The 72089-nt window shown below is 39.7% G+C and overlaps 2 protein-coding genes across 2 annotated transcripts; one reads left to right on the top strand and one right to left on the bottom strand.

Moving 5' to 3' along the window:
- Nucleotides 1–1055: 1055 nt before the first annotated feature.
- On the top strand, nt 1056–2033 carry LOC123957003 (programmed cell death protein 7-like). Its single transcript, XM_046029588.1, has 2 exons — nt 1056–1120; nt 1442–2033. Exons 1-2 carry the CDS (start codon nt 1095–1097, stop codon nt 1761–1763), a joined length of 348 nt encoding a protein of 115 aa, XP_045885544.1. The 5' UTR covers nt 1056–1094; the 3' UTR covers nt 1764–2033.
- A 25352-nt stretch (nt 2034–27385) lies between these two features.
- On the bottom strand, nt 27386–48487 carry asip1 (agouti signaling protein 1). Its single transcript, XM_046076603.1, has 4 exons — nt 48168–48487; nt 29715–29886; nt 28436–28485; nt 27386–27939 (listed from the first exon to the last, which is right to left on the bottom strand). Exons 2-4 carry the CDS (start codon nt 29878–29880, stop codon nt 27775–27777), a joined length of 381 nt encoding a protein of 126 aa, XP_045932559.1. The 5' UTR covers nt 29881–29886; nt 48168–48487; the 3' UTR covers nt 27386–27774.
- Nucleotides 48488–72089: the final 23602 nt, after the last annotated feature.

Raw genomic sequence — 72089 nt, 5'->3', positions numbered from 1 at the left:
ATTTATTAATGTATTGCATTTAAACAGCACTTTTCCTACACAAAAAGCAATAACAGAAGCCTACTGGTTCCACCAGGCTAGACATGCAGTCTACCGAAATATGTATCCCCGTCCATAATGCACAGACTACCATCAAGTATTTAATTTTGTGTATACTTCACATTAGGACTTATAACAGGGGTGAATATGGAGCCGTTTGTTGTTTCCTAGCAAAGGTTACAGTGGGATACAAAATACAAACTGGCATCCAAAGAATGTCTAGTACACTAGAGCTTATACTGTTCATTAAGCCTTACAAAGAAGTGTTGCATCAAAGAATGTACTGTAACTTGAGCTAAAGTTGACAGGAATGTTTTTGAATAATATAATTTAATAAAATTATAACTTACTAAAAAGATCCTGTTACTGAAACATACTAAAACATTACATTATATACTAACATTGTGAAAGCTTGAACATTGCCTTTGTCTCTTTTGTCCTGCAATGAATGTGCCCCTCTAACAAAACTACTGGCCCCCCTTTATAAAATTGGTCTAGAACCGTCACTGGGTGTTACACGAACAATCTAATCCTGAATGTCAAAACAAAACAGACTGTTGTTGACTTCAGGAAAAATTTGCCAAGTCACACCTCCCTCCTCCTCATCAGCAGCATCAAATTCCTGGGGGTGCAGATCACAGACACCTTGACTTGGTCCCTCCACGCCTCTGCTCTTGTGAAGAGAGCACAGCAGCGTCTGCACTTTCTGTGTTGGATGAGAAGAGCAAAACTTTCCCCTCCCATCCTCACCACTTTCTACAGAGGGACACTAGAGAGCATACTGACCAGCTGCATCTCTGTCTGGTTTGGGGACTGCAATGCCCCATACTGGAAATGTGTAGAGAGAGTGGTAAGGACAGCGGAGAGAATCATCAGAAAGGCACTTCCTTCCATCCATGACACTGCTCGCAGATGCTGCCTGACCACGGCTCAGACCTTCTCACCCCCACCATGGACTGTTCTCCCTGCTGCCCTCTGGCAAGAGGCTCAGCAGCATCAAAAGCAGAACAACCAGATTCCACAACATCTTCATCCCCCATGTCATAAGACCGCTCATGTCGCGGTGGCAGCCCGGCTGTCGGTGAGTGGCCTGTTTCTCCTTTCCCTCACATTCTGGTTTCTCCTGTGCCCTCTCTCTCTCTCTGTGTGTGTGTTCTCTCCCTCCCTGCTCCGGAGCCCGGCTGGCTACCCACACCTGCACCTCGTTTACCTCCATCCCCAGCCGCCGCACCTGCCAGCCATCAGCCTCATCACAGCCAGTATATCTACCCCGGCTTTCCACTCCATCCTTGCTCGATTGTCGCAGCTCTTGACCTGGTGTTGCCGCTTCATTCTGGCTTTTTTTCTAAAATTCCTTTTGCTTCACGTCCTCTTTGCCTACTAACCCTGTTTTCCCCGCCAGGTTCACTCACCTCTGCCTCCCAGCTCGGCCAGCCGGGCTCGCTTGCCTGCCTCCTCCTCTGGCCGCCTCCACGACGCCCTCCGGCTTCTCCTCTCGCACCCCGCCTGGACCCCAGTCTCCGCGCCCTCTCCTATCCGTTTGCCAGCCTCCCTCAAGCCTCCAGCCTAGGTGCCCTCCTTTCCTCCAGCTTCTCGGTTCCCCGTGTCCTCGTCTGCCTCTCCCCCTCCTTCCACCCGCCCTCGCCTCGAACCTCATTTTCTACTCTCAGCGTTGCGTTTGGCGTCCGTTCTGTCTCCCACCGTTACAGCTCAACTCCCAATAATTGCCCCCCTCCCATACATACGACAATAGTCACTTTACATGGACACTGAAGTCTATTGCATTGAGTAAGTGTTACTATCTGCACTATCATATTGTCTGTGTCACTACATCCCGCTGCTACATATAATTTTTCTGTTTGCTGCTACATTTCCAAAACAAGTCACAATTTCTTTTTTTTATTCTGCTTCTGTTTCCTTCTATATTTTTAGTCTATTTTATATTGCATATACTTATATTTATGTTTTTCTTTTACTTGTCTTAGTTTTTTTATTCGGAGCCTTGCAACGAAATCTGGCTCAAATGTACATTGTGAATGTGCAGTTGAATGACAAAGTCTGTATAAGTCCAAAAAAGGTCTTGAAAAAGAATCAATTCTGTCAGTTTAATGTATCATTTGTTATTACTTGATGTAGTGTTATGGCTCTTGTGAAACCAGCTTTGACACTGGAAATTTTATGGTTCAAATCATTGAGGCAAAATGTCACGGGGGTGTAAGCTAACTGACCCTCTGCTCTGGTGGCACCAGGTATCTTCAATATTGAACCTTTTCACAATATTCTAATTTTCTGAGATACTGAATTTGGGATTTTCATTAGTTGTCAGTTATAATCATCAAAATTAAAAGGAATGGACACTTGAAATATATCAGTCTGTGTGGAATGAATGTATACATTATACAAGTTTCACTTTTTGAATTTGGAATTACTGAAATAAACCAACTTTTTGATGATATTCTAATTATATGACCAGCACCTGTATAGTGATAACTGTTCAGCATTGTACTGCCCTTTCTCCACCTACTGGTAGCTGTATTTTTAGGCCACTGGGAATTTGAATATTGACCCTTTGGGGTGCTTGTCAGTGTGGAGTGCTGAAGCAACAGAGCAGGAGCTCTTTTTTATTTCACACAGAGCTCAGAAAACATGTACTTTAAAGAGGTGGTATTATGCTCATTTTCAGGTTCAAAATCTTATTTAGGGTTTGTACCAGAACAGGTTTACATGGTTTAATTTTCAAAAAACACAATATTTTTCTCATACTGCCCAGTCTTTCCCAGGTAAGGACTACTATCCAATCAGAAGCAAAGAAGGGCGGGTCGTAAGAAACAAGGTAGTGTGATCCAAATCAAAGCCGCTTCAGACTGTGACCGTAACCTAAGTCCACAACATCATTGTTCCACATCTTACCAAATACCACTACAAAAATCACCATATTTCAACTCAATTTTACATAAAAATTGGCCAAACAGTAGCTTTCACATCAGGTGTAACATTAGCATTATAGCTATAACTTTAGCTGTGTTAGCCAACGTGTACAACAACTCCGCACTTGAACAGTCTGTGAAGTTACATTGCCGTGTTATTAGGGCCCTATTGAATTTGTAAAGATTATTAGGGCCCTATTTCGTATTTTATGGGTTTCGCGCATGGGCGTGGCAAAATGACTCGCTAGCGCCACCTAGAAAATTGGAAAAAATTTGCCCCTCGTTCACGTTCAACCTACATGCACGAAATTTTCTGGGGACATGTATCATATCAAGACACACAAAAAAGCCTCAAGAACCCATACCCTAAACTCAACAGGAAGTCGGCCATTTTGAATTTTACGGCCATTTTTGGATGATTTACACACTTCGTACTTTAACGAACTCCTCCTAGGGATTTAGTCGGATCGACGTCAAATTTCTGCTGTGCCTTCTAAAGGCAGTGACGATGAAAAGTTGTGCTATTTGCGAGTCTTTGTCAATGGGCGTGTCTGTGGCGTCGATGATTCGCCGTGAAACAGGAAATTGTTGTAACTTCAGTGTACATGCTCACATCTGGACCAAAGTGTACATGTAGGATGAGAATCCCGCCCTGAACACATGTACATGCTGACATTCACCCACAGTCATAGCGCCACCTGCTGGCAACAGGAAGTGACTTAACAAAGCAGCCCCCGCCGCACGTTTCACCTACTTGCTCGAATTTTCTGCGGTACGTGTATCTTGTCCAGACGCACAAAAAAGTCTCTTGGAGCCATAGCCTAAACCCAACAGGAAGTCGGTCCATTTTGAATTTTAATATTTTTTGGATGATTTACACACTTCGTACTTTAACGAACTCCTCCTAGGGATTTAGTCCGACCGACTTCAAATTTCTGCTGTGCCTTCTAAAGGCGTTGAAGATGAAAAGTTGTGAAAAGTGCTGATGATGCTGCCTTGCCGTCTGCCATCTGAACAAAACTTTACGTGATTGATAACTGTCCCACCCCGAAGACATCTACACGCCAATACCGATTTATATTCATAGCGGCAAGTGCTATGTAGCTCCACATAGGGGACACAGGAAGTGACATATAGCACCTTCATGCGGCGTCGAAACCGCGTAGCAAATTCACAGCCGCACCGGCAGAGCTCCAGAATGTGCAACTCTGCCGGCTCACACCCGGACGCGCTACAAGTGCGAGGGCCCGCCCAACGCTGCTTGCAGCTTTAATTTTAAATATATTTCGCAACCAATAAAGCATACTTACAGGTTGTGATTGTGAATTTCTTGGCTCAAACAGAGTCAGAGTTGCATCGTCTTTTAGGACCACGCCACACACAACTGCCGCAACGTAATGTTCAATATGACACACACACACAAACCAGTGATCCACACAGCTTTCTCTTTTTTAAGTTAAAATGTTTCAACATTACTGAGAATGTAATGACAGATAAGCCGTATAAAAACCTTCCAGCTGTGTTTTCCTCTGCCGTTGTTGCTGCAGCGGTCTGTGAGTGGGCAGCTGGCCGGCCTCACAAGCTCCTCCCGCAGGTTGGCACAGGCTTCCCCCGCAGCCACTTGTGGAGCTCCTCAAAGCCAAAACTATTCAAGCACATTTTTGTTCGGCCATCACTTCTCGGAAAACTAAATATTTGAAATCTACACAGCTGATTTCTCACCTCAAAACTTCTCAGAAGTGGATTTAGTGATGAAATTCCATACGAAAACTGTAAAATATAAAACTTACTGTTGCTGGCCTCTTTCTGGTGCATGCAATGATGATGCAGTGAATAGTGAATAATCTCTGACTAATCAGCAGTCTGTTATGTTTTCACGTCACATTTTAGTATCCCTCAGCTCACTTAGAACCTCGATGGAGGTGAGGTGATACGAAAAAAAAAAGTTTTCACATCAAACTGGAGGGGTAATAAATAATAACTAATCTAATAAATTCTAAATTTAAGTAAACTAATCTTTAGAAAAAATGAAGTAAAAAGTGTAGCTTGAAGTGTAGTCTAAACCAATTTTAAAATAAACACTCAACACACCATAACAAATGAACAGCTGTAATGCCTCCTCTTCTCTTTCATTCCCTCTTACAGAGCTACCACTCCTACTTTCTCTTGTTCAGTGAGAAATGTGAGCTCTAGTTTGTCCTGCCAGCTAGCAGCGGAGATCTATGAGATATTCTGGTTTTTAACTGGCCGTGGGAGGAATGTACATGTAAAAATCTGTACATTCTTGGTTAAAAGCCATGTGAAATCTCTTTTCCCTTTTGTCTCCTCAATTCGTGTGTGTTTCCAAAATGTCTCTGGTGAATCTCGTGGACTCGACTCGCAAGCATCGGAATTCACAGATTTGATTGGCTCAGCAGCGTCACATGAGACGATTGGAGCACATGCGATTGGTCTGTGAGTTTCCTGGTCCGCTAAATCAGTACAGTAAATGCTAGAAAAGCTAAGCGGGTTAAAATAGAAACGCTCCTTCACGAGGTAGTAAGTCTCAATAATAAATTGGCTGTAGGTCGGCGGTCCGGAGAGGACAGCGGTCCGCCTATTAGTGACCTCTGACATAAAGCATTACAGCAAACAAGCTTCTGGTGCTTTTATTTTGCAGACAAAACCACAAAGAGGAAGTGATTATGTGAGTAACTGTTGCTCTAATGAATGAGATCTATTTCAGCATTGCTATCAATGTATTTATTTATTTTAATTTTTGCCGCCATCAAAGCATCATAATCTGGCCAGATATTATTGCTGGCGGGCAGTCCATAATCACAGAGAGAAGTAAACCTTTTGACAAGTTTCCCTTGTCAATGTTTGTATAAACTTAATCTATTATGTGGTTTATAATGGACTGTGATGCAGAAACAGTGACAATGTGACACACTCTTGGCTTACATTTTCCATGTTATCCGTCAGTGGCCAAGTCACAACAATATATGGAAACCTCATTTCTTGACTGGCTACTCACTGCTGTCTCAGAAGATACCTTTTGTGCCGTGCCAGCCACCTCTTTGAAAGGGTAGGGGGCAGTGGTAGACTGGATAATTGATTGCTATTTGTAACCTCACAGCTAGATGCCACTAAATCTTACATAATGAACATGTAAATCAAGAGATATCTGGCTCGTGATGAATGGAAAAATGTGGTCTTGTAAAACATCAGAAAAAATAAACAGCAGTAGTATGAAAGGGGACTGTCTTTGCTTTATTGTTGTTGTTATTGTTGTATTAGACATTACATTGTTAGTGTACAGTAAAGCTTTTTATTTGCTTTTATTTTATATAATTCTTATTCATGCACTAATATACCTTGGCAAAACCTAGTTTTCAATAAACCCGATTCTGAGCTTTTTGTTTTGGGAGATAAAGCCTGGCTGTAATATTACAGCAACGCAGGCAGCCTCTGTGCTGGGGGTTATTGCGCAATACCAGCAAGAATGATCGTCTTAAGGCCTTTTCACACGGGAAGCGACACTCCGCCTGCGTAGTTGCCTGGCCCCGCGGGGTTGCTCTGCGCTTCTCATGTGAACAGACACCGAGGCAAGCGCGAGTAAACGGAAGGCGGTCAATAGATGGTAACCACGGCAACAGCTTCTGTGCGCTACTGTATTCCTTCATAGCCTAGCTTAAAGTAAAACTATAGGCTAAGTAACGTAAGTTGATAGGCTATTTTATATATATTATTCATATTCACATGGCTGATAAATCTAGTCATGCAAACGCCCTCCGGTTAATGTCCCGGTAACTGTCCAGTGAACACATATTTCAGGGAATTCACAGACGGTGAGGATCAGTCTGTCATCATTTTGTGCTGCACGACCGCGACAGTTTCACGGGAACACGTCCGCTTGTCGCTACGCCTGTTGCAATGCCCACACCTCCCATCCAACACACTTGCATCTCATTGAAAATTAATTACGAGGCGCAGTTTTCTATGTCACAGCAACACAAAGGAGGCTAACCTTACCTCACGGCCGATGTGCACAGCTGTAGGGTTAACCTGTCAACATGCATAAAGTCGCTGACTTAGGCACAAAAATTTCTGATGGTTATGGTTAGGGTAGGGGGCATTGGCGGGACTGTCGCAAAACTGTACCAGTTTAGGTCACTTTATTGAAATTTAAATAAATAAAAAGAGAATCCACAAAATGGCAGATGGTCAGGTGATTTTGCGTGATCTGTCAAAGTGAGTATTTCAGCATCCTCCACCCATCCGTTCTGTCTTCCATCTGTGTGCGATAATCCTACTTCCTCTGTCCCACTTATTTCCAAACCAGATGCCTTTAAGCCCACTTCAGGAAGGACCGGAGGAATGTTGCAATACTCTCTTGATCCAATACTGTAAAATCAATCTGAGTCAGTTAAAAATAGTAAATCCTTCTTGGCTGTAATTTTTTTAAATCTGGCAACTGGAAAATAAATCTTGCACACACTGAATGGGGGTTGCGGGGACACTTGACTATGAATGGCCCTTTTAATAACCCTTTTTGTTGGGTAACTTTTTAAAGGAAGAAGGAAGAAAGCTCTCACATTCTCTTTGCGCTGAAAATGTTACATATACTGACAGTGAAGGTTCAACTTGTGGTGTTTTAGAGCATGAAATTAACAGTAAGACAAATTCCTCCATTAATAAAACAAAAATCATAGATTGTGACAACAGCAGATCATCTGTTTGCTTAACAGATTCTCATATAAACTCAGCAAAAATAGAAAGGTCCTCCCACTTTCAACTGCTCAACATGTGTAAATATTTGTATGAACATAAAAAGATTCAACAACTAAGACATAAACCGAATTGAGTTTCACAGACATGTGACTAACATAAATTAAAAACTGTGTCCCAGAACAAAGGGAGGTCAAAATCAAAAGTAACAGTCAATATCTGGTGTGGCCACCAGCTGCATAAAGTACTGCAGTACATCTCCTCCTCATCAACTGCAACAGATTTGCCAGTTCTTGCTGTAAGATGTTATTCCTCTCTTCCACCGAGGCACATGCAAGTTCCCGGACATTTCTGGGGGGAATGGCCCTAGCCCTCAAGGGTACCACATAAGGGAGGAGGATTTCTTCCCTGTAAATCACAGCATTGAGATTGCCTGCAATGAGAACAAGTTCAGTCCAATGATGCTGTGACACACTGCCCCAGATCATGATGGGCCCTCCACCCAGCGTACAGGCCTCAATATAACACTCGTTCCGAATTCCTCGTTCGTCGATAAACACTAGTCCGACCATCAGCCCTGGTGAGACAAATCTGCGTCAGTGAAGAGCACTTTTAGCCAGCCCTGTCTTGTCCAGCAAAGGTGGGTTTGCTGTCCAGCCTCTCTCAGCCCATTGTGGTCAGTCTGAGCACTGATGGAGGGATTGTCTGCTCCTGGTGTAACTCGGGCAGTTGTTGCCATCCTGTGCCTGTCCCGCAGTGGTGATGTTCTGATGTACCAATCCTGTGCAGGTGTTGTTACACATGGTCTGCCACTGCGAGGACTTTCAGCTGTCTTTTCTGTCTCCCTGTAGCACTGTCTTAGGGTGTCTCACAATACGGACATTGCAGTTTATTGCCCTGGCCACATTTGCAGTCCTCATGCCTCCTTGCAGCATGACTAAGGCATGTTCATGCAGATGAGCAGGGACCCTGGGCATCTTTCTTTTGGTGTTTTTCAGAGTCAGTAGAAAGTCTCTTTAGTGTTCTAAGTTTTTATAACTGTGTTTTTAATTGGCTACCGTCCATATGCTGTTAGTGTCTTAACAACCGTTCCACAGTTGCATAATTAATCGATTGTTTTTGGTTCATTGAACAAGCATGAAAAACAATGTTTACAACCTTTACAATAAAATTCTGTTATTTACATTATTTGGATGTTTGCAGATTTTTTACTTTCCCAGGGAACAACAGTGAATAGTAATTATTTTTAAATAATAAGTGATTGTTCCTTCACTTAATTTCCTGCATTCTGGTGAAAATGCTCCAATTTCTGCCTTTTCTGCACTAATTTGTGGTGGAAATGTTTTTTGTTTACGTAAAGGGAAACACAAAATTCATCATGTGACAATTCAAAATATATAAATAGAATATAATGCAGTGAGGCTCACAGGCATCCTTTTAAATACGTTTCTCCTGTAGATCAACTTATTTAATATCATCCCTTCTGAGTCAACACACATGATTTAGTCTCCACTCCTCTTTGTGTCTTTGTTTGGGAAAGTAACCTCTTTTAATGTGATTGTGGCACCTTTTCACCAAAAACAACAACACGTGATCAGGCAGAAACCTCACCACAAATTCACACACATGTTAACTTCAGGACCTCTGATAAAGTTACAGTCCACAAAAAAACTGACAAGTGGACTGAGGCGCAAACTTGTGTTTTAACGTTACATTTATGTATTGACACTCTACATGTCACGTTACCACTTGAACACAAACCGTCTCTGTCTCAAAGTGCGAGGTGGGTCCACTTGATCACTATCACCGCTCTCGCCTGTGTCGCTTCAGGTGCTGGATGCTGGATGCATAGTTGCTTTAAGGGGAAGTCCGACAGTGGAATATTCCTCTTGCAAATGTGTAAACACTGCGATAACAAGGTGTCCATGGAGTATGCCTCAGAGAAATTAACACTTTTAAGAGAATACCAAGAAAGAGAGTGTCTATTTTCCAGAGTTTACACAGTAAATGCCATGTGGGTGAAATTTTATAGATGATACTCTGACTTCCTGTTCCCGTGAAGGCAGCATGCCACAAGAAGCTGACAGAAACACTGAAGAGTTATGATATACACTGTCTCTTCCAGTCGCAGTGGAGTAGACTGCCAAGTTTTAATGTTGCAGATTTTGCAAGTAGTTGAAAGTTTAAACTTGTATTGTTGTGAATCTTTGGTGTAAACTCACCTTAAAACTTTCACCTAAACAAACGTGCCCCAAGAGCACCTCAATGCCCCCTTTTCCAAAATATTGCTTCCAATGCTCCCCGTTGTCCTATGAACGGCCCCTGGGGTGGCGGTACCGCCCCCGTTGAGAACCACAGCACAAGAGAATACAGTATAACGTGTTATAACTATGCACAATAGTGATGTGTGATACCACTTAATTCCTATCTGATCCAATACCAAGTAATACCCAGGCTGGTATTGCCAATACCAATACAGAACTGCCGCTTCATAACATCATCCTATTATTGTGACAGACTTCATCTCAGATGTTTAGCGAAGTTTGCGGTGTTGCTAAAGTATTTCAGTGTCTTTGCACACACATCGCACAGAGCAACGTTACCTTCACAGCTAAAATACAGCCAGACGTGTTTTTAAAGTCAGCCAGAGTCAGTATTCAATCGCGGGAAATGTAAAGGGCTGCAGCGGCTCACTTCAAAGAAGCTCAGTCACAGAGCTGTAGTGCAAGCATGACCTATCAACCGAGTATAATTAGACCATCCTGGTGACAGTAAGATACTTATAATAAAACACACACTCACTCCAAATGACTGAGTTTAGATATTGATCCTTTTATATGAGTATCGTGCTTATAGCAGGAACCGTTGGTATCAGAAATAGATACTTTAGGATCGATCCGCACATCAATGTGGGAAAGACTAAGAAGATGGTTTTGGACTTTAGGAAGAGAGGTCATACCCCACCTCCTCCCCTCTTCACTGATGGAGTAACTGTGGAGATGGTGTCCACCTTAAATATGTGGACCTGTACATCTCCAATGACCTCACATGGGCTACCAACACAGCCGGCATTATTAAGAAGGCCCACCAATGCCTGTACTTTTTGAGGAGGCTGAAGCGGGCCGGTCTCAATCCTGCTATCCTGACCTGTTTTTACCGATGTGTGGTGGAGAGCACACTGACATCCTCCATTACTGTCTGGTATGGAAACTGCTCTGCGGCTGACAGGAAGGTTCTGCAACGAGTAGTTAAATCTGCTAAGAAAATAACAACAAACAACTGCCTCCCTTCCCTAGATGACATCTATGTCAGCAGGTGCAGAAGCAGGGCATCAGGTATCATGAAGGACTCCACCCATCCGGCGCATAAACTGTTTGCCACTCTCCCCTCTGGCAGAAGGTTGCGCAGCCTTAAAGCAAGAACAACAAGGCTAACGTGCAACTTCTTTCCAGAGGCTGTAAGACTTTTGAACTCCTTGGCTTAGAGCTCCTCCTGCCCTTGCATGATTATTGCTGCTACTGCACAAGGCACTTTAATGACGTCATATGGTCTTAACTTTGGTTCAACTATGGTTTTAATATTGTTTGGTTAAGATTACTTAATGTTTTACATAGGGTCTATCTTAAAATTGTTATTTATTCTGTACGCTGCTGGACCTGGGAAACGAATTTCGTTCCTTCATGTTTTACATGTTTAATGACAAAGAACTGAACTAATGCACAAGCAAAAACAGAAACTTCAGGACAGGCCTTAACCAAGCAGCCAGAAGACAATGTGGATTAGGAACCATCGTAAAGAAGACTTTTCAGAAAACAAAGGATACATCCGTAGATTTTTATTGTTTTCACTTACATGTTATTATGGTTGTTGAGCTCCCAGTTGTTTCTGGGAACTCAGTTTATATGAATAATATTATCTTCATTTATGGCAAACAGTAATACTTGATTTTATGTAATGATTTTATGTGATCCTGTTCCACATTATATATATATATATATATATATATATATATATTTTTATATATATATTTTGATTCTGCCCCCCTCATTTTAAGGTGTTTTAAAATTACTCAAATTATTTAAAGCTGCAGTATGGAAATTCTCCAAAAACACAAAAGCAGCCCTGAATTACCATGACTTTGAAACTCCCACCCCCTCCCTTCCGGGGTCCTTCCAAAGCCATGTTCCCAAAACATGTGAACATGTGTTTCAGACACAGCTGGAGGACGAGCAGAGTGTGACGAACGGAGAGGAGCGCAGTGCAGCGGCTCATTAGCAGTAAGAAAACATCTAACTTTATCATTATGAAAATAAACAACTATCCCGGCTGTTAGTACTCGCTATCTAGCTAGCATGTTAATATTTAATAGGTTTAAAAAGACTGACTTTGATTCAGTAATGAGCTGGCTTGCTAAGTGTTAGCAACAGGTAGCTGTGCTGACACAGCTGTCGTAACATTAGGCAAAGCTAAAAACAGGCTGATACACATTTTCCATTACCAGTTACCATCAATTACACTACACGAACATGAAATTCGTGTTACACTCATAACATGTGAGTTGTTTTGCACGTTAGAGCTTCCACGGTGACAGCATTATTGTCTCTGATGAGGACTGCACTCTAGAGCCAAGCACAGACTGGGACAGGACCGGGATCGAGGCGAAGCAGAGGAGGGAGGGCAGTCAGGGTTCGAGTAAGAAGATGCAGGATGGGGAGGACGAGGTGCAAGCTAAGGAGCACATATTCTAGGACCTACGTCGAGCTTCAAACTCCAACAACGGCATATGAACAAACACACACACTAATTTTAGTATATTATTTCCTAGTGTACCTGTGGTACTCAAAGTTTCTCTGGTGTTTCCCCCTAAGCCCTTTGGGTGTCAAAAATAAAGTGCAATATAAATGTAATCAATTACTATTTTTAATACTTCTGTATTGTTTACTGATTACACCACAACTCACTACAGCTCTGCTTCAGCCATTGGCTCATCTGTGATATGTACATTGACCTGGTGTGTAATGTGGATACAGAAGTCCTGTTAGAGAACAACAAACCCCTATTCAGTAAAAATATCTTATGTCGATGAATGTTCTTTCCAGTTAAACCAATTATCTAATTTGGGCTTCTAACAACTATATATTCCTTTACAGGCCAGAATCTTCAGAGTGTGGACAACATCCAGACTACTGTGTTTCCATGCACCACACATGGCTGGTCTTCCAGACCCAGGACAGAGTAACAGACAGTTCAGTCACACAGCATACAGACAATTTTTTAGTGTGGCAATGTGGAGTGGTTGTGATACTAAGCTGCTGTTTCCACTATGACAATACAGAGGTTTAATCCTAGCAGGGTGTAAGATGTAATGTCACTAACTGACACAGTGCTACACAAATAATTCTATCCACTATGTGGATGAATACCTGAACATTGTTTTTGTTTTATTCCCAGGAGGGTAGAGAAAATTCAAAGTATATTTTTCCCTGTTCTGGATAATATTTTTTAAATAAAACACTGAAAATGATAAATGCCTTTTCTTTACACTTGCAGCATAAACAATAAAGCAACTACATTTATGTCTTATGTCTCCAATAATGACATCCAAATGTAGTATAACACTTGTTTATTGTTATTATATACTACTAAAACTACAACCTATATCACAAATAGATAATTTTTTAAACATCATTAAAATAAGCATATACAGGAAAAAAGACAAGGTGTGTCCAGAGGTATCTTGACTGATTATGAAGACAGTTCAGACTTTGCACTTAGCATTGTATCGCTACTGTGGAGATGATTTAATATATCACAATCACCTCTCTGACATGATTATATGACATGATTGGGTTAGGGACACCTGACTAAACCCCATGTTGACGGGGAATATCAGGTCTCCTGGTTCTGCTTCTAGGCATCTCTTCAGTAGTAGACAGAGGAGGAGGAGAGCACTCTGGAGGTCTGTGATGAAACTGTAGTCCTCCACCTTCAATGAGTACAAACTCCACTTCCTCAGCTTTTTGTTATACACAGAAAGGAGTATCAGTTTAGTGAAAAGTTTGTAATACCTGACATTGTTCTCTTATACAGTTAGCATTTCCCCATAAAATGCAATCAAATCAATAAATCCATTGTACTATCTATTTCTATTCCTCATACTGTTTAATATTTTTTGACTCACTTAATAAAAATAAATGTATTGAGTAAAATGGATATGAGTAATAAAAATGCAACATACTGAATTGTGTCATCAGCTTTTCTCCTGGCTGGTCTGTGAACACAGTGGTTGTAATCCAGGACAGCCAGCATGGTCTGATCAGTGTGTACTGGTGAGAAGTACAGGGTTATGGAAAACTCCAAATCTGCAGATGACCAGAGGGCACAGCAGAAAAAACATACAGCATTTCACTTCTTGTAGAATACATAATGGCATTACAGCACCAATTACAGTAAAAGGCTGAAAGGGTAGCTCTAATACTGAAGGAGTGACTGGGGTAATGGATGGGAGAAAAGCATGACGAGAAAGAGCTTGGCGGAAGTGGCGGTGGCACCAGGAATCGAAAGGCCACTGGAACCGACTCAGAGATGATCTGACGTGTTGTACTCTGGGATCCCAGAGTTGCAATTGGTTCTCAAGGGTCTTGCAAGGGTTCGGGGTCATTGTACTCCTGAGAAAAGACAGGTGTAAGCAGGCCCAATTTATATGGTTGCTTTAAGTAGAACGCAGTGTTGTTTGGGGAATGAGTCTAAATTGCGAGTATGAAGCCGAAGGTCAAGACGGAAGGGGAGATGCAGGGAAGTGAAACCCAAGCGGGTGTGAACGTAGCTTCTAAGGTTCGGTACAACTGAGTGATGTGATTACGTTGTACTAGTTCTGACGTGGCAGGAGCTCTTCAAGCTGGCCTCTAGCACGAGAGAGATATGCTGTTAATGTTAAGATTTTGGCGACCATTCCGCTGCAAACAGTCTATCCTTATAGAACGCCCAAACCCTGGACTGGGAGTCAGCAGCGGGAGGCTTTGGCATCCCGGTGCCGGAAGCCCCTTCTAATTTTGACGACTGTTCCCTTGAAATAACTATAGTTTGAAACTTCTGTTCGCTTGACCAGTGGCACAGTCAGGTTGGCACTGACTGGGAATGAACCGCAGTGGGCTCTGGCATACCAGTCCCGAAAGCCCCTTTTATAATTTGAACGATTTATTGGCTCGAAACTACTGTCGAAGGTCTGTTTGCTTGAACGACTAAGGCTTGTCCAGACTACACGACTTACAGCATCGGCCGATGGCCGTGCCATCCACACTACACAACTTGCCGTCGTATGACGGGAGTCTTGAAGTCGTTGTGGCGTTCAGACTACGTGACTGATCGGTGACAGAGGGTCACACACTACACGAGCTGACAACGACTGTCACCCTGACGCTGGTCTCCAAACCACGTTTGGTCAAGAAAACACACGAAATGTGAAGCGGGAAATGACGAGAACCTACACACGAAACAGCTGTTTGTTATCATGAAGATATCAGTTTTAAAGACAAAAAATATGGGTGAAAGAATGGATTAGCGCACGTAGGTAGCAGGGATCATCTGAGCTACAGAGAGAGCTGGAGGTGAGTAAAAAGTGTTTAGCAGTGAAAAAGTAGCTGCCTGCTCTGCCATTGGCTGGATGTGGATGTTGAGTCGGCCTACTCCGCCAGATATTTGGCATGCTAGATATCTGGCAGACGTCGGCGATGTGTCAGAAATGTGTCGGGGAGCCGTTTTGATGCGTTGAGTAGTTCACACAACGACTGGCGAACGCCGATTGACCGCTGATTTACTCCCGATCACAGCCTGACAGTCGCCGAGCAGCAAATCGGGCTAAAAATTGTGTAGTGTGAACTAGGATTTAGTTGAAGAGACTGGTCGCTCGAGACAATTTTAAGCTTGAAACGGCTTTAGCTCAAATGCTTAGTTCGAAACACTTGTTAGCTTGAAAGACTGTTCGCTCAAATGATTATGGATTGAAACGACGGTCCGGATGAAATGACTGTTGGCTCGGTGATAGCTCGAAAAGCTTAGTTTGACGTTTGCGTGAAACGACTATATGCTCGACGTAAGCTTGAAGCGACTGAGTGTTCGAAGAGACTTTAGCGCGAAACGACTTAACGCGACGTGAGTGACTTAGCTTGGGTTGACTTCGATTAAATACGACTGTTAGCTTGAAACGAGCAATTTCGGAGCGACGGAGCTCGAAAAAAACTTCGGTTTACAATGACTTGTTAGCTTGAAACGACTGTAAATTCTATGTGAGCTCGAAACGACCATCAGCTCAACATGAGCTTGAAGCGACAGAGTTCGAAGTGACTTGGAGCTCAAGCGGCTGAAAGCTCGAAGCAACTTTAACACAAAACAACAGACTTGACGTGGAATCGAAGAGGCTGAGCTCGTAGTAAATTTAAAAGTAACTTGGTTTAAAACGACTGTTAGCTCAATGTTCTCTCGAATCGACTGTGAGCCGGATGTTACGTGAATCGACTGTGAGCCGGATGTTACGTGAAACGACTGTGAGCCGGATGTTACGTGAAACGACTTTTGGCTCAAAACTATTTTGGTTTAAGGCAAGGCAAGTTTATTTGTATAGCACATTTCAACAACAAGGCAATTCAAAGTGCTTCACACAAAACAAAAGCAACATAGGGAAATTGAAATAAACCCTAAACACATTAAAACAGGGTAAAACAGGACAGTAAAAAGCTACAGTGCAGTGTACAAACAGGGTTAAAAGAGTTAAATGGAAAATAAAAAACAGGCAGGGTTGAGCAAATAATTGAGTTACAGTTATTTTGAAAAGAGAAACAGAGAAGTACACTTAATCTACTCTCTCTAGCTAGTCTGTACTCGGGTCCATAGCACTCTTTGGGTCCACTGAAACTCCAAAAACCCTCGGACAGAGAAACCAGGACATGTCTGTCCGTAGGCCACTTTGATCCAGTTATACTCTGGACCCACCTGCGTGTTTACTGGTGGACCGAGGTTCCTGCAAATCACTCAGGCACAAGATTTAAGACCACTTCCTTCACTCTGTTCAATCTCACTCATTATCTTTTCACTCAATTACCTACTCATTTCTCACCGTTTAAATATTTAATTAAAAGCAATGGTAAAAAGAAAAGTCGTAAGTCTTAATTTAAAAGAACTGACAGTTTCAGCAGACCTGCAGTAATCTGGGAGTTTATTCCAGATATACGGAGCATAATAAGTGAACGCTGCTTCTTCTTGTTTAGTTTTGACTCTGGGGACAGAAAGCAGACCTGTCCCTGACGACCTGAGGTCTGGATGTGTTCATAACGAAGCAGAAGATCAGAGATGTATTTTGGCTCTAAACCATTAAGTGCTTTATAAACTAACAGCAGGATTTTGAAATCAATTATTTGACATACAGGAAGCCGATGTAAAGATCTCAGAACTGGAGTGATGTGATCCACTTTTTTGGTCTTAGTGAGGACTCGAGCAGCAGCGTTCTGAATCAGCTGCAGCTGTCTGATGGATTTCTTAGGGAGCCCTGTAAGGACACGGTTACAGTAGTCAAGTCGACTGAAGATAAATGCATGGATAAGTTTTTCCAGCTCTTGCTGAGATATAAGTCCTTTAATCGTTGATATATTCTTCAGGTGATAGTAGGCTGACTTTGTAATTGTCTTAATGTGGCTCCTCAAATTCAGGTCAATGACTCATTCATGAGTCCATGACTACACCAAGATTTCTGGCTTGATTTGTGGTTCTTAACATTACAGATTGAAGCTGAGCACTGACTTTCAATCGTTCTTCCTTGGCTCCAAAAACAATAACTTCAGTTTTATCCTTGTTTAATTGAAGAAAATTCTGGCACATCCAATCGTTGACCTGCTCAATACAGTTACTCAGCGCTTGTATGGGGTCATAGTCCCCTGGTGATATGGTTATGTAAATCTGTGTTTCATCTGCATAATTATTTACATTTAGCTGACGCTTTTATCCAAAGCGACTTACAATTGCTACATGTCAGAGGTCGCACGCCTCTGGAGCAACTAGGGGTTAAGTGTTTTGCTCAGGGAAACCATGGGGGATGGGTCACAGTGGGGGATTGAACCCGGGTCTCACACCAAAGGCAGGCATCTTATCCATTGCGCCATCACCACCCAAACAACATTTTGTTGTTTTTCATATGGATCTGTGGCTGCGGGTCACCTGCTGCCCCCGTGTTCCTGCTCGACACCCTCTGCTGCAACGACTATTGTTACTAGTCCTATTGTTATTATAATCATTAACATTACGACTGTTACCATTAACACTACTATAAATATCTGTACCATTATTCATTTAGTCCATAGCAACCTTTACTGTCTGTACCCCTCTGTGTGTATATTCTCTCTCTCTCTCTCCCTCTCCCTCTCTCCCTCTCTCCCTCTCTCTCCTTCACCCCAACCGGTCGAGGCAGATGGCCGCCCACCCTGAGCCATGGTTCTGCTCGAGGTTTCTGCCTCTTAAAAGGAAGTTTTTCCTTGCCTCTGTCGCCTAGTGCTTGCTCTTGGTGGGAACTGTTGGGCTTCTGTAAATAGCATCATAGAGTAGGTCTAGACCTGCTCTTTTATGAAAAGCGCTGTGAGATAACTGTTGTTGTGATTTGGCGCTATATAAATAAAATTAAATTGAATAATCAGAGCCATCACCAAAGTCATCAAAAAAGTTTGTACAGTATTTAGGGGGCCTGTAGATATTTGGAAAAATAGCTTGAGAAGAGGAATTCAGCTGAAGAGCCACATATTCAAAAGAAGCAAAAATTCCCATAAGACATCTTTTTGCATTGGAGGGAGTCATTAAACAAAATGGCAACTCCACCTCCTCTTATGCACTCTAGCTTCACTCATAACTGAAGTTGGGAGGAGTAGATTCAATAAGGACAGCAGCACTGTTATCTTGGTCCAACCAAGTTTCAGTTAAAAACATAAAATTAAGATTGTGAGTGATTATAAAATCATTGATTAAAAATGTTTTTCCTGCCAAAGACCTAATGTTTAACAAAGCTAATTTTAGTGTGTTAAAAACATTATCTGGCCCCCTTTTTTCGACAGGCTGTGGCTGACAAGGAATTACTACTAAATTTGCAGGATATGTTGAGTGCTTCCTGTTTTTTTAATACATTCACCATGCTTTTTCTGTTACCTATCAAGACAGGGATGGAGAAGACTACCAGCATACTGGGCCCCGGCTTGTCCTGGGAAGAGTCATCAGTGCCGTTTTCCTTGTAGCCTGGACCCAGCACATACTGGGCTTTTTCGCCATTGCGGAGCGGGATGGCGGGTTGGGCGCTGTATTTGTGACACATGTGTCAAACCTAGAGGACTTAGAACCAGTGGTGGAGGTGGACGGTGAGGGGGGTTTAGGGTAGAGAAAATGGGAGTGGAGCGAGGGAAGGTGCGGGGAGTAAATTTGGTCCCAGCTCTAACCAGGTCTTCCATGTGATCAGTGAAGTCCAACAGGGGGGAGAGGGGAGAAAGTGTGTCTGGAGATGGGGATTGGGGGGGTAGAGATGTTGAATCCTCACTGTTGGTTTTCAGTGAGAGAGGTGGAGGCTCTTCCTCTTGGCTCAGATGTCTCCCGTGATCAGAGCTCTCTTTGGCCAGGGGCTGAGGTGGCTCTCCTTCAAGGTTTCTGGCATGTTGTGTTATGTCTTCTTCTTGTCTAGATTCCTCTTATCTCTTGTCCTTGGCAGAGGGAACAGATGAGTGACGCAGAAAGTAAAGCAGGTTGGAGCTAAACAATTTTACTCCTGACTTGTTAAGGCGAAGTCCATCTGCCTTAAGATGTCTGCGGTCCCACAGGAAGTAAAAATTTTAAATGAAATGCACTGAATGGACAGTACATGCTGTTGAGAGCCACGTGTTCAATGCCATCAATCTGCTGAATCTCTCAGCTCCTCTTTCGATTGGCGGTATAGGGACACTGAAACTCCTCAGCATTCAAAGAGCTGACTGTGTTCAACAGATTATTGAAGTTCTCTTTCAACACTTCAGACTGTTGCTTCACAACATCATTGGTCCCGATGTGCAGTATGATGTTTTTCACAGTAGGATGTTTAGCCATGATATGCAGGATTCTTTCTGTCAAGTCAGACACCGTATCCTTTGGAGTATTTTGGTGTTCTTACTGCACATGCTTCTTACATCGTTTACAGCAGAGTCACCCACAATCAGAGTTTGAGGCCCAGTCGTTATCTTTCCCTGTGGCCTTGTACTTTCTGATTTACTCTCAGTCCTTACCCTTCTGTGTGAGGACGGGAGGTTATCCAGGTCATCAGACGGAGATCCAGGGTCCTGCAGTAGTGGTGAAAATCTGTTCTGCTGTTGCACACTGTTGTTGGGGAGGTTTGTTGCCAACTCTCCCTTTCGCAGCTGTCCGTGGCGGTGTCCTACTAAGAACAGGGGTTGAAGAGGCACTCTGCCTGGATGATAATGCAGGCCAGCCTGTCGCATCATCTGCCTGTTACTCGTCCTCCCATTTCCCAAGGAAATGATTTACTCTTAGGCTTTGCATCAAGAGCATTCCAGGTTTATTACTTTTAGATTTATTACCCAGTGCACAGGCCTCCTGCTTCTTGGTAGTCTTGTTGGTGCTAATTAGCCGTGTGTTAGCATGCTCTTGTCCACTGTTTTGGGTCCACGGTAAAGTGGTGTCATTCCCACATTCACTTCTAACCTGTGGATCTTGGTTTCCAGCAGGGGAGCATCTTGTTGCTAATTAGCATTAGCTATAATTCCAGTCACTAAAAATAAAATATCAAATCCAAAAGAAAAAAAAATAAATAAATCATTTTGATTCCCCCCCCCTTTCTCCCACCCCTATTGGCTACTGGGGTTCTTGCCTGCCTGTTGCTGGGGTAAGTGTGGCACAGTCGTGGCATCCCACTCTTACTAACAACTACATTCTTTAACATGTATGCTTATGCGCATACACGCACATACAGTCTCACACATAGACACAAACAAATTTAGGTTGTCTCTGGTAGAATTATTACTGATGCTTTTCTTTCAGTTACTTATTTAAATTAATTGTTATTATTCCAGCTCACATGGCTGTGCTGTGTTGCTTATTTAGTGTGCTGGACTGTTTGTTTTCATTTTTCCTCTTAGTTGTCATACTATGTCAGCTGTTTATTGCTGCTGTTCGGCTGGTTGTCTTATTATTTTTATTGTTTGTTTTTGTTTGTGTTTGTTTGTTGTTGGTTTTTCTCCTCCCCAAGCCCCCCTCTCTGTTCTATTGCAGGTTTCGTTGCTTTCTGCAATTGGTGTTTCCCACTGCTTTTTCCTGTTGTCCCCACCTTCCATCCCCCTTCTCTTACAGGTGTTGTCCTTTCGCTGTGCTGTCTGTTTGTGCCCCCCCATCCCCGTGTCTGCCCCCCTGTCCGGCCCCGGTGACAAATCAATACATAATTAAATAAATCATAAAACAGACAGAGTATATTAATACTCTCTTGTTAAAGTAAAATCTGTCTGGCACAATATGGTATCCAGGTCATCATACCGGTATACCAGGCTGCAGGGCAGGACAGGTTTAAAAAAAATAAATAATAAATTCCAGTCACTGCAGTACAGGCTAGTGCCATTGATAGGCCGCACTCACGTAGCACTAAGATCATAAAAAAGTGTTTAAAGTATAGCAATTGCCTACTATATCTGACAGTCCCAGTGATTTAAAAGTATCCAAGAGCCGCTGCTCATAATTTCTAGCAGGAAAAAAATAAATAGTTTCAGCAAAACAATACAAGCAGAGGTAAGAGCAAGCAGCAAAGCATCTGCACTGTAAGAAAGCAGGAAGTACACATAGCTTAAACGACAGTTCGGTTGAAGGACTGTTAGCCTGACGTTTCTTGAAACGACTTAACTAGAAACTTGAAATGATTATACCAATTTAGGTAAAGACGACTCGGAATGCCTTAGCTGTAAAATGCTGTTGGCTCAAAATTACTGAACTCGAAATGACTGTTAGCCGAATGTTAGCCGCATGTTAGAGACGACTGAGCACCGAATGTTAGCTCGAAACAACTATTGGCATCTCGGTGTCCAAAGTCCTTACTGACTCCCTCTGCTGAGGTTAGTGGTAGGGTGCGGCGGACGGTGCTGGCATCTTGGTGCCGAAAACCCCTACTGCAGGCAGCTGCTGAAGATGTTGATAGGGTGCATCTTGGTGCCGAAAACCCCTACTGCAGCCTGTCTGTTACTGTGGTTGGTTGAGGGTAGGGAGCCGGGGGCGCTGGCATCCCGGTGCCCGGACTGAAGTCAGTTAATGGACAAATTGTGATGCTGTGTTGATGTGATGTTTTTTAAAACACTATTTTAATGAAATCCTCTTTGCTTGTGCTATTTCAAAGCTGCTGAATTCAATGTTTTGCTCTAAACTGCATTTCATGAGAGAGACCATTGTTGTATTTTGTATACAACGATAGAGTCTCTCATGAATCCTGAAATCTATTAGCTAGAGCATTAAAACACTTAATTTCCTGCATTCTGGTGAATTTTTCCTGCACCAATTTCTGTCTTTCCTGCATCAATTTTTGGTGGAAATGTTTTTATTTAAGCAAAGGGAAACACAAAATTCAGGTGTGAGGTGACACACAATATCTAAAACAGAACTTACATCTGTGTAGCTCTCAGTCATTCTGTATTGCTTTCATATGTTTCACCTGTAGATCAATTTTCTCATGTAATATCATCCCTACTGAGTCAACACACATGCAGAAGAAGAAAAAAAAATAAAAAACACATTAGTTTTGTCCCATCCATTTTTGAATTAGATTTGACACTGGTACCACAGCTAGCTTCTCATTGACCAAGATTCAAAGAGCTGCTAACTCTGGTTGATTAGCTAGCTAACCTAGCAAAGATGTCAGATAACTCTGTTATAAGTGTTAACTATGTTAACATTGTGTAAGTGTAACTGTAATTCAAAGCTGCAAAGTGCGTTTCCAGTGGATTTGGTGTGGCTGCCGTGCCACTGTTTTAAAAGCTGTTGTCACCAAGGACAGGTCACCGCTGAGTAGGCCTACCTGTTTAATTGTGTGGATGTGCTTGTGGGTATTAAACTGTGTGTGCACCATAGAAGGCCTGTTTTCGGAACATGGTGTTGTGTTATGAGTAGGCCACTTCTTTGTTTTTCACCATAATGTCTTGCCTCTCTGTCGAAGGGGAATATGATTGTGGTGATTCGGGAGGTTAATATACTGAAATTGCCCGAAAAAGTATTTTCAGCAGAGTGGACTCCTGCACTCAGCTGTTTATAGTGACGTTTCAGGATTTTGACAATGACAGCACTGGCCATGCTCCTTATAACTTTCTCTTTGCTTTCTGTACTTTGAAAAAAAACCAAAGTCTAGGTGAGACAGTCTGACTCTAAAATCCATCACATGATGGTACTTTAGACTGCTGCGTCCAGGCGCACGCAACCCAGCTGCTGAAGCAACAGCATGTGTACGTTGGAGAGAGACGCACACAAAAACTGTTGAATTTAATAGGGAAAGAAATCTATTTAAGGAGCTTTAAATTAGGTATTTACTGCATCTAATCTTATCAGTTGTTAAACTGTGGCAAAACAAGGAAACAAGGCACATAAGTTTGCCAATATAGGGTTCCCTTTTAGACACGAACGCTGTCTGTCTGTCTGTCTGTCTGTCTGTCTGTGTCCACTGATCCATCTGGTCAATGAATGGGAGAACCAGCATTGATAGGGACACTATGACATTTAGTTTTCACTGACAACATTCTGTGGGGACTGATATTGTTTTGTAATAGGCTACTAGAGATAGGCAATATTAATGGCATTCACATTAACACTTGTGCTTTCCATAGTCAACTAAAATATCTCGTTTACTTTACCTCAAGTAAAACATAGCTTTAGTTCATCAAGTAATGTGTGTTGGACAGAGAGGACCCAAACAACGCTCAGACGAAACAGGTTTTATTAAGTCGGGGGGGGGGGGGGGCCAAGGGGCCCCGGGGGCCGAGGAGCAGGTGGGATCAAGGAGGCTGAGACGAGGGAGCTGGGGAGGCACGGGAGAATTGACCAGAAGGTTGGTGGAGGAGTGTGGTGGCTGGCTGGCTGTGCACAAGGTGGAGCCAAGAGGATGCCGTGGAAGACAGAACGGGGAACAGAGATGTTGCAAGACCAAAGCTTAAGTCAAGTAGTGACACCAGGCCAGGAGCAACAATGATCAAGTGGAGATTGTGTGGAGAACTGAGGTTGATATAGGCTACTGGCAGAGATGGAGTTGATTGAAGGCAGGTGTGGCAGGTAGAGGAGGCGGCTGATGAGGTGCAGGTGTGGGCTGTCAGCTGGGCTCAGGAGCAGAGAGAGAGAGGGAGAACACAAGCAAGGGGAGCAGAGGACACACAGAGAAGCAGGTAAAATGCAAGGGAAAACAGAATGCAAGAAAAAAGGAGAAAGAAACAGGACACTCACCGTCAGCCGGGCTGCCACCACAACATGACAGTCTCTAACAACAACTTACAGTTTCACTCTGTATCACTAACTACATTGATTCAATCTTCCTTCACCATGTCTGTGTGTGCTGTGTGGGTGTGTCTCTCTGTGTGAAGTAATGTTGCTCGGCAGCGGCAGAGCAGTGACGAAACGCAGCCTCCTTTACGTTTATGGTTAGGCTGCAAGATCTAGATCTAGAAAACTGACTTATCTTAAATTACATACATAAGCTATGTTTATAAGTTACATTATGTCATGTGACTTACTAAGGTAACTTACTTATTTTAACCCAAATCATGACCTTTTCTTAAACCTAACAAAATTGCTACAGTTTCACCACATGTTTAGTGTTACCATGGCAGAATATCCGGTGCATCTGTCGGTCATGTATTTCATATTAGGTATGAGGACGTGTTGAATAGCAACAGATTTATGGACTAAATTTTCCTTCCACTAAAAATACTGTAAGAGGGAGCAACAAAACAGCTGTGACAAACCACGAGAACAGGAAAGCATGGTGTCAATTATAATAAGGTGAGCTAAAATTAAGATTACATTATCAAAGGCTAATTAAATGACTAAAATGTAACCAAAAGACTTAAACCGATTGTAGATCTGGTGCCAACGTTACCACCAAAATTATTTCAATTCATGCAGGTTCAATCCACCTTTTCCCTTTGACTGACTTGTCCTTAAAAATGTTCTTTCTAAGGGTGCTTACTTTGTTATAAATAAATAAACATCAAGTTGCTAATATGCACCTTTTTAACCTTAATTTAATGAGGTAAAGCCAACATTTAAACTTTTTTAGCCTTTAAACTCTTTACATTAAATTCATTTCACAGTTCTGTCCAAAGACTTACAATAAGTGCATTCAAACTCTCATTCAACCAGCTGCAGGAGAGAGGAGAGACTTTTTTCTTTTTACTCTTCCATGCCAGATTCTCCTCCAATCCAACCTGTTGATCATTCACACTACAGACACTCCAATGTAAGCAATCTTTAAAAGGCTACAGTTCTCACTGACATCTCATTATTCTTCATTATTGATCTCCTAAAGGAATTTGAAAATCCATGTGTTTATATTAATGTAGCAATGACATCACGGCCTGAAGGTCCCAGGAAATATGTTTGTTATCTGCCCAACAGTTTGGCAGTGATTTAAAACAGAAGGAGCTGACTCCTGGGCTGAATTTATTTTCCTCAGTAACAAAACACAGATGATGAGAAAGGTAAAGCATTCATTAAACAAGATAATAAATGATGGAGAGGTTAAAAGAAAATTCTTCTAGAGAAACACTCTAGAAAAATCTCCTATTAGAGTATCATTTGTAAACAATTACATTGTCCAGTTGTTTTAGGAAATTACTATGTCTGTTTTTAAGAAATTTATATTTATAAGTTTATAAAGATGTATGTCTCAGTTAAAAAGCAATGGGCTTGTTGAGTAAGTCATAAAGTTGGTTGAGGTGGATTTGTCAACCTTATCCAATATGTTTTATTTAATAATAATAATAATCTTTATTTGTAGAGCACTTTTCAAAAACAAGTTACAAAGTGCTTTAACAAATGTAAAGACAATAATACAAAAACAATACATGATAAAAGCAAGAGAACAATGAATACATTTATACATTATCTCACAAAAGGGAGTACACCCCTCACATTTTAGTAAATATTTGATTATATATTTTCATATGACAACACTGACGAAATTATACTTTGCTACAATGTAAACTAGTGAGTGTACAGCTTGTATAACAGTGTAAATTTGCTGTCCCCTCAGAATAACACATCACACAGCCATTAAAGTGAGTACACCCCTAAGTGAAAATGTCCTATTTGGGCCCAATTAGCCATTTTCCCTCCCCGGTGTCATGTGACTTGTTACAAGGTCTCAGGTGTGAATGGGGAGCATGTGTGATTAATTTGGTGTTATCGCGCTCACACACCCTCATACTGGTCACTAGAAGTTCAACATGGCACCTCTTGGCTCTGAGAAGAATTGTTGCTCTACATAAAGATGGCCTAGGCTGTAAGAAGATTGCCAAGACCTTGAAACTGAGCTGCAGCACGGTGGCCAAGATCATACAGAAGTTCAACAGGACAGGTTCCACTCAGAACAGGCCTCGCCACGTTCAACCAAAGAAGCTGAGTGCACATGCTCAGGGTCCGGTGTTCTGCTGATTTATGCTTCGTCTAACCCAAACCCTAACCAATAGGCAAGCAAAGAACTGCATTAGCAGTCGATAGGTAGAATAAATTGTCAGAACACCTGCACTGGGGAGCTACAGTTTATTGAGGGAACCAAGAAAGGCAACATGTACTGTGACATACTGAAGCAGAACATGATCCCCTCCCTTAATTCTGAGCCTGGGCCGCAGGGCAGTATTCCAACATGACGACCCCAAACACACATCCAAGACGACCACTGCCTTGCTAAAGAAGTTGAGGGTAAAGGTGATGGACTGGCCAGACCTTTCTCCGTACCTAAACCCTACTGAGCATCGGTGGGGCATCTTAAAACGTAAGGTGGAATCTCTTACATCCACCAGCTCCGTGATGTCATCATGAAGCAGTGGAAGAGAACTCCATGTCCAAGAGGGTTAAGGCGGTGCTGGAAAATAATGGTGTTCACACAATATTATCACACATCGTTAGATCAGTTAGATTCTCCACAATTCAATCATTCAATTCATTTAACGGAAACAACGAGCCCCAAAGTCCAATTCTTATAGATTAATAAAATAAAAATTAATCCAGGATGTGAATACTGTTGTGAAGTCCATCTCTCTCTGTCTGCTAACTTCTGCCACATTTCTCTCAACCTGCACCCTGTTGTTGTTTTCATTACGTTGCTACCTTCAAAATAAAAGCGCATAAGCCATCTGTCGGAGCTAGATCAAATGATTGACGTGTAATTGATATTATTTGATCATTTTTATACAAGTAATATTCTGTTTGAAATAAATAAACTGTTTCATATTAGACTATTTCAGTTTTGTGCAAGAGGAATTAAAGGCCTGTCCTATATGGACGTCTGTCCCAAATATAGGCAGGGTCAAATCAGTGATTTTAGTAAATAAAAGCCCGGGCTATTAATCAAAGTTTTACAGTATAACACTTTGGTGGAGATCCAAGTCAACAGCTAAGATTAAATAAAATACTTGAAATTGGTCCTTTCATATAGACACTAAATAAAACAATAACACTTTTAATAAAAGGTTGTGTAACAACTTTATTCATACAAGGCTTCATAAAATATTTGATACTCATTGTAATTAAAGTATGCTACTGCACATTTATGTAAAAGTAAAGCAATATATAAAATAGTTTGAGCAACTATATCCTCTTTATGCGTGCTAAAAGTTTAAAATAAACTTTTATTTGTGATTTTTCTTACAGTGCTATAAGCAGTAAACCCTGTAAGATTTTAGGAAAGTTCACTGTGATGCAGTTCTCTGTGATAAAGTGCTTTTATGAAATGTATTTTAGTTAACCAAGCACTAGAAATGATTCACTTCTCACAGTGTTCACGCAAGTGGTTTGCTTTAGCATGAAGTTTTGTTCTGTTAGCTTGGAGCTGGTTTGGGCTGCAGCTGGCTGTTCAGCAGCGAGGGTTGCCCATTCGGCAGATACAGACAGTTTTGAAGAGCCGACACTGGCAAAAGGCACAGAAATCACAGCACACATTGCCTGGAGATTTACAGCTTCCCCACAAGGGAATGCAGTCAGCAGGAGGAGGAGGGCGCTTCTTCACGCTGAATTTGTTCTGAGAGAGAGAGAGAGAAGCAATTACAATACATGAGATCATACTGTTGTAAGCAAGCAAAAATAAGAACACAGATAAGAAAAAGAAAAAGATATACAGATAACTGCAGTATGTAACTATGGAGAAAATATGAGTTAGGAAAGATGGAAAAGTTTAATGTGTCTTGAGTGGAAATACTGTTATAGCCAGATTGTGAGAAAATTGTAGATGAGTTTCAAAAATAGCAGTACACTCTTGGCTTTGGACAAAGTATATGTGACAAGACAATCTCAGCTGAAAAGGTTGACTTATTAGCTTTTTTTTAACCATCTTACACTCAAGACCATGAGAAGAAAAAGTGAGTGGACCTTTTGAGTTAATAATAAAAATAATTTTGCCTCACAAGGAACATTCATTCTTACTGTTTGATATCTAATAATTTTTCAATAAACATATCTAGCATGATTTCTGAATAAGTCATCATCATACACCTTAAAAAACATTTTTTTGGTCATACCTTTTTTTGTTTCTTTGTTTTCTTGTTCTTCTTAGCTGATTTAGGCAACTCTGAAACAGAACAAAAAAATAATAATTTCACTTGATACATTCCACTGTCATTTCCAATCACAGTGGAAAAGATTATATTTGACATCATCCTACAAGCCTGTCCCAGAGTGCACAGCATCGAACCTCACAAAGACACTTGTTAAAGCTGCAGTTGGCAACAAGTGAACGTACAATGCCAAACCTTCCACGTCTCTCTCTGCAGCTCGTATCACCCTGCTATGCCCCTCCAACCAAACCCGCAGGTTCACATAGCAGCAGAGGAAGCCTCATCCCTCATAGGGCTCGCTCTCCACGGTGAGAGCCTCACCAAGACTCCAGTCCGTCTTGCAACTCATCTTCTCACAGCTGCGACGTCTAACAGCAGGATGAGAAGCTAGTACATCACTGTCCTCTAAAGTTATTCCCCATTTGTCAATACGAGTTTCATGGCAACAAATATAATGAGCCCGAAGCTCTGTGTGGAGAGACGTGTTCACACATGTGTTTTGTACTATACGCTGTTGTTGGCAAAAGAGGGATGGACTGTTCTTTCAGTGCTGGTGATTGGTTCAGCAATTGTGTTTGCAAAATGTCTGAAGCTGTGCTGAAGATATTTAACTTGACCACAAGTGCGGGGAGGGGGGCTGCGCAGCGTGTGCCCGAACAGGGATTAACACTCGATTATAGTCTCCCTCTGGTTCTGATTGGTTATTTTGATTCAGTCACAGTGGATTCTTGCAAATGCCATTAGAAACAGTAGGAGCCAGGGGAACCAGAATTTGTTTCCCTAGATACCACATAGTGACAGTTTCAGCAAATATGCCAAAAAGCTCTGTTTATAAAAGTTACCTGCTGAAAAGTAATTGAGTTTGTATCAATGCATTTGTGGTGGCGCCTGCCACAGTTTACATTGCCACAGTTTAGTTTCTCTAATTAGCTCACTATCTATCTCACATTTTGAGTACCTTTAGTTACCTTTGTACATGATCTGGTGTGGTACCGCTATGCTTGGCCTTTCAAAAAACTCCACAACTATCAGCTGCTCTGGCTTGCAGCCTCCTGCATTTGTGTCTCATCAGGAAACACCAGTATAGCCAGTACAGTACAAACATGACCAGGAACATTACAAATGCAACATTATGAATTCAGTTATTTATAAAAATTGGAGACATTTAAAAAATAAACCCTTCAGTCTGGACTGTGCCTGTACAAGTGAAATGAAAACACTGAATTTTAACTTGCAAACTTACCTACAATAACTACAGGAGGTGAGCCTATCTCAAGGTTTTGAGTCAGAGCGTTAGATACAACAACTCTGTTGGTGGAAAGTCTCTCATCAGGGATCATGTGGGCAGAGCCAAGGAAGTACTCTGTCGCAGCAAGGACAAAGCAGCCAAGTAACAGGAAGGCATGCATCTTTATCTGCAACAAAAGTAACAACAATGGATACTTAGAATTTATGTTTGTTTTGGCAAGTATTAAACTTAGCAGTATCGGCAGGAATTAAAAAACATACACCTAAAGAACTAAATTTTCTTAAATCAGAGAGTGAGTGCTAATATCAGGATGCTAACATTCTCACAATGACAATGTTAACATACTGATATAGAAAGAGGTATATATTTAAGCCAAATTCATACTTTTTACGTCCGCTTGGTCAGTGTGACAAATGCTGTCAATTTGTGACCGCGAGGACTGTTCGCATAGCAAGTACACCGACTGCGCATGCTCCAGATAATGGGGCAATGGAGCTAGTACATTTGTAGTTGGTACTGTTGGACATTGGTGCTTTGATTTGCACATGCTTTCCATTGATGAAACACAGTGGAAAGTTCCAAATCATCCAGAAATCGTGTGCTACCTCCCCTCACTGTGCTTGGTTGGGAATGCAATGAACTCCGGCTGCAGACTACTCCATAGAGCTTGGCACATCTCAGGAATAATCAGTGAAACATTACTACAGTCCAATCTGTTTGCTGCTATACTTTGCTGCAATGATCCCGAAGCGTGGAGCAGCAACCCTCATTTTAGCATGAATGGAACTGTATGTGTGTCTGCCAGTATAAGTCCACAGCTGTCAGTGGAAGCGAAACGTGGAAGGTACTTTAAGTGTGTTAGCATTTATAATTAGAATTAAACACAAGCTTATTCGACAAATACATTTTTGACCTGATGATGATACTAGATGAAAAAGTACGTAATCACCCAAGTAATTAGGATTCATCCTCTAGAGAACATGATATACCAAAATTCATGCCAATCCATCCTATAGTTGTCAAGACATTTTACCCAAAACCACAAATGTTAACCTAATGGTGGCATGTGATGAAAAATCAGGGGATTACTAAAGTTAGTAGTTTTATCTTCTGGACACAATGGATAATTGTATAAAACTGCAAAGCAATTTGTCCATTGGTTGTTGAGATATTTCAGTCTGGACCAAGTGAAAAGACCAACCGACTCACTGACAGACCAGCATTCCAATTCCTAGCACCACACTGCTAAGATGGCTAAAAATAGAGGACTGGGTCAATGGAATAAATTAATAGACATTTTATTTTGAGTTCTTTTACACAATTTTATCAACTTCAAACTGTTAGAATATGTTATCTCTCTGCCATCTGAGTCACAATTTTTCAGGTCAGCGTTACCGTGCTGGGCTGCACATTCTTCCATCAAGTATGTTGTTTATAAATCCCAAAGTGGCGTACGCCTTTTTTAGTGCCTAGTTTATAAATGAGGCCCCAGGGCATACTGGTTATTCTTCAAACCTGACTGAAAACAAAAGGTGATTGTGCCTTTTGAAGTGGAATGGTCTTCCCCATATACGCTTACATTCTGCAGTCTCTGCTGATGCCTTTAAAAAGCAGCTGAAGACTCATTAATTCAAATTGTGCTTTGTCTTGCATCATGCTGTCTAGTGTGTGTAATTTTGTATTTTTAAGGTCTTGTTGCTTATGTTTTGTTATTTGTTTGTTTTTACTATTTTTTGGTCTTATTTTTAACAATTTAATTTGTGAAGCATTTTGTGACATTGCTCTGTGTAGGTGCTATATTAAATAAATTTTACTTACTTACTTAATTTCCTGCATGTCTCTCTGCTCGCCTGCCCTCAGCATTACATAAACCATTTGTATGCTTGGAATTTGGAAGCATGTTTACAGTGACAGTCTGATTTCTGATGCTTTTTGAATTGTTCCAATGTGTGCTGCCATCCGCAAAATCCTCTTAATAAATGCCAGGTGGTGTTTTGTTGAAAAACTAACCAGGCCATGGTGCTTCTTCTCTGTGTTCATGTTTGCTATGAAGATCTTTTCCTTCACATTTATTGTCTGATGACATTGCTGCTACAGTCAGTATTGTCAGTGACGTCATCAACATTCCTGAACGCAAGCTGCCTCAGACACCTTCAAAATTAATACTGATGTTTGGGTGTAGCTGCTGAAAACTGGCAGCTAGAAAATAGAAATAGCTTCTGGTTTGGCTGTCTTGTACTGGCAACAACTGCAACTTTAAATCGTGCATCATTTGACTGGTTGTTTTCACATTTTGCACGATGTGTTGCAGTGTTTTATTGGCTTTGTTTAATATAATAATATAATTTTTTGAAGTGAAGTTGGTGGAAGGGCAGGTGAAAGTTTGGGGATGCTCAAGCTCCTCAGCACCAACAGAGCTCAGGCCTATGAATGCAGATCACCCGATGATGTAATCATGTGTATGAAAAGGGCACAAATGCATTTGGGTCCTCTTCTCAGACATCTGGAGGGAGCTCGGGGAAGAGCCGATGCACCTTCACATAAAAAGGAGCCAGATGAAGCAGTTTCTGGCATCTGGTAAGGATGCTTCCTGGGCACCTCACTTTGGAGGGTTTCCGGACACGTCCAACTGATAGGAAACCCTGGGGAAATCCAACATCCTCCAGGAGGAGCTGGAAGATATTACTGGACGTCTGGACTACCCTGCTTGGCCCGCATGTGGTGTTTTACATTTGGCTCTTATTTTGTCTGTCTTTTTGCCTTTTTCAAATGAGAAAACTCTTGCCTACTTTCCTGCTGGGATATTTAATAATTTACAACATTTAAGTTTCAGTTGACTGAAATCCCATAAATTAATAAATGCTGGGAGTTTTCTATTGTTTTACTTTCAAGTCATATTCAGTTGTATGCTTAGAGATACTTTAATTAAATTTTTAAATGAGAAACAAAGTGGACATTGACCTGAAAACTGAGGTACTTGCAAAACTTTATAGGTAGTAATATCTCAATGCGATTTAAAGGATTTGCATATACTGCTGATCAAAGCCAACTAGTACCTTCTTAGTTACTTCAATGACTGTTAATACTTCTGGCCTTCTGTAGTGCTTTCTAGTCTGCTAAGATCTTTGAATGCTCTAATCTCCAAGTCCACCCACTGATATAGAGCCACTGAAATCCGCTTGGTTGGTATCATATTTATTGGATACCAAAACAACCTGCACAAATGTTGACACAGTTAATCAAAATTCATCTTGCCACATTATTGAAGCTATCTCACTGTAGGCTACCTCATATTGCTGGCTGTTTGTCAATTTCTAGTGGAATAAAACACAAAGATAAAACTGTCACTGTGAGCATGCTACCTTTAGCCTACCAGTTATTGCTAGATTGCGCAACGGTACTACTTCTTTAGTGAGCTTATATTCATCGTTAACATTAACCTAAATCTTATCTCTCCAGTACTGTACTGAATTACACAATGAAGACTCAATAGTCCATTCTCAATGTGCCAATATGTTTTTACAAAGTGACTTTGTAGATGTTACAGTTCCCACAGATGGCACTAAATGTTACTGAAGAGCCATTTGTGTGTCAGGTAACGCTAAATGACTTGCTGTTAGTTATAGCAGAAGGAGAGTTGCTAGTATCACTGTCTGGAACTGCTGTGCTGACTCTGGGACTGTCTTGTCCTCTGCATGTTTGCTTCACAGTAGCAACTGTAGCAACAGTCTGCTAATTCACAATGTTGCTAATGTTAGTTCGATTACTTGCTGTGTTGTTCGCTCTATATCATGGTATTTGTCATGGAATTGCATTTCTCCAGAATCGCTTACCCCACCTTTAATCTGGGTCAGCACTCCCCACCTGTTTGTGTTATTATAATCCAATGTTATATCACATTTTATATTAGTCAAATATTATCTCTGCAGTGGCGACATATTACACAGTTTTATCCAATTTCCCTTTTAATGCCAAAACATACAGAGAAAACATTCATAAATAATGTTTTTCAGTCTGCACAGGAACGTCAACTGAAACAAATTGACCCCAAAGCATCAGTGCTGCATAAAGCAACACATACAAAACTCTGCTGCCTTTCTCACACTGATCAAATGCTAATTAATAGTAATAACTCAAAGCAAAGGGCTACAGCACTGTGTGAAGTGTAGTTTGATCTGCTGGGCAGGGTTACCACTTTAAGGCCAATAAAAAGGTTCAGCCAGGCTGTATATTATTTCTTTCACCTGTTTTTCTGCTGTTTCACACTGTTTGGAACACAAGATAGTCTGTTCAGTCTCATAGTTTTTTTTCTACCTATTAAGCACCAGTGATCTTCATCCAGACTTATTATTGTAATTTCCATGATTATAACTTATTCTGGTGTTTAGTTGTTAAATGTAGTCTCTTGTTTATAATTTTACTCACATCAGGATGTTGTTTAGAATATATTTAATTCACTTCGCTTCCTAGCTTGTTTAATACAATCCTTGTTTTCACCATATTACCAGAGAGTAGACAACATTACGTTAACACCTCTTGTGAAGGAATTTACAACCTGAACAAATTTAAAGGGACAGATGTGACAATCAGTGATTGTTATGCAATGTGAAACAGTGGAAGTAATAACTGTTTTAGTAGCTCTTTATTCAAAATGAGTGGCTGGAATAGTCACCATTTTGCAGCAATTATCTTTGCCATAAATTTGACTATTTCTAATTGCTCTTCCTTTGTATACTTTGCAGGCCACTGTGAAAATCATTGTTCCATTATAATGCACCCTCTGGTGTCTGTTCATCTGTGAATACTGATAAACTAGTGCATCATTGTCACGGATATGTATGGTGAAGCAGGTAGTAGGTTGGAGGACCCAAATGCAGGACACGAAAGCCAGCAGGAACAGTTCAGAAGGGTTTTAATACACAAACAAAAGACGAGCACACTTACAAACAGAGTGGCTGATTGACTGAGTCCAAAACAAAGGCTGTCCAACAGAAATCCAAAAGGGTGAAAACCAGAATCCAAAAATGAGCAGGGTAACAGGGAGACACGGCGAGTAGGGCTGAAGACACGAGAACAAACTGCTACACAGGGTGACAACATTCAATGACCCAACAAAGACAAGACAGAAACACAAGGTATATATACACAGGGACTAATGAGCAGGGCGGGAGCAACACAGGTGAAAGACATGTGACAATCATGAGTGCAAACATTATCTTTGTTTACAAATATCATGTAAGAACCCAGTTTAAAAAGCTGATATTTTTAGTGATTATCAAAGGCAGATATAGACTTTTGAAAAAGCAAGTTGGGATAAAATAATTACATATAAACAGACTGTGGTATATTTTTATTTCTTATATTTTCTGCTGCATTTGTATGCAAATAAGGGAACAATATTTTTTCCAACCTTAAGCTGTTCTATCAAAATATTTTGGATGAACATCACTGAAGATTTGTAAAAAAAAAAAAAAAAATTTATTATAATAATAATAATGTTTAGGCATGTGTGTCATTGTATTTGTATTTTGGGTTTCAGGTAGTGTTACACTTTGTTACAATGACGTTTGTGTTTTAGAAATCTAAAGTCAACTAAATGTTTGACGCTTTGCCTCTTTTAGTTATTCATGGTGAAATAAGATGTTCCATGTTTTTTCTTATACAAGCTGAGGGTCCAATTTTTTTTTCACCTTGCTTTTTTGTCTTTTTTTAAAGTAAAACATAAGATTAAGACCCCTCCAAAGGAGACAATGTTGAAAATCATGGCAAACACAAACTCCACAGTCAACAGTTTTAAACTAACAATCAGCTATACGGGGAAAAGGGCAATATATGGGGATAAATAATATAGCCATGTGACATCTGCTGTAGTGATGGTTAATAGTAGGGATGCACTAATCTCACAGTTAGCATCAGCATGAGTCCGATATCCAAAAACACTGCACTGAAAAAAATTCACAAGTTGTTAATTCTGACAAAAGTCAATAAATTCCTTTTGATATATGAGGAAAATGTTGCAGCAGTGACATATGGAGCTCAAAAGTGTCGTATGTAATTAAAGTATTTATTCACTTAAAGCAATATTATGTAAGATTACTTTTTTTTTTACTGATAACATAAATAAGGGCAGCTGTATAAGTGCATTTGTTATGATTACATTACGATCAAACACTAGCAAGTCGACAGCTTCGCTAACACAGCCAAATATAAACCAAGTGCGACAACACAAGACATAGCAAACCAGCTAATACGTTGTTATTTACTAGTCCAACATAAAGAATACCTGCTTGGCATCTGTCTTGCAGCCTTTTTTTTCACAAAGCTCTCGCCAAAGTCTGGGAGCCTCTTGCTTAGACGCTCTCTTCTCTCTTCTTAGCTTCCTCTATCAACGTCCTCTTCTGTCTCTTCGCCTCTGCCATTAGCGTTATGTCAGAGGAGGCTGCTGAGCCCAGTTATGTTGTCCGCTTGCCCGGCTTCGGCACAACACTGGTGCCACTTTCCACCAGCTGTTATTTTATGGTAGAAAAGTTACATAATGTTGCTTGGTCACTTGCCACTAAGACTAGAAGAAGACAAAGAGATCTGTGTACCTGATAAGCACTGTGTGTGTGTGTGTGTGTGTGTGTGTGTTTGTGTGTGTGTGTGTCTGCCAGTTGTGTTTCTCGCGTGTACGAGCACATGTGGTCAGACAAAGAAAGAATGTGCAGCGGGACTGTAATTTTTTTTTCTGCATATTGTGTATTTGTGTTTAAGGCCGAATCAAAAGTATATTTATGTTTATGTGATCTGTGTAACAGTGCAAAGTTAAAAGGAGTTAGTTAGCATGCAAAGAGTATGAGTAAATGAAATGAGTCTGTGTAAAGAATTACATTCTAACAACAGTTTAGCAGTGGCTGAGAATGAAGGTTACATAATCCCACGTTAACAATGATCGCAAAAATAAACACATCATTATACATTTACAAAAATTACACAGTCCTGTGCTTAGCCAAGTAATGTTACAGTTAAGCTATGTGAAGCTAACAATGCCCAAGTACGTTACCAGTCCGTAAAGAAAGAAGTAGCTTTGGCGTGGTTAGCTGGCAGGGAAGATTTGTTCAGTTGCAGTATTTCGCTGTACAGAGATACAGATGAGAGGGTCTGGCCACTCGTCTGTTCTCCTCAGAGTTAGCCACTGGCTAACTGAGCTCTTTGCAGGATCTTAAGCAGGACTTGTAACGGCAGTAATATGAGTTTGCTTGCATGTCTGTTTCAAGCAGGCCATGCTCCGAGGCCGCTGTGCTGTTGGGTTGGCAGCTCCAGCCGTCACATCCAGAAGAGGAGCGGAGGAGAGGGAAAGAGAGCAAGAGAGCGAAGCGGCGTTGTGCAGCAGTTTTTATCAATGAGATGATTTCTGAGGTCACAGGTCAATGACCAATCGTAGCTGCAGCTGGGTCTCTAGGCTGAATTCACACCTCTGTGTGACTTTCTGGAGTATTCGTGGTGAACTGAGTTCAATGACTCATATGATAAAAGTTAATTTATGAACACCTTCGTCTGTGAAGTCCCTGTAATCCCAACATACTGACAATACCGAGCTAGCTTCTTCAAAAGATCTCACATTGTACATTCTATACTTTTTACATCTTCATATAGCTTATAGAGTCATGTTGGTGTGCGATGCAGTGCCTTAAAGCATTACGTTGTTGTGATAGATTTCATGCCTGGGATTCCAGTGTTTCATAGTGCAGTAGCAGGCACTGCAGGCGCGTAGTGGCAATGACAAATGATTCTGAAGCGGTTATTTTAAGATAAAATTACTACATAGTGTTGCTTTTAGGGATTTAACATTCTGAATAATTTTTCATCCATGACAACTTCTGAATCAACTGTACATGACTTGAATCCAAGCAGACCACAGTCAGTATTCTTTGTGAAAAATCTCTCCTTACTGCACTTCTAAAGCCTGTGTTTGATACTTGAAAAATAGATTTTGGGTGGAGTATCACTTTAAGCATTAAGCAGTTCCTTTGAAAGCAGCGTAGGCATTGAGCAATAATGTCAGACACATTGTATTTGTGAAATAGCACCTCAATCCACCTGGAGACGTCGCCTGCCCAGCGTCTGGTTCAACTTTAAAGTGTCAACAGAGTATCAAAGTGGCTGTTTTTCATGAGGTTTTGGAGACCACATTTTAGAGCATTGATCATTTCAAAGCGGAATGATTTAAAGAGGTGAATCAATGAGAGAAAACTCAGTGGGGAAGTTAACAAGCAACAAAACCATGTGCAGATGTGAGGGCAAAAAATGTCTACAGTCGCTCTACATGCTGCTGTCCAGATATAAGATGTAGACTGTAAAAAAGTGCAGAGAGAAAAACATATTATATCATTACAGAATTTAGACAGAAGAAACATTAAATCATCCCTGGTGATTTGCAGGTTAATGTTTAGATAAACTGTTTTAAAACGGTCATTTAAATGACCATATTTCAGTGTGAAGCAAGGCCTAACTACATGTTAAAATACAGTCATTTATCTCTACAAGCTTTCAACCTACAAATCACGAAATTAACTGGGATGCAAAATCTTTTGATGTGAATTGAATCTAAATTTAATTCATCAGAGGATTTTCACCTCAATCTGAAATTAGTTAAATGAGCAAAAGCTGCAGAGAATCTCCTTTAATTTCGCCACTCTGTGATGAAAAGCTTGGAAAGCTTCACATTTATATCCAATATTCACTATGATTGGCTGATTTGATCACGTCATGTGCATGACCACTGAAACTCTGTTGAAAATGTGTATATGCCGTCACACACGGTCTTCAGACATGCAGGGCAGCTGACTATGAGCTACAAGAAAGACCTTCATGAAAGATTCAGGAGAAGTCCCCTGAGAATACACATTTGGACATTTAACAAGAAGCGGAGCAAAAATGAGAAATAATATTTTGGTATGCTGCTATTTTACAGCAAAATGCAGTCTTTGTTAAACTTCAAAGGATACAAAGGAGCGCATTATGCTAACAGCAACAATCCAGGACAGGAAACAAACAACATCAAAAGACACCCCATATCACCTAAAATTACTCTCACGGGGGCTGTGTGAAATTAGTAATTGTGACCCAAAATTTCACGTCAGGAAGCACCAAGCGGCAGCTGTGGGACATCTGCAAGGTCAGAAAAATAAAATGATTCTCTTAATTTTCTGTTTCTTGAGTGAAAAATACTACAGTCATTCATTGGACCTCTGGTGTAGTGGTTATGTGGTGCTGAATGGAGAGCTCCTGTAAAGTGCAGTTTACACACATCTTATAAATACTATAACATTTTATTACTGAAGAGTTAATGATATTAAAGGAAATATAGTCCTCTTTCCATGGTTGAATGACATGCGTTATTATTGCTGCATTCTTAGCTTGTACTGCACTAATAATGTAGTAGTAGTTGTTGTAAATTCACTGATGGTGGTATCCTCACTCATGAATATGTATTTCATGTGAGGTGACTGGATTTGCATATGTTGTATTTGACAGCCTACTACTGAAAAATGTTGGCTGAAAAAATATTTCTTCCATTTGGCTTTGACTGAATAAAAAAATAAGTTTTAGTTTCACAGCAAAAACCCAAATTAATGTATTTTAGAATATGTCAATGATACTCAAAATAAAACATTTCATACCTCTCTACAGCATTTAGAAAGCAACTAAAAATGGCTGAATGTTAATTCAGGCATTACTATTCGAAACTCAACAGCTTTACATTTGATCTTGAGTGAATTATGTAATTTAAGAACCAATTAAAGGTGCAGTGTGTGTGAGATTTGGCTAGATTTTAGCTTAAAACATTCAAAAATGTCATGTCAAATACATCTATGTATTCTGTTGCAGAGATAGCTACTGAAATTAGCATGCTAACATGCTAGCCCTGGCCCGTCCTGCGATGTAATACCCCTTGTGCCTCAAGAGACGATAGTGAGTCACTGCAGTGTCCAGTCTGCCCTCAGTCCAACATGAGGAGATGAAAAGTAAAGCTGCCCTGAGGGCTTGTCAAGTTACGCACTGTGGCGATAGGTCTGACTAAGTTGAAGGTAACTTACAGCCTCCAGAAACACAAAGATGGCAAAGAAAAGAAGTGATATAAAAAGAAACAAAAGTAATAAATGTTGGCGTGACTTTCCACTACTGGAGACAGTAAAGAGATGTGGTTTGATGATGAACTTCTCTTTTAGATTGGAAAGTAACTTCTAACGTTGTTTAGAGAAACGTATCTTTAGTGCAACTAATGACACAAACCATACTGAAAACTAAAACAAACGTGAAAGTTTTATTGAATTTTGTATATTCCTTTTTTATTCTTTCTGCTGTTAATTAATAAATGGATTTGTTTTGGATTTTTTTTAGAATTGATGAAATTGTACAGACCCAGTAGTAGACTGAAAAAGTGTCAATCAGTTCAACATATTGGCATTACTGTTAAGAGATGAACAATGGAAGTTTGGGAAGTTTACTATACATTTGATTATTGCGAGTGTCTAAATGTGTACAATCTTGAACAGTGTTGTCTCTGCAATTATTAAATTATGCAATTCTTGTACAACACTGCCCCTTATTTGTCTGGAGTATGTGGCCAGGAATTACATATTGTACCCTAACACACACACAAACAAAAAAATGATTTTTCTGCAAGCCTCAATTGTAACACAGTACTAGATGTATGTATGCGTTTGTGTGTGCATGTACAAATTAAAGTCTTACATGCACTAAGCATGACACACACACCAGCCCCCCCCCCCCCAAAAACAACTTACTTTTGGCAAAAATAGTTTAATTCTAATAATCCAAAGTAAATGAGATTCAGCTAATTTGAAAATTGTAAAACTTTTACAGTATATTAACTACAGTATGTGATTTCTTTTTTAGAAGAAAACTGTGGACACAATCAAATCAAAAAACCTTTCTCCCCTGACAATCACATTTTCTGTTGGTCAGTTTATTAGCAGTGTGAAATACCATATATAAAATTATGTTATTTTACCAGTCTGACCCAGGTGGTCAGATGGGGTGTTTCTGGCCACACCAAGACAAAACATCTTACTTGCACCAGGTAGAGATTATTCCAAGGAGCTCTGTACTTTGTTGAAACACACACACACACACACACGCGCGCACGCGCACGCACACGCGCACATGCACACACACTCATAATTTCTGAAAAAACATGTCTAGGAAACTGTGTTGGAAGTGGAGGTAGAATAACATCAGAGCACCCGAAGGCCTGGTTCTCATTTTGAAATAATTTTCAGTAATTTCCATCACCATGGAAGTTGGCAATAAACACATGGGGTTCCTTTTTAAATTGATCTTCTCTGCTGTAGAGGATGCTGGCTCCACTTTCACACACTGGCCTGCCTTTTTTGCTTGCTTTTTCAAAAATCTGGTTTAGGACAGCAGGAAAAATACGTCAACCTGCAATTATTTTTTTTCATAACTACAGAAATTAGCGTCTTAAAAGGCTGTGACTGAAATGGTGCTAAATAAAAACACAAGCAATTTTAACATGAGTTAAATAAATAATTGCTTTAATTTACAATGAAATAAACGTATTGGAAACCAGGAACTAAATACTGGGACAATGAAGACAGAAAAGAATTAACAGCCAGTATCTGAAAATTATACTAATGTTTCTACATTCTAATGATTCTGATTCCTGTTTCTAACAGATAAAGACAATTAATTAAATTTAATCTACATTCAATTTTATCTTGACTTGTTTATAATTTACATTGATTGTAAACACTTCGTCACATGTATAAGTGCGTTACAAATAAAGCTATTATTATGATTATCTTTATTCTTATTATTAATTCAAAACAGTTCAAACACTTTTTCATTTGTTTTATCCAAAGACACAAACATCTGATAATGTTATACGGGGTCTGCTGTTTTGAGATAAAATACTAGCTTCAAAATATGTTAACCTAACAAGACTAACAGGACTGTACTGAAATGTAAAAACATTTTAAAGGTGTACACTAATCATGATCATGACCTCGCTGTTACAGGACAGTCTTTACATAGTGCTCATAGAAGTGCTCATAAACAATGTCGTTTGTCAGTGCCTTTAAAAAATGACCCAAAAAACAGGCACGTCTCGCTCACTTTTCAAAGTCTTTGTTTTGTTCCGCCACACTTTTACAGTTTCAGTGTGATTTGCTCAATTAAATCTCTCCCAACAGTGACTCCTCTGACAACCCAGCTGCCGAAATACAGATGTTAGAAGATTGTTGAGTGTTGATTCATTCATCTAAGGTTGCCTACAATAAATTCTGCTGGCCTTGGGCTTTGCCTCTAAGTTTACATAAAAGTGAAGGTTAGTGGGACCCTAGGCAGCCTGAGAGGAAAACTGCTGTAGTTCTATGTATGGGTAATTAATAAAATAATCTATGTTTTTATTTTGTGAACATTCTCCTAAAATAACACTATGATGGAATATTAATCAAAGATAAAAGATAAAAGTTTCTCTTTGTAGTAACTGAAAATACAACATAATCTATCATCAAGATATCAAATGTAAGTCGCTTTGGATAAAAGCATCTGCCAAATTACTAAATGTAAATGTCAGGTCTCTATTATAATAATATAGTGATTATATATTTTAATTTAATTAACTACAATGGTATTGTATGTGTTATAAAAAGAACTCGTGGTTTTCTGATTAAGGTTTGTTTTATGGTCACATTTGTGGGCTATCTTATTTAAAGAACTGAATTATTCATGTCTCTTCTTCACCACATAGCTGTCTGCAGTCCAGTTTAACCATCAGATCTTATGTGTCTCTTTGTGGCTCTGTTCAATGTGACTGTGGACACAGATAGAGAGATCATCATCATCTTCTGAGTGGGATGCGCCTTTCAAAACAAAGCTCTTAAAAAAAAATAAAAAGATTCCACCAAAAATCTGTATTTTAATAATCAAACACTGTGGTCTAGAAAGAGTTTTTGGAAAAAGTTAGTATCTTGCTCCTTCATGGAGGATGGCAGCAGTAGTCTGCTTAGATTGACAGCAGTTACAGTGGATAACAACAATACAATTTCACAACTAAGTACAATAAAATTGTCAAAATATCCATAACATAAACACACGTTTCCACTGTTGATCCATGTGTTCCGCATGTACCAAGCACTCAGTGAACTCACTGAATATAAAGCATTTGTCACCAGCGCAGTGGGTTTATCAAAGCTTGTTTGGTGAAAACAGCTGGCTGCTGCAGCTGGAAACAGGTAGATGAAAGCGGTGAAACTTAAAAATTATAACTTTATTTGTCCCCTTGGGGAAATCCATTTCTTAACATACAGTAAATGTCCATAAAACCAAAACACGGAGCTAAAGAGGTTAGAAGTTCAGTAGAGCTGCAGAGTAGCTGATATTCTCTGTGGGTTCATCACTTCAACCTCTTTCACATTACAGACACTGATGCTTGGACAAAAATTGTTTGATGGAGCTTTGAGTTTTAATATTTAATATTAGAAATAAAACAGGCAACATTAAATAACTGTAAAGTGTGTGTAAAGTATCCATGAATGTATCCATAAGTTCAGTGGCACTGTGAAAGTTTCTGGCTCAGTTATTCAGACGCATCTCTGGGGGACTATAAAATATCTTTTCAGATTCACATTTTCAGCCAGAAAACCAGCTGAGTGTGAAAGTTGTTTTACCTGAAATAGGAAAGCAATATTTGCAAAATCTTGACATTGGCTCATCAGAGATTGTATTTCTTGGAAACCTTTAAATCATTTGGATTTTCAAGGGAAGCTGAGGTCCAGCTTCAGTTTTGGTGTGCGTCGAAAGTGTGTAAACCTTCTCTATCACAGTTTGGTTTAGACAACTGCTAAAAGGAATGCATTAGAAAACATAATTAAGACTGTATCTATTATTTTCTAATTCTGTTCACTTCACACATCTCTTAAATTAAAAAGCTTGACCAGAAATGTTTTTATTCTGACATAGTCTCCCATATTTGAGGAAATGCTGTTTCGAAGGAGAAAGCGACAACTTTCATTTCATCTAAGTGGCTTAAAAAACATACATTTGGAGAGACTGTTTGATTCTTTAACGTACTTTGTTTTTATCGTATTGTTTTGTTTGTAATTATTGGTGGTATTTCTCACATCTTGTACTGTAAACCATTGACACTTTCAGGTATATTTTGTTTTTATTTTACATTTTATATTTATGGTATATTGTATTTCAGCATGTTATATTTAGATATGTTATTTGTCTGCTGTTTTAAATGTTGAATGTCTAGCACTCCAAGCTACCATTTAGCTAGACAATCTTTTTATTGTGTTGACATGAGTTCAAATGTTGTATGAAAATCTTGGATATATTTTATTAAGATTTTATTTACTTTTATGGTACACTAATTTTAATTTGTATTTTCTGCGCATTTATTGTGTAATTTAATGTGTTTTTTTTTATCACAAACAATATTAGTTTTTTTCATAAAACCCATATAGTGACTAGCATTGCCAATTAGGTAAGGTTTTAAATTAAATGAAACATAAAAACCAATAGAAAATAAATAATAATCCCCACAGACTAAAGGGCAAAGCTCCAGATCCCCTACTTTACGATCAAAGAAACCACTGGAGAAGAGGTCAAAGGTCAAAGCCTGGATAATACTCCTGTGTGACTTAACCTTTGCATTTTGTTCCCACACAAGAATCTAAGAACTGATGAGGTTTTTTTTTTTAGTCAGTTATCTCTGTTGGTCAGTGAGACAGTTGACGACAGATGTCTTGCGGATTTGGGGGGGGGGGGGCTACTTCAGAAGGGTAAATCAGCCAGGACAGGAGTTTTAAATGTCATGACATCTGGGGCTGCTCCACACTGCTCACCATCTGTTAATGGTTCCACAGGTAGACATAAATTATTCTAATCAGCTAAGTATTTGGGAAAAACTGAGTTTTCTTCTGTAATTCTGTAAGCTTTCCACAAAAAAAATGAAACATGTTCCCTGAGGTTCCCTTGCAATTAAAATACATAAAAATCCTCCTGTTTTTTAAAGTAAATATACTAGAACTTAAGACACAGTAATGTTTGTGACAAGGATTTTAATGACAAGATGCCACAGTCAGCTTCATGATATCCATCATATTATGGCAGGCATCCCACTCTACAAACTGTTGATATTTTATTTCTCACATGCAAGATTTCAAACACACACAATAGGGTGGATCTGAGTTGGACACCATTTTAAAAATAGAGCAACAACTGAAGGGGTTTCATCTCACAAAGTAATGTGATATAACCTTTATATGCCATAAGTTTCATGCCATAACGCACAACTAGACACTTCAAGACAATACTATCAGTGCAGAAATGTAACAACAGGCAGTTTCCTGGAGATACAATATGTCTCATTATCTTTTCTGTCACAGCGGGTTTGGAATCACGAAAGGGAGAAGAAACGGATAAAAGTCGTAATGGCGAGGAGTGGAACTCACAGAAAAGAAAATTATATAAAACAGAACTGATAACTGGAGTGATTCATTTGTTGCTGCGGTTTTGACATTAAGGGGAAATCAAATATGTTTGCCACACTCCACGGAGCATCTATATCTTCATATTTACAATGCATTTACCATTCAATAGTCTGGGCCATTGTGTCAATAAGAAGTCACACTTGTGACCCATCAGCCATTTGCCTGTCTTAGTGTTTCCCATGACTGGAGCATGAATGGAGCCAGTCTGTGTGATGGTGAAGCACATCAGAAGAAGTGGACTGACTAGTAAATTACACTCTGCAAAAGGTAATCTCGGATAATTTCACTGATGACTGTAATTGCTGGCCACGGCAGTGAGGTCATTGAAAATGAAAAGGCCTATTAGTGGACAGGCTAATGACACTGGTCTTTTTAGAACAGGTGGGCCAGTCCACCATTCTTGTGTGTGGCTCATTAATAAGACATTTACCAGAACAAACATTACATAAAAAAACACTACAGGAGGCACACAAATTACTAGTATATATATATATAGTATATATATATAGACTTTCCATTGTCACCAAATCCCATGAAAATACTAAACCCAGCAATGTGTTAGTCCTTCTCTGTATATTTTTTCTGCCCTGCCCTGTCTGTAGTACCTCATGCCCTTTCAGTACGGATCACACACACGCACACAGACAGACACACACACACACACACACACACAAAATCAGCAGGGTCTTGTATCAGTAACACAAATAAATAAGCTATCATTCTAAAATTATTACAAAACCTACTGCATGTAAAAGGTACTTTGTATTTGTCACATACACACACATGTAGCAAGATTCATCCTCTGCATTTAACCCATCCCTGTGCAGCGCCCGGGGACCAACTCCAGATCTATTTCAGTGTTTTGGTCAATGGAACTGACTTAAATGTTTTTGATGGTGGGGGAAACACAGACATGGGGAGAACATGCAAACTCCACAAAGAAAGGCTGGGACGACGGGGGTTTGAACCCAGAACTTTCTTGTTGTGAAGCCACAGTGCTATCCACTGGTACACCGTGCCACCCAATTATGTAATAACCAGGTTAATACAGTGCATGAAAATGCGTTGTCTAGTTTCCTGCGTAAACCTTTTTGTTCAGAGTAACCTGATTTCTTTGAAAACGTTCTGATACACTACCATTGTAACTTAAATATGGTACTCAGGCATTACCGCTTTGGGGACTTTCATTTCCAAGATCACAGTAAAGGACTGAATTTTGACTGAAGTTTCTATAGCAGAAAGAGTAAGAAGCAGTGCTAAGTGTTTCACATCTGCTGATCTGGAAATTGAATCTTAAGTTGTATTTTTTTTAACATTTAGCAGCAGCTACTTTTAAACATCTGTTTTTGTTCATATGGTGTGTTAATAATGCCTGGATGGTGCTGCCTTCTGATTCTGAAAAAGCCTTCTGATTTTCATTTTCACCTCAAGGCCTCAGGAGGATGAGAATATAGATGAAAAGCACATTTCTGAGGAAGACTTCAATCAACCATCAAGTTGCTGATTGAAATTGTGCTGTTTACCCAGAATTCCTCATAACAAACATCAGGTTTACAGCAGTCACTAACAAAAAATGACACATTGTGTTTAAGACACTGTTCAACGACCATTATTGTTAATTATGCCATTTCTACAATATGTTCGTATCATTAATTATTATGCATTTAATTATATATTTACACTAACTACTTTATAACACTGATGTTTTACAGCTAAACCCTTAATTATATACATATATATATATATGTAACTCATATGTTCTAAGAAGATTTTAAGAATTATGTGGCATTGTTTTCTAAACTGAAAAATGTTTTTTCATTTAATCAAGATTCAAATCAGCAAATGGAGATCAACATATGAGCTCTGAAAAAATCACATCATATCATTAATAAAGCACATATTGTTTGATTTATTATAATACTGACTTTCTGTAAAACTTTTGGCTGTGGTTTTACAGAGGTTACAGGTCATAAAGGCTCTTTAACATTTGATCATCCTTTTAAAACAGTATAGACATTATTGTGGAATTATAAGTACACTTTTAAGACAATATTAAAGATAAAATGTTATACATGTTATATTGTGCTATGAATGTTATGATTGTTCATGACACAGGTTTCATAAGAAGTGTAGAAATGTATTTCAATGCAGCAGCTTCGACTTCTGTCCAGAACTTTAAGGTCAGCAATCTGCTATTGATACTAGAATAAAACTTGATGTTACTGCTAAAACTCTTCTCCCTCTTTTAAATTGACTGTGATCGTATAGTCGACAGATGGAGCCCTGACAGCGTTGGTGATTTGCTTTAAACTCAATCAGGAAAAATACGGTTGTGTTTTCTGACATTAATACTACCCATGTTGTAGGAAGATAAATACAGACGCGAAGAAATTAATTTACTTAAACTGACATTTACAGCAGAAGTTTATGTAAGTGGCTACGGTGCTCAGTTACAATTTACAACCTGATCAACCTTGTTCCAGCCTTTTCTCATTGTGATTGAGCATAAACACGTCGAAACACTCAAAGTCACATCACGGAATCAATCCAAATATTGGAGACATTGATCAAAAGTGCTTAATTTCAGTTTATCAGTGACTAATTTGTTTTTTAGTCATTGGGCCCAGATATATATTTTAAATGTATAATGTACATTGTACCCACTGCACTTTACAGGCCACAGCTAGGGAAATCCTTTCAAATCAGCTGGCACAGAGGGAAAAACTGTTGAGGAATTTTTAACATGCTCACAGAGGATGATTTCTACTAAATTCAGCTTTTTTTCTCTGACATACAGGATTAAGGCATGCGAACCATAAAGGAAGTATGTTGTGTCTCGACGTGCCTTTGCATTGCTCAATCGATTTCCTGGAAGTGTTCGGACATGACAAGATAGGATAGAAAACTGTATTCCTCTTACCTGTTGTTCCTGGGCCAGCTGTCTGTCACGCTCTCTCTTTCTTGCTTTCTCTTGGTTCTATAGAGTGCCGCTCTCTTTCCCCCTCTTTTTCTTTTCTCGACCCTCGTCTTTTATTTCTCTGCCTCTTTGGTCCACAAGTCACCACAATCCTTTCCTCTCCTCCCTCCCTTTTTCCACACTTCACCTCTGATTTTGTCGGGGTTTTCTCAAAGTATCTTCTTTTTTGCCTTTTTTCACTTCTTCTCTCTCGCTGTCTGTTTCCCTTGTCTTTGTTTCTCTCCTTCTGTATAAGTTTTTCTCTTTCTCCAAACCTCCTTTTATCCCCCTCTCCTCTGTTTCTTCTTTTATCCCTCCTTAAGTAGCAGTACCTTGCCCTGCTGTAGATAATGAAGACATACTGAGAGATTTGTACTGGAGGCGGGACTAGCACTGCAGTGGGTTGGGGGATGGGAAAGGTCAAATTATACAGAAGATGGACAGACGAATGTGAACCAGACCCTCCTGTGTTCTTGGCTTTGTAGCTTGTATCAGAGGCCGATAATGGCCTTTTAGGAAAATCCTCCCTTATTTCCCTTTAACTAGATCTGTCTGTGACAATCAGTTATTTATTGATTGTATAATGTATTGTCCTTTTCCCTAAACCTGTGGTTATTTCTAGTTCAGTTTGTGATTTCCTACGTTTCCCAGAATGCCACTCTGGACATGCAACATGAGCTGTGTTCCAAACAACACTCTAGCTTAAGTCTAAGCAGGTGTTTAGTGTATTCACACTGGAAAAGTGACAAAAATTGGGATCCTTAAACAAGAGTCTACAGCCATACTAGCAGCTCTGTGAGGCTGTAGTTAAACACAGGTGTGCTTTGAGCTAAATGCTAACGCTAGCATGGCAACATACTCACAATTACAATGTTAACATGCTAATGATTAGTAGGTATAATATCACTTAAAGCCAAAAATGTAAATTTGTTGGTGGCACCAGAGAAAATCGGTCTGATAATTGTTAAGGTATTTCTGTCTGGAACAAAGTGGTGGACTGTCAGACCAACAGACAATAAATGTTGAGCTGTAGATGAATTTAAATGCTTTTCTTTTTCCAGCAATCATAGTGTTCTTACCTGCTGCCAGAAGACACATCAGTCTGCCATAAACAGACTGATGGTTGGTAAGAATGCCTCTGAATGTTTTCAGATCAGCTAGACAATAACTAAATAAATAATCAGATGGCAAAACCACACAAAAATTTTTTTTTAAAATAAAATATCAAAATGAATGACCTCTATATATAGTTATACTGTAGCACTTGAAAATGCACTGATGAAAGAAAATTGGTAAATGTCTTATAACTATAACATGGCTCCAACTGAAAATGGACAAACCCACAATGTGATTATGTTAACAGATTTGTGTCCCAAGAACATCAATAATACCAGCACACACACACACACACACACACACACACACACTTCAAATCAGGTCTGGCTGAGCTCTTCTCCAAACATTCAAATAAAAAGGTTTAAGGGTCACTTGCAGCACGGTTGGATCACTGATTAAAATCAGCCTGGTCTCCTGTTCGTGTTTCAGGTCCCTTGGGAACCACAAGGTGCACTGACTGAACAAAAAATTTACTTGTCTTTTAAAAAGATATTTTAAACATAATGGAGTGTTTCCAAAAATCATCAATACTTAAGATGCTTGGCGATTTGGAAGGGGTTACGTTGCTTAAATAGTACTGTCAACACCAATCACAAATATAGATCAAATGAAAATGCAGTTTATTTTAACCCTTTTTTACAGTTGGAGTGTCTGAAACCCCAAACATTTTCCTTAGCTGACTTCTGAACCACATTATCAGTTTAACATCATGTTTAAAAAGCAATTCTCAAAAAATTGGAAAAGAGTGTTCTTGAGTGGTTAAAGAGTGCCTGGGATCTCTGGGAGCCTTAACAGAGCATTAGGGTGAAAGATTATTTGGAATATAAAAGCTTGTGCAGCATTTTAAAATCTACCCTCACTCTAACCCACATCAACTCTGCTTATGTCTGCTGAGTCTCCTGATCTCTCTCTAGGTCATGTAACAAAGGTGAATAAACCCACCCTGTGCATGCATGTTGAATCAATGTGCCTTGAAATTTTTGGCAGGCTTTCATTTCCTCTCTCGTGAATAATCACATTTTGGAATGAAACCCTTCAATTGTATTTCTATTTTTAAAAGTTGTTTTTCATAATTGTTTATATTTAATTTGTTGTCAAATCAAACTCGGCAGGGCAGTTTAGAGCTTGATCTAACAAGAAATGAAGTATAAACAATTTGGAAAGTGGGATGTCTACTTTGATTTTCATGAAAGGAAAACTAACTTTGTTATTTAAGTTATTTGCATTAGAGTGTTAAATGAGAGTGTTAGATGTTAAACTACTGTTGGACTGATTTAATTTAGTAGCCCCAAATTTGCCAGAAGTGTGTCGTCTTTTAAAGTTACCTCATTGACTGGCGGAGATAACATCCTCAGTTCTCAGGTTCCTGGGTCTGATGTCAAGTCAGTTGGGTCAAACAGGAGAATTATGGAGGCTTGAACTTTGACCTCTTCTGTGGTTTCTTGGCTCGTAAAGTAGGGGATGTAGGAGGTGAACTTTATTCTAAAGTTGGGTTGTCCACGGAGTGTGGGGACTAGTATAATATAATTGACATTCACAGCGGAATGTCTTGACAGAAAAGTTGATGAAATTCAAAAATTACTATGAAATTTTGTACATTCATCCTCCATCATCCTTTGTGTACCACACATATCTGCACAAAATGTCCAATAGAACACAAAAATGTTTCATTGACTGGTATTTATTCATATTTAACCCTATGACTATGCATATGCCCCAACAAGTAGTCCATTAAGGTCCATTAATACAGCTTTGAGTATTCCTGAGTGTCTTTGTCATCATTTGAACTGATTATGCTGCTGGAATTTCACCATTGGAGTATACTGTAACTGAAATACTGTTGCAGGAAGAAACTATAAACTTTTACAGCCATCATTCAAGCCTACATGGCTGAGTGGTTGATATTTAACGTGTGTATTTTGGTTGTTTAGTGTGGGACTGAATAGCTGGGCGATCATAAAGTCATCTATTGATCTATATCTTTTTTTCCACTCTGAGCTTCACTTTGGAACCTTTCGTATGCACCTGACATTACTGATATATTGAGATTATTGCCGTATGTGATTTTTGCCTTTTATGATTTACATTAAATCAGCGTGTAAAGTATATTTTATATCAGCCCACATTTCAAATCCACTCTAACAAAATGGATCCTTGTAGTGCTTTTTAGCAGCAGAGCAGTTGTGATGAGCCAGTTGGGAATTTTTTATTTTTATTTTTTATTTTTAATACCGGTATGTGTCAAGGTTGATAAAGCACATCACAAATTACTTGCATTACGTGCATGTACGTTCCTCAAAGACATTCTCCAAAAGAATAGCGATTTATGCTTGCTTGGAGCCCCTGACAGGAATATTATTTAACTTTTAACTTATTTACGACCATCACAGCTGCTTGGCTTGATGTTAGTGCACTTATTCACTGGCCTATTGAACTGAAACCAGCATCTTCTCAGCCACTTCAAACACAGATGAGCAAACTGGCAGCAATAGATGCTGAGAGTGAGAGTCAGAAGAGCCAGGGCTGAGAGTTGCAGCAGGCAGCAGCCAAACACTCCTTCCCAAGCTAAGCAACAGTGTTGACGTTTTAATTGCTGTTTATGACTTAATTTTTTAGTTTTGCAGCACAACAGAGAAATTAAACAACAGATGGTTTTGCCCAAGCTTGTCTAGTTGGTCAGATATGTTGTTCATGCCATGCCAAAGCTCCCCATAAAATATATAACCCTTTTGCTTTATTGGTTGTAGTTGACAGTGTAACTTCTCTTTATGGTTGTCTGCATAACTGGAGACCATACAGTTAAACCTTATAGTCAGACTCAGACTCCATTAAAAACCATACAACACAAACAAGGTACAATATATAGGTAGATTAAAATAAATAAATGCTGGACTGAAGCCAAAGATTATATGAACATCTACAATGGCACATGAATATAGACACTCTTTAATATATAAATGCAATTAGAACACAACTCAAAGTTAGTAAATCATAGTTATATACCTCTAGGATTTTGTCTGTCAATCATAATCCAACTGGGTGCTGACCATATAATATATATACAAACCATACAGATGGAGATCATTACAAACATCATTACCATTTCAATGACTGTTGCAGTTTTACAGATTTATATCGGAGCAAAGCCTCAAAAGCTTAAATTCTTCTTGAGAAGTAATGAATGTCAATCGCATTCAAATATGTAAGAAAACAAGTCTACAGCCATGCTAGTGGCCCTGTGAAGCTGTACTTAGGCACAGCGGTGCTTTGAGCTAAATGCTAACCTCAGTAGGCTCACATGCTGATATTTAGGAAGTTTCATTTTTATCATCTTAGTCTAGCATGTAATCACACTAACATTTGCTAATTCACAAAGCCAATGCTGATGATTAGTTCTGCATTAGATGAAAAGTAAATGAGTTACAATTAATTCTGATGGGAATATGTATGCATGGCAATCCATCCAACAGTTGTCAAGACCTTTCACTAAAATGAAAGGGGCAATATGACGATTACATGGTGCGGTAGATGAAAAGCCAGAGGATGGTCAAAGTCAGCAGGATTTATCTTCAGTAGACCATAATTGCAAGCCGTTCAGTAGTTGAGATATTTCAGTCTGGATCAAAGTAGTGGCCCAACCGACTGATTGACCGACATTGCCGCTAGCATGACTTAACACAGTTAAATATGGAAAAGATGTTAGAAAAGACTTATTTGTGTCTTTGTCATTAAGGGAATTACATTAGCTAAAATGAGAAGTTTTGTAATATCATAGAGAAAATTGTGTTTCTGGTTGCATTGGTGTCAAGTTTACTCATTCCAGAGGAATAACTTAATTACAGTTTCGAACTTTGAGTGAGGCTCTTACCCTCAACATAATTGCGACCCTGCACCTATTTTCTACAAATGAAAACATGTGTCTCATGAGGCCAAAACACACACACACACACACACACACACACACATAAGATCATGAAACAAATTCCATGTAAGCAGAATTTTGAGGATTTGGAAACTCATGATGGAACATTTGATCTGTTCTGCTAAATAATTGTCTCTGTCTCTGGTGGTCAAGACCAATTCATGAACAAATCAATCAACAAGAACAAATGAAATCACAACAAAAAAAATGTAATTAAAAACAAGGACACACATGCAATGGCGCCACCGGGGGGGGGGGGGGGGGGGTTAAAGAAAAATATTTATGCTCCATGATGTGTGTAACCTTGAGTAGGCTTGTTCCCAGTAAATGTTTTGTTCCTCCCTGTCAGTGCACTCCTACAAATACACGCTGTATTTGTCTTTTTAAGGAAAAGGTTAACTTGCCTATTTAAAGAACAATTAATTTCTAACACATACAGATAACACATCAAAAAAGGATTTTTATGGAATGTTAACTGAACTGGTTTTAGTCTATGGCCACTAGACAATTTTAACTGTAAAATAAGACACCGAGTATATCAGTCTGTGATTCCTTAACTCATATTTTTATGTAGTATTCAACTAGTCTATATAGTGCATAATAGAATTCCTGAAATTCAGTTATTTAGTGCATCACCCCAGGGTTTTCAAGTGGCCCCATCAGGCCACCCCTGGGAAAATATTCTGGGGGAGCCCCTGCACACATGCTCAACTATCTTAGATGGTTTATTAAGGATTCAGATTGTATCCCACTGGGTTTATCCCTGTTTAACTAAAGAATGTATTTAATTTTCTGAGTGATTAAAATTTGTTTTTGGCTTTGATACATTTTATGTAATATTCTAAACAAGCTACATTTCAATTTGTTTATTCAGCTCCTTAAAGGCAGAATGATTAGGATTTTCCTAAAAAATCTACGTATTGACTTATACAAAAATAATCCCTCTCAATCATCACTTATGACCCACTAGAGTGTGTGGTGTTGTCTGTATCTGACCCTGCCCTCTGCCTATATATTCAATTATTGCTGTGTTCGGGATATTTCTGGGCGGCAACAGCAACAAATGTCAAGCGGACAAAACTTATTTCAAAACTAGAGTGAATCTGGGGTTTGCTTTCACCTGCTGCCGAGCATTGAAGGAGAGGATAGATGGATGGATGGATAGGAGAGTTTTAGAGTGAGGCAGAGTTGGCCTGTTTTCTGTTGGACAGGTAGGTGCTGGCAGTTAGCTTAGTTAACTTGCTAAAGTATCAACTTTTCCATCACAACAAATGTAGCATTCCAAAAATATTAGCTAGCAGTGTACATACACACTACTAAAGCTACATCTACACTACTACGTTTTCGTTTTGAAACGCAGATATTTTGTACAACATGTTACTGTGCATGTCACCGTATTTACTTTGCAAAGACTCCCAGTTTGTTTCAGCCGCCAAAATCACTTTATACTCTTGTTACTTTCAGTAACAGTTTCACCTCGTTTTCTATCCATGCAAAAAAAAATCTCTGGTGTTTACACTTGTACTAATATCAATGCAGACTGACAGGGTTGCTTGCTTTACTAGGAGCTAATGTTAGTAGTCTGGTAATGAAGCAGGGATTTTTTTTAAAATTGGTGGCTTGTTAAATCACTGGATGTTATTGTGAAATAACGTTGCCATCACTGCCACAGTATGGAGGGAAAGCAGGAACTGAGGACGTCCTCAAGTATTTCTCTGGCTATTTTTAGTAAGATTCACCTGTCCTGTCATCCCCAAAAATATATTTAGTGTAGTTGTTATTTGGATATTCTGGGTTTGTCACACTAGTAACTCAAGGTAGTAGCATTGGTTAATATGAGATCTCAACAATGTTACAATGAAATCCCTTCCCTATGTGCCATCATTCCAGGGAATCCACAGGAAACCAGACGGATCATCCTGTTCCAAACAGAAAAGGAGAACAGGTTACTTACGTCCAAAAGTTCAGCAAAACAACTTTGGGAGTGAGTCATCTACAGATGCTGGGGGACCTAGTGTGTGTGTGTTGTGTTTTTTTTTTATTATCTCATGTGCAATCTTGGTTTTAATTTGTTTCTGTTCTGTCTTGTGATCCCAGGGAAATGCTATTTCATTTTACCTGCGCTAGTGAAGTGTGTCTGATAAATGACAATAAATCTTATCTTATATAAATTGTTATGATACAGGACATTGATCAAAGAACCTGTTACTTCCCAACAGGTCTGCAAGAAGTGGGGAAAAATATAAGCTGTGTAATTGCACCCTTATTATAAAGTGTTACCTATAATCTCTACTCATTTTTTAAATTTCTTTTAGGAGATTGTTGAGCCCACAAGTCCAGACACCACCGCAGACACAGCCACTAACTCTGTAGCCTCTCCCATCGCAACCCCAAAGCCCTCAACAAAAAAGAAGAGCAAAAGTAGCATTAGGAGAGTGAGGCAAAAATGGAGAGGTATTTAGTCCTGTTAGAAAAGCTTATCAACCAAATTTAAATAAAATATATATAATATAAATCAAAATGTAATGCTGCTGGTTTTGAAGTAGTTTTTCACCTTGCATCGCACACCAAGTTCCTGTTTGTGTGATGGTTAATGTTTACATTATGATTGCACCATTATCAAATGTTGTTTTCTTAGTTGTTAGAAATAGAAATAATGCATCTGACTTTTATTTATATACATTGTCAAAGTAATATTTGTTATATTATTCATTTATAATAACATTATAATAAAGTGCAATATTGTTGCTTATAACAAGATTGTGAGAATAAATAACATGTAAACTATCCATGCTATTAGTATAAAAAGACTTTTGTAAAATTACTTTTATACATTCCTGAGAAGCTACGAGCAGCATCAGCAACAAAAAATACAACATGCCAAATAGCCATTTTTATCATAGCCAATATATACACAGTATAGACAACATCCTTAATCTTGCACATGACATGAGACCACAGCTGCCAGTCTTTCCCCTGTAGCATTCCCAGAGCTCTCATTAATCTGTAGGGGCCCACAGGGAGGTTGGGGGTCAAGGATGTCCAATTCAGCATCTCCAACTGGCTCCAGCATGTCCTCATTATCCAGACTCTCACACACAGGAAAACGTAGATCAGTAGGTCCTGTTTACTTTGTATGAGCCTCTGCAGACCATTCATGGCTATTCTGCTAAGGCGAAAGTCCTGCTTCACCTCAGCCTCTATGTTAAACCATAAAGGAAGAATGGGCATGTTGTTATAGAGTCTGCAGTATGATGTAGGATGACGAGTCCGGAAAAAGAAATAAGTTCACATAATTAGTCTCTACTAGTTAAAACTGCTGGAAATTTGGCATTTATTTCTACTAGTTAAAACTGCTGGAAATTTGGCATCTCCTCATCCCCCAAAGCAAACGCATATGGCATGAACATGTTAATAGCAGCCAACAATACAGTACATGTTCACAAAATATCCTGAGACCTTCACACATGTCACACAAATCAATATAGTAAACATTACGTGTGCATGACAAACTGGTTCATCCAACATTGCATAACCAAAGTCACTAAGGGTAGCCTATAATGTTAACGTTACATTGCAGCTAGTATGTGGTGTAGCTAGGCTACTACAACAAAACTTGTTTGCAGTCCATTCTACATACCACAAACGCATACATCAGCATTTGCAGGTGTTGAAAACATCTTCGTTTTCTTTTCCGAGTTGTGGCAGACAACTGCAGAAAGATGCCTATAGCCAACGTGGGAGAGATCATCACAGTGGAAGACGGCATATTGTAATCGTTATCATGGAGAGATGCAGTAAAAATGATCACATCTTTTAACGTGAGAGCCATTGTTGCCTATGATATATCGGGTTCTTGAAGGGTTGTCCTATTTTGTAGGGGGACATTTCAACCCCTTGGACCTTGTAACTGATTCAACGGCCAAGGGGTACACTTGAAAACAAGTGGTAGGGGCAATAAGTCCTACTACTACATCAATGCAAATAACCTTACGTTTTGAGAAAATAACCTTTTAAGTATGTTTTGGAAAATATATCGGTATACCTTATAATGCTGATATACCGCCCAGCCCTAAAAGTTGGTACAGTCTAGACAAGGATACACTGACTTATGCAATGGCGGAGCCAGGGGGTGACCTGTGGTGGCCATGGATTGTCTAACAGTGCTTGAAAGTGGAATCAGGGGGGCTCCATCTAATAATTTATTTAAACATTTTGAAAGAGTCTGACAATTGTGCAGAGGCGTGAAAGTGGTTGGGGTTTGAACAAGATCCTTTATCTTTGGTCTTCACTGTCACTTATTGTGGGTACAAGCATATGCAACACTGAACACCTTCAAGGAGAGACAGTTTGAAAGTGCACCCCACTATCTCGATCTATATGATTTATTTCATCAACATAACGACAGCAAGAAGACAGCAAAACACAAGGCAGTTCTTGGAGAGAGATCGGGGAGGCAGTGTGATGCAGCCAGGAGGAGATAATGATAGCACTTAGTTATGATTGGATAACACAGATTATGATATAGTTTGTGTACTTAAAGGATCATTTGGGTATTTTTAGAGTCCAAGTCAAGTCTCAAGTCTCTCGTGGTTATTACAAATTTTGTATCACCTGCTGCGTTCAATCCAGGTTGCTAATAAAACTGCATGGCTATAAAGGAATTCTGTAACTGTAACCTGTTTTTCATTTACAGAGCACAACCATGTAATGTACAATGCAATTATTGACAGCTTATTAAATACTGTAAGTCAACACACTACCTCGACTCTTAAACCCATTGTAACGTTAACTAAATAAAACTGACGTTGCATAATCAACAATAAACCTGTAACCTGTTTAACTTACAGAGCACAACCATGTAGCCTAATGTACAATGCGTCTACAATTAATGACAGCTTATAAACTACTGTAAGTCAACATACCTTGTTGACTCTCAAACCCAGTGTAAAGCTAACTAAATAAAACTGTAAAGTTACACGGTCAACAATAAAGCTATAACCTGTTTTTAACTTACAGAGCACAACCTGTGCAATGCAGTTAATGACAGCTCATAAACTACTGTTTAGTCAACACATCCTCCTGACTCAAATCAATAAACTGTAACCTGTTTTAACTTAGAGCACAACCATAATGTGCGATGCAATCACTGACAGCTTAAACTACTGTAAGTCAACAATCCACTAGACACTCAAACCAGTGTAACGTTATAACTAAATAAAACTGTAAGATTACATGAACAATAAACCTGCAACCTCTTTCTAGCCAACAGCAATAATTAAGGTGATGGCAGTCAGCGGGACGTAAATAATTACGTTTATTGACCACCACAAGTTTGGCAAGTAAACAAATGGTCATTCATCTTTTCATAATGAAGAACAGTCGGAGTTAACCTCTCGTAGGTTGTAGCTGAAGCAAGCTAACGTTAGATGGCCAATGCTGAGCTAAACATGTTCACTCACCACAGGTTACTAACCTATTTGCGTTCAGTGCGTCTTTGTTTGGGTCTTGTTTTATGAGGTTTTAAAGCCAAAGTTTATGATGAATGGCTCAGCAGCTGCTGGTGTTTGTTGTACTCGCTCACGTGCAGCATCCACGAACCAGCTGCAGTGGCTGCAATGTATCCCATAGTCCAGTCTACATACCACAAATGCATACGTCAGCATTTGCAGGTGTTGAAGACATCTTCGTTTTCTTGTCTGAGTTGTGGCAGACAACTGCAGAAAGATGCCTATAGCCAACATGGGAGAGACCACCACAGTGGAAGACGGCATATTGTAATCGTTATCATGGAGAGATGCAGTAAAAATGATCACATCTTTTAACGTGAGAGCCATTGATGCCTATGATATATCGGGTTCTTGAAGGGTTGTCCTATTTTGTAGGGGGATCTTTCAACCCCTTGGACCTTGTATCTGATTCAAGCGGCAATTGTGCCCTTTAAAATTACATCAGTGAAAAGTGCTTCTTTTTACCACTGAGGCTCAGACTGTTACAAAGGTGTCTAACATCAATCATGGAAAGAATCCTTACAAGAAACAGAAGTCTTGCTGAAGGACTGAATTCTCACTTTGAAATCTTGTGAGAGGCAAGTTGTTGCAGGAAACGACAGTGGAAATGAGGGATAACAGTTTATGTACGTAGAGGAACTGCTAGTAAGACTTTTTCCTAACAGTACTCCAACACAACAAACTCCCCTCTCCAAGAATGACTCCCAACGTTTCCAATGTCATCTTCCTGTGTCGACTTTTGTTTCTATAAATACGTGAAAAAAGTGTAAAAATATACAAATGCCCCAAAGGCTTAAAGTTTGTATTCTTGATTAGCACTAGTAGGAACCTGGTCACTCCAGCAATTGTAACAGTAAAGTTTCAGGGCTAAATCAAATTGTAGCAATGGTGATTTTTCACATGTTTGTTAAAATTTGACAGATGACTTTGTACTGTTGACCAAGAGCTAACTGCCACATCTCAGAGCAACATTATCCTTCTCTGCTGAGGTATAAACTGACCCACAAATAAGCCATGGATTTCAGTCAATCATGAGACAGAACAACCATAGGCTTATGTCAGGTTTTCAAAATGTGAGGCCTCCCCATGAGGGCGCTAAACAGTTTCAGGTGAGGCTCAGTGAACAGCTGTATAATGGTTGAAAAGGAGGAAGTCGGATAATGTTTTATAAAGAGCAAGAAAGTCCACATAATGAAGTGGATGGATGCATCAAACCCAGGACTTTCACACAGGAGACTGCCATTCGCATCCCATGTGAAACCAAATAAATGTCTAGTTATTTAAGAGTTTTAACTAACATTAACTGACTTGCATCATGTGAGTTAAGTCACATGATTCAAGAGCAAACTTACTTTAACCCAATCCACTGTTATGAGTGGTGTGGTGCGGGGACAGCGAGGACCCAAATGCAGTGCCCAGAGCAAAGGAGGTTTATTGAGGGAAAAGGGTTTGAGGGACTGGAGTGGAGGGAGACGGGGATGCTGGGGAAACACTGGCACGGGGAAACTGGGGAGACTGGGACCAGAGACGGGGAACATTGGGGCAGAGGAAGCGAGGAGGAACTGGGAGGACGCCGTGGGGGAAGTCCGGGGAGGACAGGACCAGAGGATGAGCCCAGCCGACCGAACGGGGGATGAGTGAACCTGGGAGGGAAACAGACAAAGTTAGTGACAGCAGAGACGAAGCACGGGGAAATTGGAAGAGATCAAAATACATGTGAGCTTGAATGTAGAGGTGGCTCAGGATAAGGAGCAACGACGATCAAGCAAGGATGGTGTGGAGAACCGGGTTGAAATACAAGCAGGGATGAGGTTGATTACTGGCAGGTGTGGCAGGCTGACGAGGTGGCTGATGAGAGAGGGAGAGAGAGAGAGCACACACAGGGGAGGAGAAACAAGGAGGCAGGCAGAGAACAGAGAAAACCAAGGAAAAAGCAGAATAACTGATGAAAAGGAGAAAAAAACAGGACACTCACCGTGATGGGCTGCCATCACAACAACCACAATGTTTTCCTAAACCTAACCAAGTAGTTTTGTTACCTAAACCTAACCAAACTACGACTGTTTCATTAACCACGTGTTTGATATCATGTGACGTACGTAACTTAGTTAAGCTCAGGTCTCTGGACTGGTATGGGAAATGCTCCTATGTGTTGTTTTTGGAGGCATTTACAAACCACCTTTGTCTGGTTAGCAACCAACTTAGCTAGCTTCTTATGGTCAGTAGCAAGCCAGCTATATTGGTGATTTATTATGGCTGGCTAGACTTAGATGCTAGCATGTTACCAGCTAGTCCAGCACCACCTTTTTCATGAGGACGTGTGGATGAACTTTGCCACTCTATTGTGACCGATGACCGAGTCAGCTGTAACATCACCTGCTAACTGTTGTCATTTGTCACAAACTTGGTTTGGCTAACCCAACAGAGCCCCCCTCAGAGACTCTATAATACTTATGTAGGCCCTGTAACCTTCTCTGTTGAGGTACATTGAAAATATTAAAGAGATTATATTATGCTTTTTGGTGTTTCCTTTTCGTTTGTGTTTTGTGCATGTATTAGGTTTGCAAAGTAAAAAAGCCCAAAGATTTTCAGGACCCGCGGCTACTCTGCTTGTGATAGCTAGTAGTCCTTAACTAGGTTCCTGCAAATGTGCAACTCCCAACAAACATCAAATAGAAGTGAGATGCTTCACTCTGTAGCTAAAACAGAGCATTCGACACACAGGGTTAATAGAGGTGCTGCAGCAATTTGAAATATGACAAAAATATGGTGTTTTTTGAAAATGAAACTATGTAAACCTATTCTGGAACAACCCCTAAATAGAATTATGAATCTGAAAAAGAGCATAACATGACCACTTTAAAAGAAAACTTTGAAATGGGAATTCAGAGTGGGGGAATCATTTTCAGAAACAATTTTGCAACTTCAGTGTCAAGACAGACCGTTATTGGTTGTGTATTTGCACAGGGTAAGGTTAAAGTTCAACTTCATGCAAATGTTCTGTAAATTCACCATTGCCATGAATCACTCGATTTAAACACATAGTATGCACTGTGCAATTTTATTGTCAGAAAGTTCTCTGAAATGTCCTTTTTGATTACCTGTCCTTGCAAAACTGGCTTGCTTGCACATCAACCTTTAATCCAATTTGGCTGTAATTTCTACTTCTACTTCCAAAGGATATCTCCCTGTAATTTCAAGGTGATAATGCTGCAGTTGGAAGTAATTTGCCAACTGCTTGTATTCCAATAATGAATTCTAAGGTGAATAGGTATTCACCTCCTTTATACTGTTAGCGGTCACTTTCCCTTTGAATATTTCTCAAGCTACAAATGTGTTGGCAACCATATCACATCTTAATGAACTGTACACTGGTTATTGACTCACATTGTTTCAATTATCCTTATCAATATTTCTTATTACCCACACATCAAAGCAGTGATACCCCCCCAAAAATCAATAAAACATTTAATTTGTTATTTTCCTTATTTATGCACACTTGTTTTATTTCAGCACAGATCTAGAGTCTAAACTGCATTTTGGAGGAGCCTTGCTTCACCCCACTGTTGACTATCTGCCAATCTGTATCGTCTATCTATATATATTTATCTTTCTATCTTGTTTCTTATCTTTCTTATATTTTTTCTACCTACTATGTTTATTGTTAAGCACCAAAACTCCAAAGCAAATTCATTGTATGTGTAAACCTACTTGGCAATAAAGCTGCTCATAATTTCGGTTTATTTTACTCAGAAACTAGACTATATTACAAAGATGTAAAGTTTGGTATAGATTTGATCATGTACACACAAGTAACATCTTCCTGTTTCTTGGAGAAACATCGAAATTTGATGTCACGCAATGCACACGCCCTTCAACTCACTTTTCAGTGCCAATGTCTTTAGATAGAACAGCAAAAAGTCGCTCCGATCAATTCTTTAAGAGGAGTTTGTTATTACGGAGGATGTAAATTGCATATAAATTAACTTTTAAATGGCATACTAACTGATCTAGGGAATCACTCCAACAGGCTTTTTTTAATGTGTGGACATTATAAATGTGCCACAGAAACTTTGCGCATCTACTGTATGTTAAACGTGCCACTGGAGCTGCTTTGTAGGTGAGAGCGAGTCATTTTGTCATGCCAGTGTGTAAGATCTATATCAGATATGCCGTTTTGCCACTTCTGAAAAGTGTCCCTAATAATACATTCATCAATGAGAGTGCTCACATCAGAACGTAGCACTAGCACAGTGCTAAATATTATTTGAATTTATGAACGATTTCCTGTCAAAATAAGCAGGGAGAGGCCTGTAGAAACAGCTGTTTGTGGCTTGCAGCTAAGCAATAGTCTCAATGTATCTCAGCCAATAATTTGAAGTACTCTCTGGGAGATCACATCAGAATGATCTAATATGATTTCACTCCAAACAAAATGCAAATGGGTTTGCTCAGATATTGGTAGGGACAATTCTATCCTCCCAAAATATTAGGAGGGACATGTCCATATGCAAAACTATACCCTTGTTGCATTTTATAAAACATACATTTTGTAAACATGGGTTTCTAATTTGCAAATCCTAGTTATAAGGTCACATTGTTAGGACATCCACCACCAAATACTGACACTCCAGTTGATGGGAAAAAAGAGTGTAAATGAAAACCACATTGGTGTGTGTGGAAAAAATCCATCTGTTGGTTGAGTTGGTAAACCAAAACTATACCCATATGGAAATTCAATGAAATCTCAGCCAACAAAGACACCATGAGGATGGAGGACACCCTTGGCACAGAAAAAAAGCCGTTTCACTAGCAAGGACCACACAATCAACAGGTATGATTAAATGACTTATTGATGATCGAAACAGAAGATGTACGAGGCTTGCGGTTGCCGAAGAGACATTCGAATGCGTTGTGGGAAATCCGCTGTAGCACCCGGACACGACACACCTCCAAAAGCTTCTTGTTACATGAGAGCATTGGCTGATGTGAGATCTTTGGTATCTGAATGATTGTGATGATAGTACATTTAGGAGGACCAGCGGCACATGATATGTATCAGGTGCTCGGGAATGACATGGAAGGCTGAAAGGGTAGTTCTGATACTGAAGGAGTGACCGGGGTAATGGATGGGAGAAATACATGACGAGAAAGAGCTTGGCGGAAGTGGCGGTGGCACCAGGAATCGAAAGGCCACTTGAACCGACTCAGAGATGATCTGACGTGTTGTACACTGTATCCCAGAGTTGCGAGGGTTCAGGGTCATGGACTCAGTGTTTGGGGAATGAGTCTGAATTGCGAGTATGACGCCGAAGGTCAAGGCGAAGGGGAGATAAAGGTAAATGAACCCCAGCAGGTATTAACGTAGCTTCTTAGGTTCGGGACGACTTAGTGATGCAATTACATGGTACTAGTGACTGTGGCGGGAGCTCTTCAAGGTGGCCTGTAGCACGAGAGAGAGCTATGCTGTTAATGTTAAGGTTTTGGCGATCATTCCGCTGCGAACCATCTATCCTTTTAGAACCCCCAAACCCTGGACTGGGAGCGAGCAACGAGAGGCTTTGGCATCCCGGTGACTAATTTGTAACGACTGTTCCCTCGAAATGACTTTAGTTTAAACTTGACTGAGAGCTTGAATGATTGTGATCCGGATGTTAGTTCGCAAACTACTGTGAGTTCGGAGCGACTAAGAGCTCGATGTTGGCTCGAAGTGACTGAGAGCTCGATGTTAGCTCAAAACGACTATTGACATCTTGGTGCCCTACTGACACCCTCTGCTGAGGTTAGTGGTAGGGTGCAGCGGGGACGCTGGCATCTCGGTGCCAAACTCCTACTACAGGCAGCTGCTGAGGTTGCTTGAGGTGTAATTGCTATCGGTTACTGTGGTTGAAGGTGGGCAGCCGAGGGCGCTGGCATCCTGGTGCCCGGAGCCCCAACTGAAGTCGGTCGATGGTAGGCAGCCGGGGGCACTGGTATCCCGGTACCCTGGCTGGAGTCGGTTGCTGAAATCACTGCTGTCGTGTATGACTGGGAGTGATGGCATCTTGGTGCCGGGAGCTGCTGGTGCTATTGCTGTAAACACTGATGCGAGGTGGAGGCTCCGGAATTCAGTTGTTGGAAGGGTTGTTCCCAATTACCATCTTGAGCTGGAGGAAATATCTGTCCCTTTAACAGTAGCTCTGTCACCCGGAAGGGAGCTGGTGTTGACGGAACTGTCGGCATGCCATGTTGACATGATAGCGTTGAAAAGTTTGCTTTGTATTGTCTGTTCTGTAAACGGGATTCTTTCATCTTTAACGGTTTTCTAAAGAGTGGCTATAGTCCATTTCGAAATCGTTTATGAAGACTGCTTGACACGGGGTCTCGCTGGAGCGGGGTCTCGCTGTGATCAGCTGTTCTTGTGAGCCGGAGGATTCTCGGGTGAAAGTTCCCGATTGTTGCGATGAAGCGGACCATGGAAGAGATGGAGTTAAGGCTGGACTCCCCCTCTTCCTGGACGGCTTTACGATTGTGGAAAACAGGGTCTCAGCATGGATATGGAAGAGAAGAGTTTGTCTTCTGGTGCAGGGTCTGCTGACGTGGACATTGATAATGACTGTCCTGAGTTCGTCCGAATAATTCTTCGTCCGATGGTGATATACCGACACTTCTCGAAGAGGTAAGTGTATGGATGGAGTAGCTTGTGATGATTCGTATTATGGGGTAGCAGCATTAGCATAGCGTGCTCGACAAGCTGTTGCTTGGTCTCGGTTCGGGTGCCAAATGCGAGAGCCGTGCAGGATACGAGAACGAAGGGGAGGAGTTAGGATGTGTGGTCCCGCTCCTGAACCTCTGCTAATTAGCACCACTAAATGTGACATGACAAATGTGAAAAAATAAAGAACTTCATACCTCTAAATCCTATAATTAAATGACCCCAAAAAACTGTGAAAACAGTTGCTCTCAATAATGCATCTCTACATGCATTGCTTACAGTTTATCACAGTTTGTAATGCATATTTCTCTATACTCAGTCCTCTTTTTAAAACTGTTCAGACAGTTCTCTTCCGACTTGCAGCTCAGTACAAAAGTTAATCTCATGTCCAAAATGCACTAATTATATATATATAATTATATTAAATAAATTTTAATTGATTTAAGTATTTATTTAGCATAAATCAAGATTCAGTTATAACAAAAAGAAGGGCAATTCTGTATTTCATGGATTGTGCTTCCAATAGTATTTTTTTGTTGTCGCTTTTGTTGAGTAATTCCAACTGCACAAAATTAAACTAAAGTTATTCTAGTAATGCAATACAAGACTACACATATTCAAACATATAGCTATGTTATTATATTGGACAATGATGACGTATGACTGTGAGTCATAAGGATAGGAAAATGTTCACTTTGTAAACTCTCCTCCTGCCGACTGTGGTAGCCAGTGCGGTTACAAGCCAGCTACAATCCCAACCACATAGACGCAAGATCCTCTCCATCTTTGCATTTTTCTCAACATCAAAGGAAACGCAGAGATAAACATGGAGTGATTAAAAACAGGCTGTGATCCCAACCACTTGGATCTTCTCTGTGAAGCATGCTGCTAGCCGATGTACAGGTGTTGGATAATAAACTGGACGAGAGGATATCAGGAGCTGCAATATCCTTTGTTTCACAGAAACTTGGCTAAATCCTGGAATTCCAGACAGTGCCATTCAGCCAGGTTACTCTTTTTTTGTATACAGATCTAACAAAACAGATGACTCTGGCAAGAAGAAAAAAATAGAAGGCGTGTACTTTAAGTTGAATGAGGATTGGTGTGACAGTGGGAACATTAAAATACTATTCCGTTCCTGCGCACCTGATCTGGAGCTACTGTCAATCAAATGCATAACTTGCTTTTCAGGACACCATCATTGAGGTCACTGATGACACCAATGGATTCATTGTGTCTGTGGTGGATTTAGTATGTAAGTTGAAGTCTGGAAACATGAACTATAATGCAGCAGCCTAAAATGGTAAATCAGTTAAGGCGGCATAAAGGGACTACGTGTAACGGGTAATCTAATTTATAGTATATATAATTTTCTTTTTTATGTCAGGCTTTGAATGTAAATTTTTTACAAGAAAACAGTTCATGAATTTTGAAAAATGTGCTCAATGAATGCATTCTTTGAAAGGAGTGAAAACTCTACCACACTTTAGTCCACATTGTTGTGCTGTGTGAAAATTTTGATAATTTTATCTTAAATTTTATCTTTATTTTTTTGTATTTATCAAATAACAATTTGATAAAGTGAACTCAGGAGGCCTATTGAGAAATGTGTGTTACCAATTGTGAAGAACTGTAATGCCTAGAACAGTGATTCCCAGGGGTTGCATACAAAATTAACTAATTTAGTTCCCATCCATCGTCAACCGCTTATCCTGTGTACAGGGTCGCGGGGGGGCTGGAGCCAATCCCAGCTGACATTGGGCGAAAGGTGGGGTACACCCTGGACAGGTCACCAGTCCATCGCAAGGCCACACATAGACAGACAACCACTCACACCTAAGGACAATTTAAAGACACCAATTAACCTGGCCTGCGTGTCTTTGGATGGTGGGAGGAAACCGGGGAGAACATGCTCCACACAGAAAGGGGTTTGAACCCACAACCTAATTGCTGTGAGACGACAGTGCTAACCACTCACCACCGCGCCACCCTAATTTAGTTCCCAATTGTATAAAATCTTTGACAGGCCCACAGTCAAGGTGGAAAAAGAACAGCTTCACCTTAACACTCTGTCTGCCTCTGTGTATTCGTTTAAAATAAAATATTGCAAATGGAAGAATATCTGGAAAAGAAGGAAACACTTAAAAATATAAAATGTGCTGTTTGTCCTCTGAAAAAGGCAGTAAAATTAAGGACAGATATCGCCATTGGTAGTTTATCTATGAGTCATTGTTACAGTGTGTTTTCATCACTCAGCTCGGCCTCAGCTCTAATATGACGACACCTTGTTGTAAGAGTAACTCCTCTTCTCCACATTAAAGAATATAAAACAGGTGCAGCTGTGACTTGAGCTTGCAGGAGAAAGTGCAGTTTATAGGCATTTTAAAAATGAAATGTGATGTGAACGTCCCCCTTTTCTCTTTGTAGTTGTTTTTCCATGTGACTGACACAGAATTTCCTCATTCACAACAACGTGAATCATTTTGACTCAGCTTCGGCTAATTACAAGGTGATGACTTTTTTTGCAAATCTAAACTTTTGTTCCAGACCATTAGTGCAGAAAAACTGGTCCATTTTTTTATATTCAGGTTAATTGACTCCAGTTGTGCAGCTGGCAGTCTGTTTGTGTCGACTCTCTCTTGTGATAAAAGCAATCAAGAAACAGTCAGTTGATTAATGTAACAAAGAGATTGGCTTTCATGATCTCAATCTAAGGCAACTGATTCTAAAAGACAGCGATGTTTAAATCCTGCTTTATGCGATATTACATTTTATCTCACACAACTATCACCAGTTTGCTGCACACAACCCCAGACAAGTTACCAGCCTTTTTGAAAAAAGTGGAAAATACTTCAACCTAAAAGGCAGATGTGTTTCTCAACAGAATAGGGACAAAATGAGATTTAATAATGGACTTTACATTCATCAGGTGGACAGCAAAACAAGTCCACTGGGATGATAATGTTGCTCTGTGCTGGATTTGAAGGCCACCCTTTTTTACTAATGTTACCTGTGGCATTGCCATAGGCCAATAAATCAGTCCCTCCAGAATTTTGCGATGTTGTGATCACAACTATTAACACAAATTTAACAAATGCTTATGAATTCAACGTGACTTGCAATTTTGACCAATCACTGCAACTTTTGCCAAATAAATAACAGCAAAGGACCATGAAGCAGGGGTAAACTGTTTTGCAAAACACACAGTATTGTGGTCATACATAAAAGGAAATGGTCGACAAACACTATGCCATCGCAAAACATACTCGGAGAGTGGCAGAAACACATGGAGGATGTCAGATGAGACAAATCACTTTGACACAGGCAGTTGCATTCCAGTCAATTGCAAGCACTACAAGAATCATGGTAAGCTGGTTTGAATATGCATGGCTAGGGTTAGGCCCAGGAAATCCTGAAGAGACTGTTTAAGCATTTTACTATAATTTTAAAGTTTAAAATATCACATCTAGCTTTGCAGTTTTCACTAATTCCCACAATTATATCGCCAATGTTTATAGCTAAGTAGTAGTTGTCAAAATCTACCAAATAAGCCATAAACTAACCACCTGCAAAGTCAAGAGACTGAGGCTGTGTCTGAAATATTTTACTCTTAATAATTCAGTACATATGGGGATTTGTTGTAGAAAACTTGTGCATCTGATGTCAAAATAAAATATATTCAGGTCAGTCATTTCATCTGGCAGCTATTTCCTCCAGCCTTTTATCAGTATTCGCAATGCATGATGGTACATGTATGTGAACATCGATTTTACAATATTTTTCATGCATTTGTGACATTAATCACAATAAAAGGGAGAATATTTCTCGCTACATTTTGCAAAGACACTAGATAGAAGTCTAAGACTGTCCTACAAAGAAAAAGGACAGCATCAGTTGTTTCTGCAAATGCCCCCAAATTGCGTTCAAGTGCCAAAGACCTCTTACAGCCATAGTAATTATGATTTGTCCGTCGAGGGCGAGTGTGGAAATAGTGTGACATTATTATTGAGCCACAAAGTCCCTAGAGGGAGGGTGTGAGGTGGATGTGTAACAGAGTCAAATGCCTAATATTGTAATTGCACAATATTCACCTGACATGTTAGACCTACGTTCATTTTCAGGGGACGCCTCTCTATAAACTGGGTCTCCCTCTTTTCTTTTGTTCTACTTCATGGAAGAGGTAAGCTGCATTGTGGCCACAGAAAGTGATGTATTTTAGCCTAGTGTAGTATGCTAATACATTCCCGTGTCATTTAACTTGTGTAGGGACTGAAGTTGTAACATGACAATTGACAGGAGGATTGTGTATTTATCTCTTAGAGAGACAGAGAGAATTAACAGAGATCGCACCCAAAGATATCCTGGTTTGAGCCTCCACTTCCTAACACAATGCAGGCAACGCTAGAAACCTCTAGTTACAGATGGATCAACACAACACTGGGTTATATCAAAAGTGAGTGCCGTTCAGTTCCTGTTTTCAACTGTCAATTTTTTGAAAACATGACCACATGATTGTTCTCTAACCATAACCACATAGTTATTGTTACAATGGCGAAAAAGCTCCGCAAAGTAGTAATTTTAACACAAATCACAAAGTTTCTCTTACCTTAACAAAGTACATATTTTATTCCAAACTATTTGTAATTAAATATTTATGATTTTCCTAAACCAAACCGTTGTTTTTGTGCCTAAACCTCACCGAACCTCAACCATAAGTTTATTTTTATGTGTCGTTCTGGAGGGCATGATGCATTTTCTTGTTTAATTTGAAGGACTGTAGAATAGACTATAGTTCATAGTGAACAATTTCAGACACAACCATCCTATCAACAGTTCCAGTTAGCGGCCGTCCATTAACTCAAATATTGTGGTGATTTAATGACCAGCAGTTTGTCATTATTATCGTAAGTTAACTTTTTTTAATACTGTGAAAATAATTACCTAGTAATGTTCAATACACCATCAGTATTTCATTTAATTAAATCATCAATAGCCTTCATTTAAATGATAAAAGACATTAGTTGTCATGGATGATGCTTCATCACCCTCTGGTGGAGAAAAGTGCACAATGTGAGTTTTAATTGATGATCTACAGAATAGACACCATTGCCAAATTTAAAAAGTTCTAAAAACATAAATAGTTATCAATACATTTGTTGTAATATATTAAGCCAAATGTCAGGACTCAGACATTTGGTTGGTTACTGACTGATAAAGCTTTTAGTGAAGAAAGTCAGACGCCGAAGAGATAGGACTTTATTAAGGCTGGATAAATCTAGATATGGATTTTTATGACAGCAGCTTTAAATGCAGACATAGCAGCAAACTATTTAGTGTTGTTGGTTGTGTTTTTAGCACTGTAAAACTCTGTATGTTTGTTTTTTACAAGCTGTTGGAACTTTGATCAATGATTGTTAGATTGTGTGTTTACTGCAACTCCCTCATCTGGATTCTGGTTAGATCATTTCATTGGGAAACTAGGGCAGTTTGTAGTAATAGTTTTACTGGTTCCTGTCATTGGCAGCAATACCTCTCAGTGGTTGAAATAGATGACTGCGTGGACATGAAAAGGACTCACAAGATATTTTCCCTGTGTGAATTAAATAATTGACTCATCTGTTGCTTTTCTCTGGAGAAAGACAATTTTGAAAACATGATTTTAGAAAATCCTGTTAACGAGGGACTGGTTAATTTGAAACACTGTTGCGTCTTGAGTTGTGGAACACCTCTGGGACTCATTTAAGGATGCAATTATCAGGTTTTTATGAACACTTAAAGTGTTGAAAAAAGAGCAGTAAGTACCATATTCAAAAACATTTACTGGAAAAGGGATTAGACTAGACTCTTTGTACTGGCTCATGGGTTGCAGACTTCCTCTGGGACTGTTTAGGACTAAAGGAGTACCAAATTATTATGGATCAACCATGGAATCCAAACACCGCATCTACTCTTAATGATTTCCTTTACCTAAATGTCCTCCTCACATAACAATTTTCCTCTTTATTTTGAGATTTATTTTTATTCATGGCCTCTGGTAACATTTCAGAGACATGCACATGCAGTTTAATGAGCAATATTTAAAAGCACAAGTCTTAATCATGGTTTATGGTAAACTGAGGATAAGCTACATACATACTTTGTATTTGAACATACAGACGGAGGACAAATTAAAAAGCGGAATAAGACATCAAAACATCAAATGCAGATGTTTGGCTCACTAAATAGTTTGGGGTGTGTGAAAATGATGTGAATAAAATTCTACAGCCTTTACAGTCATTAGATCTTAAACCAGTTAAACACCTGAACACCAAGATTTTGGACACGAAAGACAATGCTTTCCACTACCATCTCCATAGGACCAAATTATATAATATTAGTGATGTGTGTAACTGTCTCTGATGCCAATGTCCTTTTTTTGTGTCAGGCTATTTTTGTTTGTTTTCTATGTGCCGTAATCAGGTCTCTCTTGCAAGAGAGCTCTTGATTTTGATGAGATTTCCTGATTAAATAAATCTTTTTTACATAGATTAAAGGGAATATCTTGTGGAAGAAACATGTTAATTCCTCCAATAGAGTTCCACCGACTTGGCATGCAGCACTGAAGCTGTTCTGGAGGGTCATGGTGGCCTAACTATGTACTAGGA

The sequence above is a fragment of the Micropterus dolomieu genome, linkage group LG18, assembly GCF_021292245.1.
Source record: "Micropterus dolomieu isolate WLL.071019.BEF.003 ecotype Adirondacks linkage group LG18, ASM2129224v1, whole genome shotgun sequence".
Taxonomy (NCBI): Eukaryota; Metazoa; Chordata; class Actinopteri; order Centrarchiformes; family Centrarchidae; genus Micropterus; species Micropterus dolomieu.
This window is presented reverse-complemented; position numbering and strand designations above follow the sequence as displayed.

Bases quoted from the DNA above. Each gene is read 5' to 3' on its own strand.
- LOC123957003 (XM_046029588.1), top strand. From the start codon at position 1,095: ATGTCGCGGTGGCAGCCCGGCTGTCG. The intron at 1,121-1,441 runs GTGAGTGGCCTG...TTTCCCCGCCAG, and splicing joins CGGTGGCAGCCCGGCTGTCG to GTTCACTCACCTCTGCCTCC.
- asip1 (XM_046076603.1), bottom strand. From the start codon at position 29,880: ATGCATGCCTTCCTGTTACTTGGCTGCTTTGTCCTTGCTGCGACAGAG. The intron at 28,486-29,714 runs GTAAGTTTGCAA...GTTCTGTTTCAG, and splicing joins ACCTCCTGTAGTTATTGTAG to AGTTGCCTAAATCAGCTAAG. The intron at 27,940-28,435 runs GTATGACCAAAA...TCTCTCTCTCAG, and splicing joins AAACAAAGAAACAAAAAAAG to AACAAATTCAGCGTGAAGAA.